This window comes from Ambystoma mexicanum, chromosome 2q, assembly GCF_040938575.1.
Source record: "Ambystoma mexicanum isolate Mex_15411 chromosome 2q, UKY_AmexF1_1, whole genome shotgun sequence".
Lineage (NCBI taxonomy): Eukaryota > Metazoa > Chordata > Amphibia > Caudata > Ambystomatidae > Ambystoma > Ambystoma mexicanum.
Window position 1 is genome coordinate 886,629,414 of NC_090924.1, and position 72,089 is coordinate 886,701,502.

Here is a 72,089-nt window from a genome sequence, read left to right on the forward strand (position 1 = left end):
TTTCATCATATTCTGTCATTCATCCTAAGGTTATTAGAGCAATCATTAACTGGATCGTATCATGTATTAACAACAGTGGTAAAGGTATTAGTTAACAAGGTAATTTGAATAATACATTGAAGTAAGATAAACCTCAACCACCAACCTTAGATAAGGGTACCAGCAAATGACAGGGAGAAGATGATAGATGGACAGTATCAATTGAGGATATTCCCAGGAAAACCACTAAGTATAATAGGGAGGAAAAACAGAGTGATCACTAATAGAAGAGTTGATCAACTAAATGTGGCTTTTGCAAATCAGTCTTTAATGGTGCAATATCTTCCAAAATAGAACCTGTTTTAACACAGCCTCCTGAAATGTAAGATGATACTGACAATTTGAATATATGAAATACTCCCCATGATTACATATCATTAAATAACGATTTACTGCATGATATAAACAGTGTTCTCTAGAATATTTAAACACAGTCCAATGATGACACAATTTAAATTAGGTAGATATGTATAAAAACTTCAAATACCACAATATAAGCAGAAAGATCTGAAAAAACATAGCTCAGAAATTATTCTCTGCCCCCCTTTCTTTACAATAAATATGAAGACAAGAAAAAAACTAAGAACATCTGTGCAAATTTCCAAGCGAAGCTGGACATATTTGAGGCAGAAATTTGCCAATGAATTACTATTACTCAGGAACCAAGGTAGGTTATTGACACTGATAGGACTCAGAATAATACAAAATGGTAAACTAATCTCATGGAAAATCTGCTTTCTCTCAAGCAATTGTATAAATTAACTTATGGGCAATATAGAACAGTCACCTGGTTAACATTGTATTGACCTCTTATTCCGATCTAGAAAGGGACTGACCATTGTGATTTCATTAGCTGTTGGATGCAAAGAAGAAGATGCAGTTTTACACATTTAAATTGCTTTCATTTTTTGATTAATATCCCTCAAGTAAGAGTGGTAATTTTTTGAGATATGGCTTTAGTGTAATTTGTTCAATTGCATAAAGTTAACTCATCATCAATATACGACAGTCACCTGGTTAACATTGTATTGACATCTTGTTCTCATCTAGAAAGGGACTGACCGTTGTGATTTCATTATTTGTTGAATGCAAAGAAGAAGATGCAGTTCAACAAATTTAAATTGCTTTCATTTTTCCAAAATATCTCTCAAGTAAGATGGTAACTTTTTGAGATATGGTCTTAGTGTCATTTGTTCAAGAATATTAAATGTGTTATTTCAGTCGATATTTTATAATGATTGGGCAAGATTGAGCGAACCACATCAATGTTTCATTTAGTGGTTGCCCACCGAAGAAATCAGTAGAATCAGCTTTTATGCTGAGTAAAAAGGATCTGACTATCAGAAATAAAAGTCAATTAGAAATATGATTATGTCATAGGACCCACTCTAAAAATCATGATGTGTGAGGCGAACCAGCAGATAATCCACCAGGAGGAAGCTAAGAATGCAACACTCAATAAAATCCAGAACATTATAGTAAAGAATACAACAGTCCTATTAAACCAAATCTATCACTGGAACATGTAAGTGATTTCAACCCGGCACTTCACCTAAGTCAATGCCTAGCGTGGGATGCACAATTGAAACCCTTAATTGTATATTTATGACTATAAGTTTTTTTATTTCTGAATGATGTACCCTTATATCACGCCCCTCTCTTTGAATCCCCCAGGTCACACTGAACTAGGAAGCAGGCTGTTTTGTTTATGGATTTGCACAATATGTATATCACACTATTTTAATGGTTATACAATGATCACCAATGGGGTGATGTCACAATAAATCTCTTTAATCACACGGAGTAATGATAGGAAAAATAATGCAGCATAGAATAATACTTTGTGTGGGTTCAATCAAAATGCAATGTGATTACTCTTTCCCCCTGCAAACTATTCAATCCCCCCCAATATGCAAGATAACGAGATAGAAGGAAATAAAACAGGTTTCAGGAATATAGTATTTAACAATGGAGTATCAATCCCAATTTCCCCCCAGCAAACACAGAGAAAAACAGGAATGATTGCAAACTTGTCAAATGTGGTTTAAAGTTGGCTTTGTATGAATGGTAAAAACACTGAAAATGGATTTAATTCACTGATATTATTTCAATACTAGTGGGAGCCGCTTTGTATGGTATCAGACAAACACTAGCAAGGATATTGAGTACTAGCAAGTTGAAAACTTAATTCTGAGGTCGGCTGCAATCAACAACTATTTCACACGGATAGATTTGAGCCAAATGAAACATTTGCGGCAAACTTTTCTGCGCGCGGTAAGCGCGATTGCGGAATAACTATAAGGAGTTGGGTGTGTTGGAAAGCTGAGGATGTTAGCTTCAGTTAGACACTTACATTTCATTTCTATCATACACGGTGAAGGAGTTATGAAGGTTTTTGTGGAGGTCGTTTTTTTTCAGAAAGAGTCAAATTAGCAAAACAAGAATGCGCTTTTTAAAATTAACAAACAAGATTTCTTTACACTAGGGGAAGACTTTGAAACCGCAAACTACACGCCAGCGCAGCTAACAGCCCAGGATATCACTGGTTGATTTGGCCTGCTGAGACGCTCGCCTTTCTCCAGAAAATATATTAGCGCAAAGATGATTTTAACACTACTATTCTCAAAGGACTATAGGGATGAGATAAAGAGTTCCGGTAAGACAAAAGATTCTAACAACGCAGTTCGGGAAATAAGAGAACAGGTTTGGGTAGGATGACTTATGGATAATACATATGCCAGTGACAATCCTATGCTATGGATACTCACTACCAATGTTTGGAATGGACCCGTCAGGAATCTGGTCAGAGATACTTCTGGACAGGAATTCTGCTAGCACACCGGACTGGCCTCAAGGCGCTCTGGTTCTGCAATCAGCAAGGCACTCTGGACACTGCACGGTGGGACTGGACTGGATCTGACGGTCTCTGGTTCTGGTCTGCAGCTATCTGGTCACAGCTCGGCTCTACTGGGTTGGATCTTTGGATTCTGGCAAGAATTCTTGGCTAGAAAGCAACACCGCACAGCCAGGCTGTTCTTGGGTTCCCCTTAGAGATCTGGGGTAAAATCTGGTTTCAGAATGGTTCAGCTTTGGAAATGGGCCTTTCTGCTTTCAAAGTTCTGGAGTCTGGAGTCTGGAATATCGATTTCTCTTGCAAAGTGTTCCGCCAGCAATCAGTTGATGGGTGAATGTGTGTGTGTCTCTAGGTCCTAAGCTATCTCTATTCATGTATTTCCTAAAGGGGTGGGTATGCTGAATTATGCTAGGCACACCCCTAGGTATTCTATTGGTTAGGGTCTTTCCTCTCCCTTGATTTGAGAAGAAAACCTGGTGTTATCATGACGCTGTGTTTTATGATCCAGGGAGAACCTCCCCCTGGTTTCTGCACATGAAATCTATTTTTCATACAAGACATATTTACAATTTTACAAACTTGCTAGCAATGGCATATTGATATCACAGATTTGGTGGAGCAAGTATTCATCCGAGCCCCGTCACACTGGGAGCTTGGGTCTAGATTTGGCAATTTTTCGCACTTTCGGTCTGGTACCCAATGTCGGATTAATCCCCATTTTTACACATATGTGTGCATGATATCTGGGCATAATCATGTGAAGTTTCATTTTTCTGGCATCACCACAATTGCTACAAAACCACACATTCTGTAGTCATGTCCCTGAACATAGCACAGAGTTCTGAGTAGTTTTAAAACGTGACCAGAATTTTCATATTAACAATACTGTATTTTACAAACGTTTTCAATTTTGCACAGTTTCCTGTCAGTCCTTTTCAAAAATATACTTTCTTGTGCTTTAAGAATACACATAACTGTCTGCCCCGCCCCCAAAGTTTTGGTGGGTCAAGAGCAATCCCTGCCTCTTTCCTCTGGCAGGAGTTTCTGTTGACACTTGCATCTGCATATTCTTTTCAATCCAGGAAGCCCTTTGTCTCTCCCTGGTGCAACAGGCCAACATCTCCTCCCCTCTCCATTAACACCTGAATGGGAGTTCCTGGGGCAGAGAGCAGAAGGAAGGTGCTTTTGTTTGGGGCACGCTGTGGAATTTGCTTTGAAGTTCTGTGGCTGGCTTCAGAGGTTACTTTAAAACTCAATTTGTTTAAATTTGTCTTTGATAAAATAAACTTATATTTTCAAAATGGGCAACCAGATCTATAATTCCAGTCTTTGACAACATAGAGATTAAATAGTTGCAACCTATTTTGCTTTTGATAGCAAGTCCCTTAATTCCAACAATTTGATTTTCTGCCCAAGTTTAAGCTTCTAATGCACTTAACTGACAGCTGTCACACAGGTAGCCGGCGGTACTGCGCCCATATTCAGACAGATTTTTACAGACACGCATACCTTTTAATGTGGAAAGTCTTGTGATGGAATCTGCTTTTACTGACATTGTGTGCTTATGTGGATTCTTTAACTAAGGTGATGAGTCACACCCAGCAAGGATGTTGGATATTTTCTGATGTTTGGAATCATTATTTAGTAATTTCAGCAACCAAGGAAAAACAGATTTCAGAGCACTGCTGGGTTTCCTTGCAATGAAGCTCTGCCTTTCATGTGGTTTCCAATGTCACTCTGTGGGCAGCCCCATGACAGGTTTTAGCAGTGTGGTCTCCTGTTCCACTACTGACACAGGCAAATTAGATTGGCAGCCAACTTTCCGGTTTCACAGTGCAATTTTCAGAGGTTTAGCACGCATAGGGCTTTTTGCAGCCAGTTTGCTGGTTCTGGTGCCACCAGCACACAGTGATGCCGCAGAGCAGAGCCTAGTAGGTCAATGCATCCAACAAGCCCCCCCTCACGATGTGGCTTTGACCGCCCGTCAAGGGGAATTTGCGAGATTGGGATGATCAGATTCTTTTTTTTCTGGTTCAAATGTCAAAATTCATCAGCTTCTCCCATCAGTGGTGGATCGACCGGTTCTCCTCGACGATTCCTGATGAGAGTATGGAGCGATACCCCGGGCTCCTTGGATCTTTCCTTCCAGTCCCTGGGTTGTCCCCCTTGTTTTAGTCTCCATGGCTTCCAATTGTAGACATTTCCCCACCACTGTTTATGAAGTGGGGCAGATACAGACATTTTAACAATTCAGGATACAATTTTCTATCTGCAATTTATTGATTATACAGATAGAATAGTTTTTCATAGTTGGAATTCTAGGGAGCTGGCTTGACCCCCCTCTGGGGTTCCAGAAGCATCCTCTAGTTGCTGCAGAGCGTGCCTAGGATGGCAACACTTCATTTGGTTGATATGGACCCACTTATCTTCTCCCTCTGCCAAACTGCCTTTGAGGAAGCAGATTTTGTAGGCGACTGGTGAGATTTTGTCTACAATTTCAAAAAGACCCCTCCAGCTAGGCAAAAATTTGCGCTGTTTGGCCTGGTCCCTTTGGAAATCATATAAGTAGACCCGGTCTCCTACATGGTATTATTTTCAAGTAGTCTTTAAGTCATAGTGGGTCTTCATGCTGTCTGCAGATCTCTCTAGATTTCGATGAGCATAGGCAAAAGTATGTTGAAGGTGTTTTCTCAGATTTTCAACATACTCATGAGTTGTGGAGGCATTTATCGAGGTCCTGCCCCATGTGTGGCCAGTATGCAACCTCTCTTAAGATTTCAAGTGTTGTATGAAACCCCCTATGACCGGCTGTGGCCGCATCATGGGCGTCGCAGAACATCAGGCTTCAGAATGAGGTAGGGACCACCCACTGATCATGTTCAGCTACGGATCTCCTCACCAACAAACCGCCTTGGATTCAGAACATTTTTGGACATTTCATCAAAACTCTGAGGTCCTCTTTCCCAATATAATCGGTATCCGTCAGGGGAAAGTTCTCAGGGTCCTCAATGTGTTGATAAAACTTACCAATTATTGGATCCCCTTTTTGAGCCGTAATCAAATCTGCATCTGGGGTCTCCTTACTCCATTGTGCAGTTGAGAGTTCATTGTGAGCATTTGTCTGGAACCTAGTAATAGCAGTGACCTGGATTTCCCCCAACAGGGACTCGATCTCACGTAGATCCCCTTGGATGGCTCCGGTATTTGCCAGCTGATCAGCTAGGTTATTCCCAGTTTTGTCTGGTCCCTCTACTTTAGAATGACCCTTGATCTTTTTCCAGTAGATGGTCATCCCATTCGAGGTGACCAGATCATCAATGTTTTTAATACATTTTCCATGTTTCAATGGTTTGTTATTATCACATAGCATGCCTCTGGTTTTCCAGTTAACCAGGTGCTCCACGAACCCGTTCCGTACATAATCCGAATCAGTGATTATGACCAGTTTGTGGAGTTGGTGTTGGACAGCAGTGAGGATGGCTTTATGCACAGCCATCAACTCTGCCACTTGACTACTTCGGGGACCAATCTTGTACCCAGCGGAGTGTTCTGGGGGATCCTTCACCCATGCATTCCCTACGCCGGCCAAAAGTTATTTTTCCCCATTGTTGTCAACATGGTAAGAACATCCATCCACATAGACAGTGGGCATTCCCTCACACTTGTCTTCTTCAAAGACTTTGTGTGGGGAATTGAGGTATGCCTCCATGTTGTCCCTGATTTTAAGACTTTTGTCCTCGAGACAGTTTTCTCTAGCACAATCATTCAAGTCATCCAGACCTTGCACGAGGGACTCTTCTTGTTTTGGCCATATCTGACCTCCACAGGAAAGCTTTGCATTGACAGAATCCAGGAAGTAATTTGGGAATTACTCACATTTCCGGCCCGGATTCTGTCACTTTGGAGATATTGCAGAGGCTGGTTTGGAGTCCCTACTATGATGTGCTCCCCCTGTATAAACGGGTGGTAATTCTTCAATGCCGACACCGTTGCCAGGAGTGCCTTCTCACAATCGTTGAATTTTTCCTCCACAGAGGATAAAGTTTTACTCGCATAGGAGATTACTTTATTGACCTTGTCATGCTTTTGGTATAATACTTCAGTCAAGCACGTATTTGAGAACCCTGTCTCCAAGAATAAATCCTTGTTTTTGAAAGGGTAAGCTAGGCAAGGCGCTTATGAGAGGCTTCTTTTGAGTTGTCATACTGCCTCGGCTTGTTCCAGACCTCACTCCCACTTGACCCCCCTTCAAAAGATGGATCAGGGGTCTTGTGATCTCTGCGTAGTCCTCAATGAACTTTCTGCTGTAATTAGTCATTCCAAGGAGGCTCCCTAGTTCCCGCAGAGTTGTGGGGTCTTTTAATTTCTGCAGTTGTTCCACTTTCTTTTCCTGGGGACAGATATCCTGAGGAGTAATCTCATGCCCCAAGAAGTTTACACGGGTTCTGCACCACTGTGCTTTTTGAAAGGAAAGTTTTGCTCCGGCAGCCCTCAACTGTGTCAGAACATAACAGATATCTGCTATGTGTTCCTCCACAGCTTTTGACTAAAACATCATCTACATAGGCCAGGTTACCCCTCTCATCCAGTTCTGGTATGGCCTTATGTAGAAAAATATTAGATTAGTAGCTGGAGTTGATGTATCCGAAGGGAGTCCGAGTCCATATGTACTGCTGCCCCCGAAGTTGAAAGCCAGCTTGTATTGGTCCTCCCTACTGACAAGTACAGTCCAGTACCCATTAGTCAGGTCTATTGCAGTGAATACCTGTGACCCCTGGATCTAGGCCAGCCCTTGGTCAATGTAGGGAAGAGGCCATCGGGAAGTAGGGACCCATTTTTTGAGCCCCCTTAGGTCGGCACAGAGTCTCCACTGGCCGGTTGGCTTCAAAATCCCCAGCACCGGATTATTGAAGGTGCTGTGGACTCGACGGATTATCCCACGGGATGCAAGGTTCTTAATTATTTCAGTAAGGGACTCCATTGATGCGAGAGGCAAGCAACATTGCTTCACAAACACTGGAGTTATACCAGGGTCTGTGGGAATTGTTGTTGTGTGGATGTCGTTGCGACCACAGTCATATGAGTCCACCGCAAAGAGATCCTGAAAATCCAAGAAAACTTGTCTCAATTTTTGCTTCTGCTCCAGAGTCTCACAGCATCAGCTCGGTTGACTCTCTCTTCAACCATCTGCATGAAGCCTGGAAAGACTTCCTGTTTTGCTATCTCAGCGGCCTCCTCCAACTGGGTGGAAAAGTCCCTGGCCAAAGTGCTGATTTGGACTGGTGGCTTCAGGTGGGGAAGGCAGCCCTAATGGACTTGGAAAATCACCACATCCCTCCTCAAGTCACAAGTCACATCTTCCTTACCATAAGTGCAGGAAGTGTACACCAGGAAGTTCCCCCCATGCCAGGTAAAGAGCCTGTCTGGTGTTGTGTTGTCATCACTATCACTGTTAAAACAGTCCTTGGGGATTGGTCGTAACAGTTCATTGCCTAAATCTATGGAAAAATGTCGGTCATCAACCGCCATTCCAATAATGGTGCCTGCGGCTAGAGTGATACTCTTTAAGTCGCTGTTATACACCTCTATTGGAATGGTGTCATGTTCTATATTGACTAGTGGTGTTGGGTTCTCCCCCAACGCTTGCTGTTGGAAATAAGTATTAAGATGAATATAGGCATCAGGGTTTTTCAATTTCTGTCCTCTTTTAACTTTCACTTCCAGTGAGAATTGTCGGGTCCTTTCTGAGATGGTGACTTCCTCTCCAATCTGAATTTCAACTGCATAAGGCAGCAGTTGAGCTGACCTAAATGCTTTCTCTGGGTCATCAAAACCCATGGGATTATCCGCTAATCGGGACCAAGCTTTGAAGTTTATTAGGTCCACACTAATGGCAAAGCGATTGAGAATGTCACTGCCTAAGTAAAAGGCGGCAGTGAGGTCTTGCACGACCCAACAATTATGGACTATGCTCTTGTTGCCTATGGAGATTTTGAGCATACACCTGCTTGGCAGGAGATGTTTGGAATTGGGTGTTTCCAGATCCATTTCCCATTTGTCTATCAGTTTAAATGTGGAATGGCTGGATCTTTTGGGAGTTTGCGGAACATGGCTTCGCTGATGAAGCTCTTACCGTTGTTCACACACACTTGGGCAAGAACAGAGTCCTTCCCTTCATTTAACTGAATAGTTATGAACAACTGCTCTCCAATTTTCTGAATATCAGCCAGGCTATGAGCTGATTTATCACCTTTCTGGACTATAGGAGTGGACATTTCTGATTGTGAATTTATAAAGAATTTCAGAGTGTTTCCTTCCAGTGTGGAATGCCACCTTAGACTGGAAGGAAGGTTGATTTTCAGAAATAGAGAGGACCCCCATCACCAGTTTGTTGTCCTACTGCTATTACTGTCACGTCTGGGATTTGGTTGTTCTGGAAGTGAAATTCTACTTGGTCTGATTTTTGTTCAACCATGTGGCATGTGCCATTTAAACTAACATGGTTGACACTCTGTTTCAATTGTATTGGTCAGCTAGTCTGGGTCCAGAGGACCTTGTTTACACAATCTATGAGGGGTGACAACCTTCGCAGGAGGTCATTCCCTAGTAAACAAGGTGTGCCCTCTGGAGTTACAACTATGACCGGGTGTTTCACCTTGTGTCGCCCAATTGTAATGTCCAAATTCGCAGTCCCCTCGACGGGAATTTCCTTCCCATCGAAGTTATGAAGTTGTCCAGGAAGAGGGGTGAGAGGAATTTGGTATTTCTCCCCCCTTCCTGAATTCAGTTTATCAAAGGCCCTTTTTTACAGAAGCGTAGCTTGGGATCCAGTGTCCACCCGTGCCAAAATGTTACACTGCCCCTGTATTTGGACCGGGGCATAGAATCTTCCCTTCTTCTCCTCAAGTGGGCACAAATAATGTACATTTTTGGACAACTGGTGGGTTAGTTTCTTAGTTTTGGACACTGATAGAGAAGAGATTTGGGCAGGATTCTGTTTGGAGTCTTGGGAATCTGAAAAGAAAAGGTGACAGCTTGATATGTGAGAAGGTTTGGGTTCCCCTGGTTCTGGCCCCCCCCTCCCCTTTTGGAGGTAGTCACCAGGATGGGTTTGAACCAGGGGATGTTCCTGCTGATGATTCTGGGGTTGGATAATGAGAGGCGTTAGCTCAGTCCCCACATCTACCCAGTCTGGATTTGGATCCTTTGGGACCCATTTTTCTTTGGGAGGAGTTTCCCCATCTCCAAAGGAGATGATCCTTTTCCCAGATCCTCTGAGGACCCCTCTCCTTCAAACTGGAAGATTTGTACCTCCTCCTCAAAATGGGCCTTTTTGGGCTCTTTGTTTCTCCTACCCCCCCTTCTGCTCCTTGGGTGGCTGACTTTCAGGGGCAGGAGATTTTGGTTCCGGTTCCTGGGTTTCCAGAAGCTTTTTAGAAGTGGGGAAGGAAGCTTCCTCCAAGGCTTGACACCCACCTTCCCCTTGTGCCTCCTCCCTGGGAAACCGGTGGGTTGTTGGGGTTCTTCCCCCGTCATTGTTATGGAGCACCAGGTCCGGAGTTTGAGGCATTCTGCGCCGGCATGATCATCTGAGGGTTTTGTTGAGCCCTCACCATGCGACCCAGATCCTGTGCCATGTTTTGGACCTGGCGCTCTAGTTGTGACACCCGCTCGGGCTGATACGGGGTTCTCATTTCTCCCTTGGGCTGATCCCGGGAAGGGTAGCTATCCCTTCTCCCAAAATACCCCAGGTTAGTGAAGTTTGGGCACCCCTCGACCCCTGACCTCCCCTCTCCTGGATTGGGTTGTCTTTGCTCAGGAAATTGGGGAAAGAAGGATGGATTGTTTTGGGGTTGAAAGTTTTGCGGGTACCTGTGGAATAAGTTCTGTCCAGTATTTGGGGAATTACTGCCCTCCTGGGGGAACTGAGGAAGGAAGTTTCCTGGGTTAGCTGCTGTTTGGTTGGAGCCCCCCCCTTGGGCTGGAGGAGTCCACATATAACCCAGGATGGGTCTATTCCCCTTGTAGCGGGGGCTGATGTAGTCAGGAGAGTTAGGGGACCCATTTGTGGGATTGCCTCCCTGGCTCCCTGTTTGTGACTGGCCCGAGGGCCTTCTGGGCTTGGGGTTGCTTTGATTCTGTGCAGGCAGGTTTTTAGGCCCCCCATCTCCAAATCTAAAATGGGGGCAACCTTCACCTCTGCCACCTTAGCAGCAGCAGGGGTGTTGGTTGGTTTGGGGCTTTTTGGATTATTTTTGTTTTCCACTGGCTTTTGCACCTCATAAATGCGGGTGGCTTGCTCAATGACCCAGTCTAGTGATCTTTTCTCGTGAAAGTCTCTCAATAGCTGGGTCATGATGTACTTTGGGAGAGCGTGGAAGAAAATATTCACAAACACTTTGCTGTCAGAGTGCACCCTTCTGGCGATCTGCACAAAGGCACGCTTTAATTCTTGAACAAATTCCTGTGGGGCCTGATCTTCCCCACATTGCAAGTTGTAGGCTGCCTTGCGAGCCTCCTGAGGATTCCTGTGCACAGAAAAATGTTTAAAGATGGCCGCCCTATAGGTGGACCATCTAGAATGATTTTGGTCCTCCAGCCCCTCAAAGAAGCTCGAGTACTCTGGAGAGAAGGTCCATTTCACATATTGAATACAGCTTTGGCTGTCCTTCAAATGGAAAGTTTCCATCATCTGTTCAAAGAGCTCTAGGTGCTCCCAAACTGAATAATTTGCGTTCTTATGATAGGGCGTGATGACGCTCTTTATCGCTTTGATTTGTTTTAGGGTATCCTTGAGCAAGGCCCTTCTGACCTTGTTTGCTTTTTTGGTTCGGGTGACCCTGGTCCACTCCTCCTCTGACTCAGAGGCACTGCTACCAGAGGTGCATGTCTGGTTTTATAGACTCTCCCGGATTCTGCGAGCCTGGGAATGGCTGGCAGAATGTGGGGGCCTAGTTTCCTGTGTCCTGGGGCACTCAGAGGAGTCTTCTGATTCCTCCTTACTCCCAGGATCTTATGAGTACCCCCCCCACTGTCCTAGCTCGGCAGAGGTTTTCAGGATGCCCTTAGTGGACCTATTCTCATGGCGTTCGCCCCTAAATTTCACAGTACTTGGGAACCCATACCCAGATGCTCGCCCATCTATTCCTGGGAGGTGCTGATCTGTGAGCCCCATATTCCTCATTGAATTGAAGTCTGCCATCCCCATGGCCCTTGGCTCGTGTGTGCCAGTGGACATAAGGGTGGTAGAGTCCAGGGATTGGAAGAAATGAAGGCCTCTGGTACTAGGGTTACTGAGGTTATGCTCAAGTGTTTCCCTTTCCTAGCAAACCTCATCTCTCTCAGCCCCTGCTCCCTGTTGCCATGCAATAACCTGAGCTTTCTGTTCCTCTATCAAGGCCTTGCTAGTTTCTATCAATTGCTCTTGCATAGCTACCTGTCTGTGGAGCCTGTCATTTTTCTCATAGAGATAGCCTCATTGTCTCTCTGTGCTTCCTGTGTCAATTTAGAGTTCTGGGCCAGTTTTAGTTGCAGGAGGGTTACCTCCTGAGTCCTGTCCATACTGGCCTGGTCCTTCCTTGCTAGAGCATCTTCCACCCTCCTGGAGTTCTCTAAGACATTTTCATGGTCTTTTTGGAGGTCACCCAGTCCCGGAAGGGCCAGGTGATTTTCTTCTATCTTCTCTTTTAAATAGCAGACTTCGTGGCCTAAGGCGTCCCTTTCCTGAACAAGAGACTGCTTCTATACAGCCAGGTCATCCCTCTGTCTTTGGAGCGCACCAGCTTTCTGGCGCTCTTCATAAAATTCTGCCTGGGTGTCCAGGTCTTTCAGAATTAGTTTATTGTTCTCTTCTTTTTCTTTGTCTAGGTGGCTTTGCGGGGTGACTACCTGCTCTGTGCATGCCCTGTTAAAGTTTATTTGCTGTTCCAGCTTTTCCTGGCTCTGCAGTAGAGAGTCCAAACCTTCTTGGTACTCCTTCTGCAAGGCCAGCATTCTGGTATCCTGTTCTACCTCTCCTGCTTCAGGATACCCACGTCTTATTGTTTTTTGGTTAGGTACCACATAATTTCATTTTCTGATTCCTGGCTCCTCTGTAGCCTTTGCTCTACAGAGTCCAGATCAGTTTGGGCTTTTTTCTAATGCCTGCAGTTGCTTGTTTGCCCGATCTTGGCACTCGGCATATTTGTCCTGTATTGCTCCAATATGGAGGTTCAGATATGCTGCTATTTTGGCAATCTTGCCTTGCTCTTCCTTTACCTTAGGGGCCATTTATAGTTCACTCAGGGCCACATGTAATGGACCCTGATCTTGCCATATGTCTAATCCCGTTGCAGTGGTCTGTTCTGTGACTGCCTGCAACCACACATTCTGATCCTGTTCTGTCCATTCACCCCTTACAAATAATTTATGCAGTAGGTGTTCTTTAGCCATATTGATTTCTACCAAGGTAGCCATTCCAGAAATATTAATTTCCTTCCTGACTTACAGGAGTTTATTTTATTTTTGCAAAACAGACCAATTCCCTGGAGCGTTCCTATTGAGGGGTGCTTTTAACAGCGTGGTAGCCCAACAGAGCTTATGTACCCCGTTAGTTAGCACACTGTATTTGACTGTCACAAGTGGTATATCTAATTCAGAAATCCCGGCGCACGAGCCCCCAATCTTGTAAGTGATTTCAACCTGGCACTTCACCTAAGTCAATGCCTAGCGTGGGATGCACATTGAAACCCTTAATTATATATTTATGTCTGTAAGTTCTTTTATTTCTGAATGATGTACCCTTATATCACGCCCCTCTCTTTGAATCCCCCACGGTCACACTGAACCAGGAAGCAGGCTGTTTTGCAAAGTTAAAATATTTATTTATGGATTTGCACAATATATATATCACACTATTGTAATGGTTATACAATGATCACTAATGGGGTGATGTCACAATAAATCTCTTTAATCACACCGAATAATGATAGGAAAAATAATGCCCTACTGTAATGCCCTCTATCTAGGTACTAATCTCCGCAACTTAAATAAGCTACAAATTGTCCAAAACAATGCGATCAGAGCGTCCCTTAACATTCCTAGGCGCCAGCATATATCTGACACCAGGCGCAACCTGCACTGGCTCTCTATCCCACAGCGCATCTCCTTGAAGTCCTTGGCTCTCACACACAAATGCCTCCACAACCAAGCCCCTCGCTACCTGGCTAACAGATTCTCTTTCCACAATTCCACCAGACCTCGCAGAGCGGCCCAAGCCAACTGCCTTGTCATCCCGCGCTTTAATCTCCTAAGATCTGGTGGAACCAGCTTCCCCATCCTGGCAGCCAAACTTTGGAACTCACTCCCCAATGACCTTAGAGCAGAACCTTCCTTCCTGAAATTCAAATACCTTACCAAAGCATGGCTATCCGCCCAAGACTGCTAACATCAGCTTACTGCCCTACTTGCACTTTGACCTACTCGGCATCCCTTATTAACTATCCTGTAAATCATTGCCTTATCGATATTCATTTGAATGTATATGTTGTAAATTTTGTATATCTTCCTGTAATAATCTTGTAATACTCTGTCACATTGCCTTGTCATGCTTTCATCTTGTTGTAACTAAGTTAAGCGCCCGGATGCCCCTGGGCCTGGTGCGCTATAGAAATAAATAAAATACTAAATACTAAAATACTAAAATACTAAAATGCAGCATAGAATAATACTTTGTGTGGGTTCAATCAAAATGCAATGTGATTACTCTTTCCCCCTGTACACTACTCAATCCTCCCAATATGCAAGATAACGAGATGGAAGGAGAGAAAACAGGTTTCAGGAATATAGTATTCAACAAAGGAGTATCAATCCCAATTTCCCCCCAACAAACAGAGGGAAAAACGGGAATGATTGTAAACTTCTCAAATGTGGTTTAAAGTTGGCTTTGTATGAATGGTAAAAACACTGAAAATGGATTTAATTTGCTGATAATATTTCAATACTAGTGGGAGCCGCTTTGTATGGTATAAGACAAACACTAGGAATGATTATTGAGTACTAGAAAGTTGAAAACTTAATTCTGAGGTCGGATGCAATGAACAGCTATTTCACACAAGATAGATTTGAGCCAAACGAAAAATTTGCGGCAAACTTTTCTGCACGCTGTAAGCGCGATTGCGGAATAACTATAAGGAGTTGGAATACAGTGTTGGGTGTGTTGGAAAGCTGGGGATGTTTGCTTTAAGTAGACATTTATGTTTTGTTTCTAGCATACAGGGTGAAGAAGTTATGAAGGTTTTTGTGGAGGTTGATTTTTTTCAGAAAGAGTCAAATTAGCAACACAAGAATGCGCTTTTTAAAATTAACAAACAAGATTTCTTTACACTAGGGGTATACTATGAAGCTGCAAACTACACGACAGCGCAGCCACCAGCCCAGGATATCACTGGTTGATTTGGCCTGCTGAGATGCTCGCATTTCTTCTGAAAATATATTAGCGCAAAGATGATTTTAACACTACTCTTACCAAAGGAGTATAGGGATGAGATAAAGAGTTCCGGTAAGACAAAAGATTCTAACAACAGAGTTTGGGAAATAAGAGAACAGGTTTGGGTCGGATGACTTATGGATAATACATATGCCAGTGATAATCCTTTGCTATGGATACTCACTACCAATGTTTGGAATGGACTCGTCAGGTTTCTGGTCAGTGATACTTCTGGACAGGAATTCTGCTAGCACACCGGACTGGCCTCAAGGCGCTCTGGTTCTGCAATCAGCAAGGCACTCTGGACACTGCACGGTGGGACTGGACTGGATCTGATGGGCTCTGGTTCTGGTCTGCAGCTATCTGGTCACAGCTCGGCTCTACTGGGTTGGATCTTTGGATTCTGGCAAGAATTCTTGGCTAGAAAGCAACACCGCACAGCCAGGCTGTTCTTGGGTTCCCCTTAGAGATCTGGGGTAAAATCTGGTTTCAGGATTTTTAAAGGCCAAGCTAAGAATGGTTCAGCTTTGGAAATGGGCCTTTCTGCTTTCAAAGTTCTGGAGTCTGGAATATCGATTTCTTTTGCAAAGTGCTCCGCCAGTAATCAATTGATGGGTGAATGTGTGTGTGTCTCTAGGTCCTAAACTATCTCTATTTATGTATTTCCTAAAGGGGTGGGTATGCTTAATTATGCTAGGCACACCCCTAGGTATTCTATTGGTTAGGGTCTTTCCTCTCCCTTGATTTGAGAAGAAAACCTGGTGTTATCATGACGCTGTGTTTTATGATCCAGGGGGAACCTCCCCTTGGTTTCTGCACATTAAATCTATTTTTCATACAAGACATATTTACAATTTTACAAACTTGCTAGCAATGGCATATTGATATCACAGATTTGGGGGAGCAAGTATTCATCTGAGCCCCGTCATTGTGAGAGCTTGGGTATAGATTTGGCAATTTTTCGCACTTTCGGTCTGGCACCCAATGTCGGATTTATCCCCAATTTTACACATATGTGCGCATGATATCTGGGCATAATCATGTGAAGTTTCATTTTTGCTACAGAACCACACAGCACATAGTTCTGAGTAGTTTTAAAACGTGACCATCATGTTCATATTAACAATACTGTATTTTACACATTTTTACAATTTTGCACAGTCCTTTTGCAAATATACTTTCTTGTGCTTTAAGAATACACATAACTGTCTGTCCCGCCACCAAAGTTTTGGTGGGTCAAGAGCAATCCCGCCTCTTTCCTCTGGCAGGAGTTTCTGTTGACACTTGCATCTGCATATTCTTTTCAATCCAGGAAGCCCTTTGTCTCTCCCCGGTGCAACAAGCCAACATCTCCTCCCCTCTCCATTAACACCTGAATGAGAGTTCCTGGGGCAGAGAGCAGAAGGAAGGTGCCTTTTGTTTGGGGCACGCTGTGGAATTTGCTTTGAAGTTCTATGGCTGGCATCAGAGGTTACTTTAAAACTCAATTTGTTTAAATTTGTCTTTGATAAAATAAACTTACATTTTCAAAATAGGCAAACAGATCTCTAATTCCAGTCTTTGACAACATAGAGATTAAATAGTTGCAATCTATATTGCTTTTGATAGCAAGTCCCTTAATTCCAACCATTTGATTTTCTGCAAAAGTTTAAGCTTTTAATGCACTTAACTGACAGCTGTCACACAAGAAGCCGGCGGTACTGCACCCATATTCTGACAGATTTTTACAGACAAGCACACCTTTTAATGTGGATATTCTTGTGGTGGAATCTGCTTTTCCTGACATTGGGCCTCATCACAAGTCTGGCGGTAACCCTTAAATGCGGCTGTAGCGCTATTACCGCTGCATTTAAGGGTCTGCCAGATCATGGTGGATCAGAGCTGGGGGGCAATCCATCGCAAATTTGCAGACTTTTTGGCGCGATTACCGCCGGCGGGAAATACGCCGGCGGTAATAGCACAAATTTTCCCCATTGGACCCAATGGGGAATGAGGAATTCCTGAATGGGCCCAATGGGGAATGGGCATTAACCCTTCTGCCAAACCCGAAATCCGCCGATAATAGCACCGGGGGGGTTTGGCTGTAGGGCTATTAGTGCCGGTGCTAATAGCGCCGGCGTTCCCACCCAACTCGTGATGAAGCCCATTGTGTGCTTATGTGGATTCTTTAACTAAGGTGATGAGTCACACCCAGCAAGGATGTTGGATATTTTCTGATGCTTGGAATTTTGTAATTTCAGCAACCAAGGAAAAACAGATTTCAGAGCACTCCTGGGTTTCCTTGCAATGAAGCACTGTCTTTCATGTAGTTTCCAATTTTACTCTGTGGGCAGCCCCATGACAGGTTTTAGCAGTGTGGTTTCCTGTTCCACTACTGACACAGGCAAAGTAGATTGGCGTCCAACTTTCTGGTTTCACAGTGCAATTTTCAGAGGTTTAGCGCACATGGGGCTTTTTGCGGCCATTTCGCTGCTTCTGGTGCCACCAGCACACAGTGATGTCGCAGGGCAGAGCCTAGTGGGTCAATGCATCCCACAAGCATAATGCCAGCATCATGGTATATAGTGAAAGGCACACAACATTTAAATAGGAAATATTGAATTCCTATTAGATCCCATAAATCACTGTGATTGTATATATACTAGATACATGGGTAACAGAATAAATCAAAATATGTTCTCTTTCAATCCAAGTAGCCAAAGCAGTAAAGCTGTCCCATAAATCAGTAAATGTTCTATTTTATTGGCGCATGTTTATAATCCACCAGGAAAGGTATTTGACTATACTTTAAAATTAGTGGGTATTTAATATATTGAATTCGTAAAGAAATACCATCATGAATTTATAGTCTTGCTAGGAGATTGCAATGTAAAATTGAATAACAATGTCTTTAAGGAAGAAAATGTAATCTATAATGATGTATGTTAAAATATTGTTAATCCTCTCTGATATAATATGAATGTAATAGGAGAGGACAAACATTAAGATTTATGATTTTTAAATGAACACATCTCAGGAGAAAGCCCAGTAAATGTTACATATGCAAATATGGAAGTAAAAGAATGTTGAATGACATTTTATACAAGATGAAGTACCCCCTACAATACGTCATAAGGATATTGGATGTCACCAAGGAGTTCCCTCACCAAATAGAGGAATTAGGGCAAAGGCAGAATTCCATTATAAGGTCACAGAATTATGAGATGACTTGCAATATACTATTTACATACAAATTTTGTATCTTATAATGCATGGCCATACACTGGGCCTCATTACGAGTTGGGTGGTAGCTCTTAAATGTGGCAGTAACGGTATTATCACGGCCAATACAGCTCCGCCGGATAATGATGCGGCATAAATACAGCCGGCCACTAAATGAAACAGCACTATTACAGCCCTTGCTATTACAGCCAATGCTATCACAGGATGCATTAATAGCACCATAAACACAAAGCACAATTACCGCCATATCACAAGTCCATATACGGTGGTATTCACACAAAAAACTGTGCTAATACAACTGAGCTTTACCTCCAGCTTAGAGCTGGAGGTAAATGAACAAAGGTGCCAGAGATGAAGCCATATGTGCACCCAATGCACTCCAGAGGGCTACATAAGGTACACCCTGATCCACAACACTGTTTCCAACACTGTGCTGCCATTACTTGCTGTGAGATTGGACAGGCAGCTGCTCCTGCTGCACCTGGAAGTAGAGATGCAAGTTAACAAGTCCAAGGCACAGGGAGTACAGGAGGAGGAGGGTGCGTAGAGTCCAAGCAAGGCATGCACCCATCCCAAAGGTCAGACCCCCACCCTGGACCCTCACTGACACCCAGTTGGTGACTCTGTACCACTTCAACAGGCAGACCATAACTGAGCTACTCAGCCTAATAGTGGTTGACCTACCTAGGGAGCAGGATAAACATCCGGTGTCCACACTCCAATTCTTAGCTGCTGGTACCTTCCATCACTCAGTGGCAATGATGCACGGCATGGCACAGCCCACATTCTGTGCAGTGTTGGGCCAGGTGCTGGATGCCCTCCTGCAGCATGTGCATCAGCATATTGCGCTGCCCACCACTGCAGTGCAGGTAAATGCAATGAAGGCAAAGTTCTATGCAATAGCCCAACTGCCAAATGTAATAGCAGCCCTGGACTGCACCCATGTTGTGTTGGTGGCCCCACAGGCCCACGAAGCAGTTTATATCAATCAGAAGAACTACCACTCCTTCAATATGCAGGTCACATGCCACCCCAACCTCATCATTACGCACTGCTGTGGCAATACCCATGTTCCACCCACAACTCAGTGGTCCTACATAACAACACACTGCCAGGATACATGGAGAGGCACATGGGACAATGGACCTGGATAGTGGGTGAGTAAATCTGCCTGCATGCATGTGTAAAGGAGGTCCCAGACATGATTTGCACCCCTGCCCCTCCTTTCGAGGTACCTGAAAGGTACTCACCAAGATACGTGACGTATGAAGAGCAAATGAACCAGCGGAGAGTTGCACTATACATTAGAAGATCTGTACCTGTTGAAGCTCCCATAACCAGACAACCCTGGGCAACACGGTACCCTATCAGACAGCCATGCCAGCCACTGATACAAAATAAGGAGTACCTACAGATGGTCCACGAAGAGGCCCCAAGAGCCCTAATGGAAGGCCAGTGGAAATAACACAAGGGCCTGAACAGACTCATAAATAAACAAAAGACACTATCGAAAATAACACGCCAGTGTAAGTGATTACGAAAATAAATGTAATGGATACAAAGACGAGACAATGTTAAACGTGAGAGAACGGTGCTACAGGACAAGATGAAAGCAACCGACCTGTTAACCGTGTGTAAATAGGCTTGAAATGCAAGATGCTAAGAAATCGATACTGCTTGCAGTGCTTAGTAGAAGATAGAGCGGCAAGCGCCAACCATATATCTACCTCAATAAGGCACACTATACAAGTGCGACTCCATTTTGTGAAGCAGAAATAGGCCCAGGCTGCCCGAGGCCTGGCAGGCCAAGTTTCACAACTCAACCAGAACAGAGAGGAAGAGTGGAATCAAAACTCAACAGAGAGCGGCTCACGCTTGGGAAATCGAGGTCACCCAGGGAAGGGGAGGAGAGCGACAGCTCGCAAGAACCAAACTTCAGAGCATACCAGCTCGCCCATGAAGGTCAAGATAAGAGAGGCCCAGGCAGATGGTAGGGCCGAAGCAGAATTAAATGCAACTAAAGCTGGAAACTGAAGCAAATTCACGGTGAACCAACACGTTACAAGCCAGGCGCAGAGATGTACCACCGCCTGATGTCATACAGGACCCGAGGATGCTATAACTTTTCCTGATAAGAGACTACAGTTTTGAGGCCGTCCTTAACTAACTAATTGACACATCACCCTAAAACACTGATTGATGGAAAGGAGGAAGGGCGAGTCTTGGGGCACTAGGCACCTGGGTGTCCATTCTGCATGCTGCAAATTAAAGTGGAGATTTATGTTTAGGGGTGTAACTTGCCCAATCACAATGGACCATGTGATCTAGGGTCCTATAGACAATGTAACCAATAGGACGTCGTACTTGTAGTGAGGTCAATCACGTGTGATGTAGAGGGACAGGCGTAGACTCCCACCCAATAAGAGTTATCCAATCCACATGCTTTATTTCTATATACAGATATAGCACCTATACTTAAGTTACCTTTCCTAACCAATTATAGTGCATGATGATTTTTTTATAGAAATTAGACGTCAGTGATGATGATTTGTGCCTATAAGAATTACTGTTTTACCAAAGTTCATGGAAGTTGGAACGAGACCGGTGATCGCACTAGAGCTGATTCCCATTTGTTTCCCTGTTTGATCTATGTATTATTAAACAGACTTCCCTTTGCCAAACAACTGAGTCCTCATTATTGAGTCGTGTCGGAGTAAGTGAATCCTGCAGCCCCTGTCCTCACATGGTGCAGCTATCTTGTCTTACAGGTTCTTGAGGGTGAGCGCTGACCTATGGGCCCGTCAGCGAATTCATCTCCTCATGAACACTTGGTAGCGTGAGGATGATTTTGGCCATAAATTATTGATTATCAATTGAAATAGTCATGAGACACCCGTAGACCGAAGGCACAAAGTAACTCTGAACCTTCGGCAATATCACGAGTCCTTTCACCATTCCGGCTGAGTAGACTGAGAAGCTTCCTTGATAGAGTAAAATCTGCAGTGGGTCTGAAGGAACCTGCCTTTCCAAGCATAACCCTTCTCATTCCCACGGGCAGCGGATCAGACAAAAAACCTTAAAAGCAGGAAGAGGAAGGGGCGGTGATCCCAAAGTTCCAGAGAGGAAACGATGCGATCAGTGAGTGAAGTAATAAGACTCGTTACTTTGGCAAATGTTGTGTAGGCATTAGAGCAAGCAAGGGAAAGGTAACGGAGGTTGGTGGAGAAACAATAAAATAGTTAGAAGTAGAAAAGACTGTATATATATATATATATATATATATATATATATATAGGTTAATGACTCGAGCATATGAAGTAAAAACATAAATCAGGGGGGCACCTGAAGTAAGAACGTAAATCAGGGGGGCACCTGAAGTAAAAACGTAAATCAGGAGGGCACCTGAAGTAGAAACGTAAAGATTTGCCTTGTTCCTGCACTTTAAAGAGTGGTCAGAAGGAAGGTGAACCCAGAGCCCACAGTGGTGGGACAATTTAGGCTACGATGACATTTAAAGACGTCATAAGGGGGTTCGTTCAAATCCCATGATGGGGTATTAATTAGAAGGCAGGTATACATATGACGAGCTGGTGTCTGTCTAGTCTGTCAAACATCTGTCATATATCTTCTGTTGTATGTCTAATGTAAAATAATTGTATTGGTAAGTGTTTAAAATGCATTTTGGATTACACGATTCTGTAACTGAGAGGGAATCACCACTGAATTGATGAGTTTTGAGTAAATTGTTGGTATAAAATTTGGCGGGAAAGGATTAGATTGGAGCTTGCGTATTTGGTGCTCGCTCATACTATTGAAAGATTGAAGGAGTATCCTTGAACTTTGGAAAATATTCGAGCAAGCGAAGGAGGAAGAACCACCCGCAGACTGGATATTAAATGTATGCACAGAGAGGGGTGAGACGCCTACTGCGCAACCAGCCTTGCCGGAACCAGTCAATGAGGGAAGCAAGACAGAGGGTCTTTACCCGCTGAGAGAACTTACGGCAACCACAGGGTATAGCAACCTGGCATATGAGTCGCCTGCATGCAGTGGTGACGACATCAAAGAAAAGGAGCAGGAAGGTGATCTTGCCTCTGCAGTCCCGAGGGACAAGGAGAGACATGGAGGCGAAGGAAAGGATCAGGCACAGAGTAGTGCATCTCTCTCTCGAGAGGGAAAAAAGCAGAAAGGAAGCAGCAAGTTAGCATTCGCAAAGGACGAGTGGATGGGAGGTCAGATATTGCTAAAACTTGATGGTAAAGGGAGTGATGACGTAAGACCGAGGGAATGGTCTGATGAGGTGCAGAGAAAGGGAAAAGAGAAGGAAAAGGAAATAAGAGACGAGAGGGTAAGAAAGAAGGATAGGTTAAGGCGAGAACGACTATATCGCGAAGAGCAAGGAATACCGCTCAGTCGCACACAATACGCAGCCTACGAAAAGTACAAGCAGAACATGCTAAAGTTGGAGGAAGAAAGGAGAGTGCACGAAAAGAAAGTGAAGAAGTGAGAAGATGAGGAGATTAGAAGGGCAAAGGAACGTAGAAACAAACGAATGAGAGAAGTAGATATGGCTATAGAAGAAGCAAAGAAGCGAAAGGAAATAGATGAGGAAGCAGAATGTAAGTGCAGACAGAGGGCACGAGATTTAGAATATTTGCAACGGGAAGTTAAAAAACCCAATCCTGTTGTAGAATGGGAAGACATAGAAGAGTTCTTTCCTGCAAGCGATGCAGTACCAGGTACAAGCGGGACAAGTTTTTATGATGACTTGGACAACAGAAGCATCGGGGAAACGATTGAGAATATTAATAATGAGATGGGCTTGGAACTAATTTCCCAAGGGGGAAGGGAGGATGAGCGCTTAGAGAGTACTCAGCTATACGACACTGAGGATGTCACCCGAAGTAGTGGGAGCAGGGGACTGTCCCTAGACAGGCTGGAGATTGGGCAGAACGAAGAAGATGCAAGAAGTTGTGTAAACTGGGAGTATTCAGGATCTGACTCCGGTGGGGAAATGGAGGAAGGAGCACATGACAAAGTGAGACAGTGCGAAAAACGGCTCCCAAGGGACCGAGAGGTACGATGGTCAGATACTAGAGGGTCCACAAGTAGGGCACCGAAGTCTGCTGGACAATCCAGCCGACATGAAGAAACACCCCACGGTCAGAGGGGGGTGTCGGGGACTGCCTATGCAGACAGGTTAAGGGCATGCCAGGCAGACGACAAGGTGGGAATGCCACCCCGGCGTTAGACCAGAGAGCTATGGGGAAAGAGAAGGAGGACTGTGCATTCCAATTCCCGTTGCTAGAAAAAGGGGGTGCAAGACCACAATACATTCCATGGCCACACATGGACCGAGAAAACCTAAAAAATAAGCTTCCAATGCTGACATCGGGAGCCGGAAAGTGGATACATGAGTTAGAGAAAATGACGGGGGGTGTCACCTGTCAATTTATTTTCAATTGGAAGTAATTCACTTTGGGTGTAGCCAATAATATAATTGTAAGAACAATCGGTCTCTCACATACTCAAACTCTTGTGTTGTGTTTAGGCCCATATAACATCAGGTGCAGCCAACCCTGGATCCGGGGAGTCACCTTCAAATTTATGACCGCTGGTTGAACGAGCGTTTGGACATTCTCGAGAAGAACGTTGGCGTCCATACACTTCGCTATCTGCAGGAACTTCTACGGAGAAGCTATTGTTTAATATAAGTGAACACAGCGTACAATTTAAGGAAGAGACGCACAGCCTTCCATTGCATGAATGAAGGTTAGTTAATATTCTTTAGGTTTATCTTAAGTATGTGACTCTCGTGTCCTGTCCGTGGGCCGCTGTAGTGGAGGATCGACATATTGACCTTGTGATATTTATGTGTACATTTGTATATCTGTAGCATTGATTCTGTCTATGGCCTGGCTCTTATCTGCCTCTCGGAGACACCAATACAAGAGGGTAGCACTACTTTCTGCCAGACACCTCAGGTCCATCCTGGAACTTTTCCCGGGTTGGTAGCAGGCTCTTGTATATTATTACCTATTGTTCCACTATAGATATTTTTATTATGGATGTTATATGTTTTTTGTCCAAGTACAAGGGCTTCACACATTGATATGTATTATCTGTGATTTTCTTTCTTTCTTGATGTTAGAATATACTTTTGTTACTCCTGATGAAGACGTCACTACACTAAAGTATATACGTCGAAACCGGTCGAGTTTGGACTAAGATGAGGTCGTGGTTAGAAAACTCTGGGACCCATCTTAATTGCCTAGGCCACTGATGTCATCTGCTGTGGCCCGTCAAATTGATTTCATGTTCTTTTTATAAATCTTTCAGATGAATTAATTATGATGAATTTTCTTATAGATTTTATGTCGTACATTGATTGGTGTTTAGTATGAATGGTTTGTCTAAATGGATGGATGAGGTTGTATGCTTGGATGATTGAATAAGATGATTTTTATTATATAGATGTGTCTTTTTTAATAAAAGTTGTTTCCTGCTATGTAAATTGTTATTACAAGTGCAGATTTAATCATGATTTGTTTGATATATTAAATTAGTATCAGGTTTAATAAAATCCTTGATACCGTTATTTTTGAATTGTTTCCTTTGGATGTCTTTCCGCTATCTAAATCTTAATTAATACTCCAATCCAAAGCGTGGGGTTTCCTGTGTCTTTCAGAGAATACATATTTCCAGCCCTTGGCTGTACAGGTTATATATATACTTTTTAACACTGTAATGTTTTTTCCTATTTAGGATAATTTAACTTTTTTCACATTTATTGCACTGGGTGTGTCAATTTGGTGTACTCCGGACTGGTGGTATTTTCCAGGCCATGGCAGAAACAGATACCATCTCCTTCACGGAGGCACAAATAACAGAACTTATTCAAGGTCCATCATTTTTTGAAAATTTACAATTACCAACATCAAATCAAGGCGCCACGGGAGATGCTCTTCTGAATTTAAAGAAGAAGCAATTCCGCACAGAAATGCACGGTCATATACTTAAGGAATATTTGAGATCTAGTATTATTCCACAAGGCCTGCAGGTTAAAATTATCCCATGTCTTTTCCTGGATGACAACGATTATAAAGTGGCTTTTAGTCAAGTTGCTACCAAATGTAGCCGTGATTTGTTAGTATTAACCATAACCACGGCCCAAAGAGTCAGTGGGAAGATACAAGAAACGCTGTCGGAACAAGAAAAATCTTTTTTGACCAACACTTTGATTGTGGAATCTAAACAAAAGCTTGAACAGATAGAAAAATCTTTTCAGGAATTTAAGAAGCTTACTATTGAAAAAAAGACCAATAAACTTAAAAAGGACATTTCATTATTTAAGAAAGAATTGGTGTATCCCTATCTAGCGGAAGATTTTAACCCTCAGACGGTTTGGAAAACTAACACTAATTGGAATATGGGACCCAATAATACAAATAAAAAAAGATGGGTGACATTTTCAGACACTTCCTCTAGTAATTCAGGTAATGAGGAATTGAACAATCATGCCTCGGGCAATCACCCTTTTCGAGCAAGGGGCGGCCGAAGAGGCCGCAGAAACATCCCCCAAGGTCAAATGACACACAATATGCCGATGCAGAACGCCCCGGGACAAGGGATGATGCACCGGGACTTTCAGACCCGGAATCGAGCATACAGGTGGTAAATGAAACAATGCCAATTTTTAATTTATCCTCCCGTATATTAACACCTGCGGAAACATCAATTCTTAAATGTGGTCTATCTTTTGTTCCGACTCAAAATCCAAGTGCAATGTCTATCATGAGTGAAGTAAAAGGTTTTTTGCGTAAATTAAGGCTAAAGCTTTTCTTTTCGAATAATGTGACCTCTAGGGAATCCAACATCTCAGGCTTCTCTAAACCTTCCACCTTTACCCCCAACTCTAATGATTTGCCTCCAGAGGTCTTGATCTTTGAAAAATTAGTTCTCAAAGAAATAGAGAAAGTTATTGGCCATCCAAGAAATCGACAAGGACCCAATCTGACGCTTTCTGAGTTCGAGGCTATCGAGAGATTAGCCTCGGACCAATCAATAGTTATTAAGGCTGCAGATAAGGGTGGTGGGATAGTTGTTTGGGATGCTGATCGTTATGATCAAGAAGCTCTGAGACTTCTACACATTCCTGGGCACTATTCCAAATTGGTGAAAGATCCATCAGAAATGATTAAGCTAAAGGTACTCAAACTCACTGAAGAAGGAAACCAATCGGGTTTCCTTTCCACTAAAGAGGCTGAATTTATCAACCTGTCGGAAGATCGCATACCTTTATTTTACATTATGCCTAAAATACATAAAGATACTGAGAACCCCCCAGGACGACCTATAGTCTTGGGTTGTGGTTCACTACTGGAACCCCTTTCGAAATACATTGATTTCTTTATTAAACCACTGGCGATGGCCACGCCCACATTTCTTCTTGACTCGAGAGACGTCATCAACCTCGTTGAAACAAAAGCATTTGATCCCAGTACTCAAATTCTAGTAACGCTTGATATTGAAGCGCTTTATACAAATATCCCTCAGGATAGAGCGGTGGAGAGCCTGCGCATAATGCTAGATCGGCGCATACAACCACATTTGGTTCCCACAGAATTCCTATGTAAAGCAGCAGAGCTAGTCCTTAAGAACAGTTTTTTTAAATTCAAGGAGGAATTCTTTTTGCAATGTAAAGGGACAGCGATGGGGTGCACTTTTGCACCAAATCTTGCCATTATTTTCATGGCACTCTTGGAGGAAGAAAAAATCCTGTCAGCATTTAACCCATTTAGGGGCCAAATCAAGGTGTACCGTCGATACATCGACGATATACTTATGATTTGGGAAGGCTCATCAACATCATTGACTTTATTTGTTCAATGGCTTAATGCGGTAGATTTAGATATTCATTTCACTTTTGAATATTCAGTATCTAGAATTCCTTTCTTGGATTTGTCTATTTTTTTCAAAGAAGGGTATCTCTGCACAGAATTACATAGAAAACCCACAGAGAGAAATACCACGTTGAAATATGAGAGCCAACATCCAGCCAGTTTACTTTGTAACTTACCATATGGGATGTTCTTACGGCTACGCCGTAACTGCACAGATATCGCAGATTTTGTCAAACATGCAGCAATTTTGGAAAAAAGACTATTGGAACGGGGATATCCAAAGAAACTTATAAAAAAATCCAAAAAGAGAGCTCGATATATCAACAGAGACCTCTTATTGACACCCAAGCGAGACATTGAAAAGAAAGATGAATTAGTATGTGTCTCAACTTTTTGTCAACACAGTAATGCTATTAGAGGGATCATCTTAAAAAACTGGCGAATTCTTAATACATCAGGAACATCTATACCCAGACCTCTATTTGCTTTCAAAAAAAGTAAAAATTTGAAGCAAAAGATTACTCGTGCCAGTAGAACTTTTCCTAAAGTGCATACAATCCGCGATACCAATTCTAACCCAGTGGTGGGACACTATCCCTGCACTTCATGTGTTGCTTGTAAGTTTTCCAAAAAAACTACGTCATTTGATTCACAGACCAGAAAGTGGACCCTTCGTACCTTTACCACTTGTAAAAGTAAGAATGTCATTTATGCCATTCGTTGCCCATGCCAGTTGTTTTATGTAGGCAAAACAACCAGAGAAGTGAGTACCCGTATTAACGAACATCGTTCAAAGATCAGAACTCGAAACCTCAATGCCCCAATGGTAATCCATTTTGTCGAGATGGGCCATACGGCTGATCAGATGGAATGGTTTTGCATAGAAAAAGTATATGCACAAAACCAACCCCAACTATTAAAAAATTTAGATTACAAGGAACAAATGTGGATATTTAATCTAAAAACATTAACATTGGGCCTTAATACCATGGAACCATGGAATTCGAGTAACTAAATACTACCTGTCATAACATTTTATATATGTCGGGTAGTACACTGGTATACTGCCTAATCACGTGCGTCTTTCATCTGAGAGGGTACGGCCATTTAGAACGTAGGCCAGTTCAGTTTGTGGTCACGTGGTTAATTACGTGATCACATGATGTTTTTCACGCATATATCAATACCCTTGAAACGGTGATACTGTGTTGCACGCCACTTTCAATCGGACCCAGCTGGGATACGGGTGACTAGCTACTGTGAGAACTGGCGAGTTCTTTCGCTTAAGGTAAACATTCTGTCCTGTGGGGGCCTTTCGAATCACGGCGGTTTTCCAAATCGCTTCTTGCCTTTATTGTTTAGAGAAGGGAGCCCTACATCCTTGGCTTTCCGTTAAACCCCATCCGAGTCAAGCAATCTGGAGTCGGAAATATTGAGCAATATTCAAATGCAACCCCTCCCCCCCTACCTTTTTGAAATTCTCTAAATAGTAAGCTTTTCAGCAAGCCGTATTTGTTTAGTCACAATTGTGGTATTAATTCATCAATTTATTTTCAATTGGAAGTAATTCACTTTGGGTGTAGCCAATAATATAATTGTAAGAACAATCGGTCTCTCACATACTCAAACTCTTGTGTTGTGTTTAGGCCCATATAACATCAGGTGCAGCCAACCCTGGATCCGGGGAGTCACCTTCAAATTTATGACCGCTGGTTGAACGAGCGTTTGGACATTCTCGAGAAGAACGTTGGCGTCCATACACTTCGCTATCTGCAGGAACTTCTACGGAGAAGCTATTGTTTAATATAAGTGAACACAGCGTACAATTTAAGGAAGAGACGCACAGCCTTCCATTGCATGAATGAAGGTTAGTTAATATTCTTTAGGTTTATCTTAAGTATGTGACTCTCGTGTCCTGTCCGTGGGCCGCTGTAGTGGAGGATCGACATATTGACCTTGTGATATTTATGTGTACATTTGTATATCTGTAGCATTGATTCTGTCTATGGCCTGGCTCTTATCTGCCTCTCGGAGACACCAATACAAGAGGGTAGCACTACTTTCTGCCAGACACCTCAGGTCCATCCTGGAACTTTTCCCGGGTTGGTAGCAGGCTCTTGTATATTATTACCTATTGTTCCACTATAGATATTTTTATTATGGATGTTATATGTTTTTTGTCCAAGTACAAGGGCTTCACACATTGATATGTATTATCTGTGATTTTCTTTCTTTCTTGATGTTAGAATATACTTTTGTTACTCCTGATGAAGACGTCACTACACTAAAGTATATACGTCGAAACCGGTCGAGTTTGGACTAAGATGAGGTCGTGGTTAGAAAACTCTGGGACCCATCTTAATTGCCTAGGCCACTGATGTCATCTGCTGTGGCCCGTCAAATTGATTTCATGTTCTTTTTATAAATCTTTCAGATGAATTAATTATGATGAATTTTCTTATAGATTTTATGTCGTACATTGATTGGTGTTTAGTATGAATGGTTTGTCTAAATGGATGGATGAGGTTGTATGCTTGGATGATTGAATAAGATGATTTTTATTATATAGATGTGTCTTTTTTAATAAAAGTTGTTTCCTGCTATGTAAATTGTTATTACAAGTGCAGATTTAATCATGATTTGTTTGATATATTAAATTAGTATCAGGTTTAATAAAATCCTTGATACCGTTATTTTTGAATTGTTTCCTTTGGATGTCTTTCCGCTATCTAAATCTTAATTAATACTCCAATCCAAAGCGTGGGGTTTCCTGTGTCTTTCAGAGAATACACCTTAGCTGTAGGGGACATTAAGTGCCTCCTAATCGCCATACTTGGTGAAAGAGCAGATGATGTATGGAAACGAGCAGGCTACCCTAGGATAACCCTAACTAACACCTCCCATGACGGAGCGCCATTTAATAACTGTAGAGCAGCAGTGTGGAAAGCGCTGCGTACGCTATATCCAGACACTTCCGACATGGGAGCTATAATGACTTGGAAAATGAAAGAGTCAGAGGATCTGTTGCTTTATATCCAAAATTTTCAAGACGCGTGGGTGCTCGAAACGCATGAATCTTGGACAAAATCCATCCTGTATTCTACCATATATTGTTCCAAGGGTTACCAGAACTGGTGCAAAAACAGGTCAAGAAATTGGTAGTAATCGAGAAACCATGGGCCGAAATACAGTTGACCATTGCACACTATTGCAAATTGTTGCAAGAAAAGAATCGGAAAAAGGAGGCAACTCGTAAGGGAGAGGAGGCAAAGCTGGTGCAAAGAAAGCTCTCGAAGTATGCTCTCGAGAGAGCCATGCTCACTAACCCAGCCGAACCAAGCGCACAACAAGCAACTAACCCACCGCAAAATAATCAGGGTAATACGGGATTGTACCCGAGGGGAAGAGGTTTTGGCGGTAGAGGATAGCAGAGCAATCAGGGAGGGTTTCGAGGTAACCAAGGAGGTTTTCAAAATGTTCAAGGTGGTTTCCAGAATGCACGAATGGGCGGTCCAGCTATGCCGGATGGACAAATGGTCCAGCTGCTGCCAAAGTGTTGGCTGTGTGGAGTGACAGGTCACGTTGCGCGCATGTGCAGAAGCCAAGGCATGTGGCAAAACAGCCAAGGGACGGGGACAGGCATGGTGAATCAACCTGCCGCCCTGCAGCAGAGCGGTGCACAAAATTATACAGTGCAGCCGCAGGCATCAGGCATGCAGCAAGGTGCACAGCAAGTGGTTCTACCACCTAACATAGGGAACTTGCGGCAGGGACAACCCCAGCAGGCACCGCCGTAAATGTCGCAGGGCATTAACTCCGGAGGGGGAGTTAATCCTGGGACTGGGGGAAATCAACAAGTGTACAGTGGACAGAACTTATATATAAAGTAGGACAGCTCACAGGAGACTCTGATGTGTTCGATCCTATCAGTGACACCAGACCCTAACAGGGAACCAAGGGTGAATGTCACCATAGGGGGGGAAAGAATATTCCTTTTTAGTTGACACGGGTGCTACGCGCTCGTGCATACGAGAAGGCAAGTTCTCCTTGTCCGGCGAGGCAATAGATACTCAGAGTTTCACTGGAGCTCATAGTAGAGTTCCCTTTACAGATGCACTACCAGTTTCGATGGGAGAGCGCAAAATGAATGTACCCCTATTGTATTCGCGTCAGACCCCAGTAAATATTCTGGGTCGGGACCTGATGACTAAACTAAACATGACCATATCGTTTACCGAGAATGGAATAGTGTACTCCAACCCAGGAATGCACTACTCAAATGTGTGTGAAATGATCAGAACATATTCTGGACGTGCAGCCATAAGGGCTATACCGCTTGAGCCAGAAGTCTTTGCATAAGGAGTGCGAGTGATTATGGGGGGATTGCCGGGCCTCACAGACAGAACTATGAGAACCCCTGATGAATTTCTATTCAGACCAAGAATACTCATGCATGAAGAGGAGGGACAAATATTCCCCCTAATGATACAATCTGCCGCAGTGCAAGGGAGAGTGGTATTGGTTGAAGGATATGACGATGAAGGCAGACAATGGTGTGCAATCGTTGCCATTGAAGAAGGGTATCGAGTGACTGATGTCACCGATGACGATCTGTTCGAAGAACACCCCGACCTAGAAGAGACAAGGGTGGAAGTGATTCTCATATTTTGGGTCAAAATGATCAAACGGGAGGTGCCACAAAAAATGATGTTGGCACTAATACGCCCAAAGTACTTTGATAACAACATGGCCCAAGTGCCTGCCACAGTTTGGATTACAGGGCCCTATAATGTAGGTCTCCTGAAAGGGGCAGGTGAAGTAAAGATTAAGTTGAAGCCAGGAGCTATTTTGCCGCAAGCACGACAAAACCCCATGTCCATAGGAGCGGATGAAGGGATCGCAAAGACAATTTCCGCCATGATGGAACAGGGCATCTTAGTGACGTCAGAATCACCTTGCAACACAGTGATTTATCCTGTCAAGAAATCAAAGGGAGGGTCCTGGCATTTAATCCAGGATTTACGACCATTAAACGTTATAGTCGAAGCCGAGTTCCCTCTAGTCCCTAATCCATCCACAATACTATGCAATATACCAACTGAAGCAAAATATTTCACGGTGATCAATTTGAAAAATGCATTTTTCTCGATTCCATTGCACCGTGACTCACAAGAACTGACGTCATTTACTTTCAGACAAATGCGCCTGAAAAGTACGAGGTTGCCACAGGGGTAATGTGAGTCCTCGTCAATCTTCAACATGGTACTTCAAATGGACCTAAGCAATATCGCAGTGGACAGTGTTCTTTTGCAGTATGTAGATGAGATTCTGATCTGCAGCACCACTGAAGAGCAATGCAGGTGCGATTCTGTTCAGCTATTGACTATACTGGCTGAGAAGGGATACAAAGTTGACAAGGAAAAGTTACAGTACTGCCAACAGGAGGTGTTGTAAATAGGGCAACTGAACTCACATGAGGGGAAGAAGGTATCCCCAGAAAGGGCTGAAGCTATCATGAACACGGCCAAACCATGCACGATAAAACAAATGCAAAGCTTCTTAGGACTGTGCAATTATGTCCGAACCTGGGTCTTTGACTACAGCTCATATACCAAGCCTTTGCTACAGGCCCTTAAAAAGGCCCAGGCAACAAGAGAAGAAATTGAATGGAATGAAGCAATGGAGAAAGGGTTTACAGAGCTCAAGGGGGCAATTTGTAAGGCCCCAGTGTTCGGGATTCCTAATTATGCAGAGGAATTCTACCTGTTCTCACACACCGATGGAAATGTTATGATGGCAGTGCTCGCGCAGCGAACCTCGCTGGGATACAAGCCCCTAGCACATTACAGCAGGAGTCTGGACCCGGCCATGAAGGGCCATTTACCATGCGAACAACATCTCGCTGCTGCCGCGTTCGCCATCGACAAGGTGTCATCCATTGTGATGGGGTGCTCCATGACATTGTATGTTGAGCACTCACTGTTCGCCATATTAGAGAATCCAAAGGGCACACTGACGTCACAGAGAGCAGCCACCTACAAGGTGATTATCTCTAATCCATCAATTAAAGCAGTGTGATGTAAAACTGTAAACCCTGCCATGTTCATAGCTGAGCCAGTCAAAGAGGGAGAACCCATACACGACTGTGCAAACTATGAGGAATTCTATGATGAGATCCCCAGGGAAAAGAAAATGCCCTGGCAGGTGGAGAGATTCTCTTTATTGACGGGTCTTCAAGAATTGACCAAGAAGACGGACAAAGGTATACAGGCGTTGTCGTGGTAAAATACATAGCGAATGGAGAGTTTCAAGTACTCGTTAGTGCACGAATACCATCTCACTATTCAGCACAGGTTGCAGAGCTATTGGCATTGATACTCGTCATTGAGAACCATGCAGACCAGGAAGTAATGGTGTATAGTGACTCTGCCTATGTGACATCCACAGTTCACGCAGGACTAGCACGCTGGAAAAGAAGGGGCTACCTCCGACCAGACTGCACGCCACTGCAACATGCAGCCTTGTTGGACAGGCTGATAAAAGCCCTACAGCTCCCAGTGGGCATAGCGGTCGTGAAGTGCGCCGCTCATACCAAGGGGACGGATTTTGTGTCTCGCGGAAATCATGAAGCAGACACGGAAGCCAAGCGCATGGTATCCAAGAATGAAACAATCATGGACGTAGAGGTGGCACGTACCCATGAAAGAATAATGATAGCACGAGCCAGACCAGAGGCTTATAGCAATATGGGGCAGACTCAGCTAATGGAGCTCCAAGGGGAGGCACCTCAGGAGGAGAAGAATTTGTGGAAGCATCGAGGGTGTTCTTTAAACCCCTCTGACGGACTTTGGAGGCAAGACAGCACTGGTAAACCAGTAATGCCTGTCACCCTCCTAAAGGTAGCGTTAGAACAGCTTAACTACTCCATACACATGTCAAAAGAAAATATTGCTGCAACGCTCGCAGAAGACTGGTTCACACAGAATTTAGCGGAGCATGTTGCATTTTTTATGGTAAACTGCATTATCTGCCAGCAATTCACCTCTGGGCACACATTAAAAGTAATGAGAGGAATCATCCCTAGACCAAATGGACCTTTCCAGCACCTGCATATTGATTATGTCGATATGATCCAGGTGTGTAATGGGTACAGGTATTTACTTGTGGTGGTGTGTCTCTTTTCAAGATGGGTAGAAGCAGGTCCCTGTCCAAACACTGATGCAACCTGTGCCGCAAAGTTCCTGGTGAGGGAAGTGTTCCCTAGATGGGGGGTGTGCGAGGTAATGAGATCAGATAATGGGGCCCATTTTGTAAATTCAGTTTTCGAACAGTTCAGCTTGTTGCTTGATATAAAGCACAAGTTCTCATCGGCGTATCATCCTGAGGGGAATGGGATATGTGAACGAATCAACGGCTTACTTAAGGAAAGGATAGCCAAGTTGAAGCTCACTTTAAGGAAGGGATGGTTGCACTGTCTATCACTGGCATTGTATGCTCTTTGGAACCAGCCAGGCTGCGACCATCATCTCACGCCGCATGAAATAGTTACTGGTAGAAGGATGAGGACCCCACTTACCCCCCGAGACAGAGCCAGATGTGAGGCCCAGCCAACCAGGGAGGTACTAGGAGAAGAGATGAAAGCCTATCTGGACTGTTTGACATCCAGCACCTTTGTCATTTCAGGCCAGCTGCAGCGACGGCAGAAAGGGGACAGCACAGCACAAACCACAACAGATAGTGATGATGCAGACATCATGATGATGCAGGCGCATGATGATGCAGGCGCAGCACACAGCCTTTGCGTGCCCCTCATCTTGCCTGATGACAGCGTCCTCGTAAGAAATTTCACCAGAAAAAGGTGGGACAAACCACGGTTTAATGGCCCTTTCATCGTAGAGGACAGCACCCGTCCGCTGTCAAGCTCAAGGGCAAGAGAGCTTGGATCTTCCTGAATGACATTAAGCCTTTTATAGGAGAGAGCCCTCCTGCAGCACCTAACACTGAAGAATATACAGACAACGTGAAAGGACCTCAGCACGTGCAAACAAGATCTATGGTGAGGAAGAAGGACGCATGAGCAGAAAAGACAAGACTAAAGTACTCGTTGTGAAACTCGTGGCTTTACATTGAACATTTCCTCTGAGCACCAAAGGGGATACAAGACATTCAACAAACACTCTGTGCAGCCAAAGTTGCAGGGTAATGAAGAGAATCACACATCCAAAAATGCAGTGACACTGATAACATGAACGTTTTTAGCCACACAAGGTAGTGAACGCAAACTATAAGACTCTGATAGCGGCAAATAAGACATTTCTGAGACCCAAAAACGATATCCTGAAGCATCTAGTATCAAGACTCTGTTCACAAAACCTATGGTGCAGTCCAGCTGAAGTCTTAAGTGGGATGTCCTTACGTACTTCCAACTTGTGGTATTAACATATCCGTCGCTCATAGTGAGAGGAACAAGTGTCAGAGAATTCATTCAGGATCCAGATAACAAGAAGGTAATCAGGCAACTACTGACCGTCATCGTAGAGGTCTTGGCCGAATTGCCCGAGCACAGCGAACAAAAAGCAAATGCTTCCACCTCATGTGATCATAGATGAATTGACTTATACCCTATTCTTCCGGATCATAGAGAAGTGTCCAGGACTTGTTGGGAGAACCACAGATACACTAACCTTTATCAGAGATCCAAGAAACAATGAAATTCTCAACCAAGTATGGTATAAATTGAACTACGTGGTTGCAATCCACGCAGCAGGAAAGTGTAAAAACTGTTCACGTCAAAAGAAAGGATTGTGATCAGGACCCAACAAACAAGGCAGATGTCCCTGTCACCCGCAGATACCCAGCTGGCCCACCATGTCATGCTCAGACTAGTAACAGAGTATCCTGAAATGGTAGGAAGGCCTGCAGATGTTGACGGCATCACCTTCCTCAGAGATCCAGCCAACGCCCCACACATGGGCTCACTTCTCCATGGAATAATGCTCCAAGTAGAGCTGTCCAACTTCCAGCGGGAATTCCTAAGAATATTCCAGTGGGACCTTTCGCCAAGGGACAGATCGAGGAGACAAAAACTGTTAACACAGCAAAAAGGCCTGTGATCTAGAGACTAGAAAACAAGAGCAAATGTCATTGACACCAGAAGACAGCAAATACGTATTCCGAGTCTTCTTCCACCTCATTGAAAACTTTCCAGAACTAGTGGGTAGACCCAGCAATGTTGACATACCCGCATTCCTCAGTAATCCAGCAAAAAACGTGTAACTGAACCGGCTCCTGAGGGCTATTGCAGCGCAACTAAGAAGCAATTATGGACATCCACTGCTGAGGAGCGCCTTAGAAGGAGGAAATCCAAAATAGAACTTTGTTGTCATCACTTCACTGTGGAGCAGATAGAGAAGAGAGACACTGTTCCTCAACCCGTCACCGAGAGACCGAACGAAAGGAGCAGACACAAGAACTTCGCCATCGTATTTTTCCTGTTCTGCATCCTTCTCTGCTTTCCTATTTTTTCATATATTGACTTCTGCTTTTTATTTTGTTCCTCTTGGTACAACATTTCATTTTGTGATTCTGACTCGTTTTCTATTTTTTCCACATTTTCATTTTTATTTTTGTTCCTAATTTTGCAACGCTATTTTTGTGAAGTATGGCTCAGTTTTTCCTATTTGGCCACACGTACACTACAGTTTTATTTTTATTTTTTACTTTTCCAGCATTTCATTTTGTGTGATTTTGTAGCAGTTCCATCGTTTTATTTTTCACATTTGAACTGTTTCCAGCACGTCCTCAGGACCAAAGCAAATTCGAGGCGTGTACTGGGACCTCACCTAGTATCGATATGCTTAGATGGATGTGATGTACCAGAGTTGATAGCCTAACCCTTTTCCATAGTCTAGCGAACAGAACCGTGCTGCATACCCAGAGACTGCCATCATCACCCACAAGAGGGGGGGACACTGAAAGCACTCGACACTTTAATAGTAATAAACTTTCGAAATGTGAGATCGGAATAAGAAAAGAATAAATAATTAACTATGAACTCGATCGACATGGGGGCCCAGAGAAGTAACATAAGTTTTCCCACAACAGAAAGGCGCCCCCGCTTTCCTGGAAGAAAATTCTGCAAACTTTCACTCCGAACGTTCATGTGCATGTGTACAGTGATCATAATTGTTTTTCTATTATTAACAATCAGAACTGCTTTCTTTATTGGTGCACGGAGTGTACCCCTATCAGTACACCCACTGGATAACGAATGTCAGGGGCTTACAAAAGCACCCAGACCCTATATATTGATTCCACTTCCAAGAAAAGCTCATGATGAAGCAAATGGTTTAAATGTGAATGTAATTAGCAGCAATACATATACACATGAGGTGATGAATGAGAGAAAAAGCTGGACACAGGGTCAGCACAGTATGAATGATCATATAGCACTGGCCACGGCATGCACCCACACACAGAATGCACTCAAACAAGGGCAAGTGTCAATGGCTACAAGGCCTCCATCAAAGGCAGCAGAGAAGGAGAAACTGCCTACCGAATATTTAAGTCCAGAGAATAGTGGAGATAACCAAGAAAAGCCAGGTGAATTACCAAAGACGGAGGGAATAGCAAGATCCCTCAAAAGAACAGAAGTGGCCACAAAATAATTCACAGAAAAGACACAAATACTAATAGACTACTTGTTCCCATTCATAGCCAGAGCAAAGAAACTGCACGAGGAGCTGAAAAACAGAACTATAGAAACTATAACTGCAAGCACACCTGCTCCGACGCAAGGAACAGGCCTACAACACAGCCACAAGTTCGGAGGTTGGTGAATCAATGGTGGTTACGAGAAGTTTATGGCAGACTACAAAAGGGAAGGAAAGGAAGCACAAATCCTCCTCCTACCACAGAGATGCAGTCGAGGCAGCCTGCTCCATCGAGATATCCAAAATGGAAAAGCAGCACAGATGCATTCAGAGTCGTAGTCATAGCAAACTACAGAAGAACGCTGAGAATCAAGAGAAGCCCTCATGAAGATAACAATGAACTTAATGATTACCTGGACAGCACAACCTATCTTGGAAACAACACATGGTACCAGAATATGAAAGAAGTAGGACGAAGGCAGTCGGAAGGAGAATGCTTCGTCTGTGCACTCCTGCCAAACAGTGTGGGAAAATCCAAGATCTTCGTGGCTGTAGAATTTGATGTCTCTACAGCACACTGTATGCCACACATAGCAATGTGTAACACCAGAGGACAATTTATGGGAAGAGACGCCTCATTGATATGGGCCACGAAAAAGATTACCCGGATGAAGATGGCTATGTCCAGGACATTAAAACAAGAAACCGAGCGCACACCAGAAATCATGTGATCAGATACGAGAACCCTGGCGTCAAAGGATCAGGGATAAGATGGGAAGTGAACCCGAGACTGAACGTTCGAGGGAAGACTACAAAAGAGGCCCAAATCTGGAAGAACAGAGGCCAAATGCAGATCTAGGGGTCAGTGGTCTCCCCAGATGGATGGGAAGATGGAGTAGTAATCTGCCGAGCGTGGATGGTCCTTGGAGCCTGCAAGGAAGCAATAGAGAATTCACAGAGTTTATGCAAACCTCTGTGGCCAAAGCTAGTAAAGTTACTAACATGGGTCGCAGATAGAGGGGGACCCCTGCAGATAGTACCACTGGAGAGCACAAAACTATGCTTCAGAAATAATGGCACAAGGAAGATGGGAGAGAATCAAAACTGCGGACGAATCTTTGAAGCTCCGGGAATGACCCAATGAACCGCAGTTATTATGGACCATTACTGGGAATGTGGATCCAAGGCATACATAAGGCAGCTAAAAAACTGGGGAGGCATATGCACACTAGTGAATGTCCATTTTCCTGCACTAGTAATCCCCAAGAATGACCGGAATTTGGACAGTTTCCCGAAAGCAGATGCCCATCTGAGAAGAAGCAGATCTGTGGAACTGGTATCCAGGAAGAAGAGGGAAAATTACTTTTCCCCCAAATCAGAAGAGGCATTCCATGCAATCCCATACAAACACAGGTTGTTCAGCCTCACCTCAACAGTATTCATAACACTACTCCTGCCCCACATCCAAGTAGGAGTGAATGCTAAATGGTTGCAGATAACCAGATAGGAGTTGTTGCAGACCCTCAATACCACTATAAAAGGATTCAACGCGATCAAATAAGAGCTGAGAGCAATCAGACTGATGACCCTCCAAAACAGATATGTGCTTGACATGATCACTGCAATGGATGAAGGTGTTTGTGCAAAGATCGGAGAATCATGCTGCACATTTGTACTATCACACAATGAAGAAAATGGAACCCTCACAGAGGCGATAAGCATGTTGACAACTCTAAAAAACCAGATGACCGATGAAACGGATGAAGTGGACGATGACAGCTGGTTCGGGAACCTATTCTCGTGGATACCGCAATGGATGGCGGATATATTCAAGTTCCTGGGAGCCTTGCTAGCCATGGTACTGCTAGGATTCTGTGTTATCAAGATAATCATCACGCAATGCCAGAAAACTGCAATGAAAGCATTGGGATGAAAATGATGGTCGATGTCGAGCCAGGTTGGAAGCCAAGAGAGCTAACAGATGAAGAAATCTTGGACTTTGTGAAGGCCAGTGAGTTTGCGCCAGTAGGAACAAACTTCACTTATCCCAACAGATGAAGAAGGTATGAAAGAAAATGGATCTACTGCAGTCCAAATGGACAATGCCAGCTAATGACCTGGAACAAAGATGAACACATCCAAACTGCAGGGAGTTTGAAAGGCATAATAAAAATATGGACTCCAAAGACACACATGTTCACGCCATCATGTGCCAACCCTGAAGACAATGAACAAAACACTGAAGAATCAAAAGAAGTAGAGATCAAGAATGAAGCAGAAGTGGTGGATGAACCGACCAGAGGGGGGAGTGTAAAGGAGGTCCCAGACATGATTTGCACCCCTGCCCCTCCTTTCGAGGTACCTGAAAGGTACTCACCAAGATACGTGACATATGAAGAGCAAATGAACCAGCAGATAGTTGCATTGGGACTCTGCCCATTATACATTAGAAGATCTGTACCTGTTGAAGCACCCATAACCAGGCAACCCTGGGCAACATGGTACCCTATCAGACAGCCAAACCAGCCACTGATACGAAATCAGGAGTATGTACAGAAAGTCCACATAGAGGCCCCAAGAGCCCTAATGGAAGGCCAGTGGAAATAACACAAGGGCCTGAACAGACTCATAAATGAACAAAAGCCACTATCGAAAATAACACGCCAGTGTAAGTGATTACGAAAATAAATGTAATGGATACAAAGATGAGACAATGTTAAACGTGAGAGAACGGTGCTACAGGACAAGATGGAAGCAACCGACCTGTTAACCGTGTTTAAATAGGCTTGGAACGCAAGATGCTAAGAAATCGATACTGCTTGCACTGCTTAGTAGAAGATAGAGCAGCAAGCGCCAACCATATATCTACCTCAATAATGCACACTATACAAGTGCGACTCCATTTTGTGAAGCAGAAATTGGCCCAGGCTGCCAGAGGCCTGGCAGGCCAAGTTTCACAACTCAACTAGAACAGAGAGGAAGAGCGGAATCGAAACTCAACAGAGAGCGGATCACGCTTGGGAAATCGAGGTCATCCAGAGAAGGGGAGGAGAGCGACAGCTCGCAAGAACCAAACTTCAGAGCATACCAGCTCGCCCATGAAGGTCAAGATAAGAGAGGCCCTGGCAGATGGTGGGGCCGAAGCAGAATTAAATGCAACTAAAGCTGGAAACTGAAGCAAATTCACGGTGAAACAACATGTGATCAGCCAGGCGCAGAGATGTAACACTGCCTGATGTCATCCAGGACCCGAGGATGCTATAACTTTTCCTGATAAGAGACTACAGTTTCGAGGCCGTCCTTAGCCAACTAACTGACACATCACCCTAAAACACTGATTGATGGAAAGGAGGAATGGTGAATCTTGGGGCACTAGGCACCTGGGTGTCTATTCTGCATGCTGCTAATTAAAGTGGAGATTTATGTTTAGGGGTGTAACTTGCCCAATCAAAATAGACCATGTAATCTAGGGTCCTATAAACACTGTAACCAATAGGACGTCGTACTTGTAGTGACGTCAATCACGTGTGATTGAGAGGGATGGGCATAGACTCCCACTCGATAAGAGTTATCCAATCCACATGCTTTATTTCTATATACAGATATAGCACCTATACTTAAGTTACCTTTCCTAACCAATTATATTGCATGATGATTTTTTATAGAAATTAGACGTCAGTGATGATGATTTGTACCTATAAGAATTACTGTCTTACCAAAGTTTGTGGAAGTTGGAGCGAGACCGGTGATCACACTACAGCTGATTCCCATTTGTTTCCCTGTTTGATGTATGTATCATTAAACAGACTTCCCTTTGCCAAACTACAGAGTTCTCATTATTGAGTCGTGTCAGAGTAAGTGAATCCTGCACCCGTTGTCCTCACATGGTGCAGCTATCTTGTCTTACATGTTCTTGAGGGTGAGCGCTGTCCTATGGGCCTGTCAGTGAATTCCTCTCCTCGTGAACACATGCACTGTGAAGCACCTGACCAAATTGGGGGGGATGAGATGAATGACACAAAGCATGTCCTGACAAGCAAATGTAAGTGCAGTACCCGGACGGCCCCAGAACCAATGTCGGAGTACAGTGCAGTGCAGACGGACATGCAGCTCAACACATACAGCATCATAAAAAAAAACAACACACATGACTACAGATAATACTATGCATGATCCGAAGCAATACCAAACAAACAGCAACATTGCCTTGCCTAACTGTAGACCTGCCAGTCCCACAGCCATGTACACATGTACACATGTACACATGTACACCAAACCTGCAAGGTTGCCCAACTACCCCAAGATCATCATGGAAGGCCGATGGCAAACCCTGCATGCCACAAGCAGGAGAGCAATACACAGGCCCACCTACATGAACAAGTCATCAACAAAAACATTACCAAGCAAATACAGCAATATCACAGAGAGCATGTGAAGTTCAAAGAATGCATGATACCAGTGACACAGCATTCCAAGATATTGTATAGGCACATAACATATGATGAGTCCCCATATGCATGCACATGATGTCCATTGCCCTGATACAAAATGTTAGTCCACCATCACACATTTCACAGCGACCCTCCCCATGCAGGTGATCCTGGATACCCGCAGCTGAGCTGGCTGATGACCCTTCTGTGTGATCCACAAACACCCCATGACATGGCATATAACCACGCACACAGCAGGACCTGTTTTTGCAATGAGCGGACCCTTGGACTCCTGAAGGCACGTTTCTGCTACCTAGATCGCACAGGCGTAGCCCTTATGTACGCTACAGAAAAAGTAGGCAAGATTGTGCTTATGTGTGCTATGTTGCACAGCATTTGTGTAAGGTGGAATGTACCCCTACCCCCTGATGTGGACATACCACCCCTAGAGGATGATGATGGAGTGCCTGAGGCTGGTGCCAGACCAGGCAATGTCAGAGGTGACATGAGGGACGGGAGAATGGCTCGCGAGGCACTGATTGACAATTCCTTTTGAATCATTTCCCTTACACAAGCCATGCACCACTGTGTGACTATCATATTGGTAAATAAACTACACAATGACACAATCAGGAATGCCCTCACATTGATGTAGTTCAACTGTTTCATTCTATCCATGTGCACAAACTATCCCCACTCCACACTCCCCCCTCCCGCCAACAACTCCTCAGCATACTATGCTCCTCCCCCTCCCACCACCAACTCCCTAGCACAATATCCCCCCTCCCACCACCAACTCCCAAGCATAATATCCCCCCTAATCCCTCCCACCACCAACTCCCCAGCACACTATCCCCCTAAGCCCTCCCACCACCAACCCCCAGCACACTATCCTCCCTCGCACCTCCCACCACCAGATCCATGGCATGGCCACTCAGGGAGATAGATGTCACAACATTAATTCTTTTTCCTCACCCCACCCCCCTTTCGACAACCAGTGATCTGGATTGCAGATGGTGCAGGGACTGCCGCCCTGGTGTGCTCTGCTGGGTGTCCCCTGTTGGTGTGGTGGAACTAGAAGGAATGGACCCAGGCCCCAGAGCTGTTGGCGTACCAACTCATTGCTTTGGCCTTTCAATCATCTCAGGGACCCTTTGGACAAATGTCAGTGCTGACGTACTGCCAGTCATAACTCTCTGCGTCCTAGCATTGTCCCGCGAAATCCTGCATGTTGCCCCCTGGATGCTGTTGCATATGGCCTGCATATGTCCTGGGTGGGTGCACTCATTGGCCTCAACCTCTCTCTGTCTCTGTTCCATGTCCCCTAGACTCTGCAGCACTATGCCAAGGGTGGGTGAAGGCTGCACAGGAGAGGGTCTGTGCTGTGGGGGTGTGCTGTTGACAGGGGAGCCAATTATTGGTGTCTGGCTCAGGTGTCCAAATTCCGCAGTGGTGGTGTGGACTCTCAGTTGTGGTGGAGGGCAGCCAGCGGAGACTGTGACCAGGGGTTGTTAGCACTTCTGCCTATGATGTTACTGGGCTGCTGTCCACCTGTGTCTCCACGGTTACTCTGGTAGGTAGCGTATCCTCTGTGGTGGTGCCCGCAGCTAAGGGTGTGTGCAGCTGCCATGGCTGTGCATTGGTGGGCTGTGTTGAGGGGTGTGTGGGCCTGGTCCTGCTGTGATGTGATGTTATATTGTGGGACATCAAACGCGGCATGGCCTGTGTGCCTCTTTGCAGGGTGGTGGTGGTGGCCATGGTACTGGCGGGTCCTGATGGCTGGGACATCCCACTCCCATATGGGCCTGCCGCCTCATCATCATTGGATGCCTCTGGCATGGTTTGAGTGCCTGTAGGGGACATAGGAGATGTCATCAGGTTTAATTCCCCCATGTGCTTTTGCATGCAAGGCATTCATTACAAGGTGCTGAGTAGGATCCCCATACTATTGGGCTGATGATCAAGGTTGGTCAGGGGTGTTTGCATGTGGGTTCACAATGATGGGGAAGGATGTGGATATCGGTGTGTGTCACATAGTCAGTTGGTCTTTGACCTGTGTGTGGGGATGGCAAGGCATATGTGATGGGCAGGTGTGCACAATATGGGTCTGCATGCACACACATCCCCTCCACAGATGCCACTCTAATTGGGGCGGTTGCCCTGCGACGTGGCACTGGAAGGTCCCTATGAGGCACTGCTGTGCTGCCAGCATGGGTGTGCAGTGCAGAGTACTTGGATGGGTCCCTTGGCTCCTCTCCCCACTGTTGTGACTCATCAGGGTGGTCTTGGTGCACTGGCACATGGCTGCTGTGGTTGGTGGCTGAAGTGGCACCCACTCGATGCACCCTATCGCCATGTCTAGCTCATGGGTCTGTTCACTGAGGCATCTTGTGCTAGCCTATCAATGATGCATGCACATTTGCTGGAGGGAGTGGGGGTTTTGACTCACTTTCTGTATCCAGGCTGCTGGCCTCTGCACCTGCAACTACCTCAATGGCCTCCATGTCCAGCACTGTGCTGCATTTCTCCTACAATGTGGTGAGGACCCGTGGCTCCACAATTCCTCCACCTATTGCCATGCTCTCCCGCCTCTGTTGGGACAGCAGTCCATGCACCCTGACCCTCATTTCACTCCAGAACTTCCCGCAGTCCTCCACATCATGGCACACTGGCCACCACTGATACCTTCTGGCTTATAGCATGTCAGATGGCAGTCCTCCACTTGCCTTGTTGAGCATCATCAGTGAGGAGTAGCTTGGGTCTCTAGGCCCAGCAGGCTCAGGTTCCACATCTTGGCATACCCAACCCACTCATAGAGACAACAGCAAAACCAAAACTTGATGGCTGGAAGATTTTGAGCAAATCATAACCTCAAGCACAGCTCTGGGCAACCCTCCAGACCTTGGACCCTTTTCTCATTAATGTGCTAAGCTTGTCATGATTAACCACACTGTCAGTATCACCATATAAGTAAAACATGTACTAACAACCATGAGGGAGCAAGTAAACTATTTATATATATATATTTTCTGGGGTTTTACTCATGTACATGGACCAACTCACTCAGATCACTTTTTGGCTGGACAGAATGAGCTCACTGCTATATGCAATAATGGGATGTTTTACCTATGGCATGTCTAGCAATAGTTTGGATACAATCGCTCCAATAATGAGAAATTCTAATAATCAAATTACTCTAAAAACCATTAGTATTGGGATAAGTATTGTAACTAGTGTCCCCTTCTCTCATTTCTCGTGAAAATCTATGTATCTTCACATACCTTTCCACAACCTGACTCCTTCCCTCCATCCTTGACCTGATGTGCCAAATACATGGTATGTTTGCTCTATATTTTTTTATGATTAGAATGTATCACACTATCTATATTTGCACTCCATATTGGTAAACAAAATTGAAAATTGCATTTCTTTTATTTTGATTGATTTTCATGGTTTCAATCATCAACCTTTTTTGAATTCTGAATCACATAATGTAACGCGAATGCTTTACCATATAATTTGTTGTATGAATTCTTAATATGATTCATTTGTATTTAATGTTCAAACATGATTACAGCCTTGAGGACGACCAGAAGGGTCGAAACACATGTTGGCTGTTCATAAAGCAAAGAATAAATACAATTATAACTATCAGAATTGACACAGTGACAAATAACTGTCTATTACTGGACTTTTGAACAAAAACATGTTTTGGGGTTCAAGAGCGTGAGATACCTTCCCAACCCGAAGTTTACTAAAAATGCATCTAAAAACGTTATTGTTTTGTGCTACAAAAAAGTAATAACATGCAGATTCTCATGTGCTAAATTGCAGCAGTGCATACAATACACATACCACCAGTAACAGTCCTTATCAGTTAAGGTCTGAAACGTGTAACAAATACGTTTTTATTACAAGAAGGGAATTTGAAAAGCTTGTCACAGCTTCATTTAAATGCTGCAGTGGAAGCTGTAATTCGACTCTCTGCTGGCTCAAGCAGCAGCTATTGTGACGTCACAACTGAAGCATAATATAGCAATACCAAAACTTGATGGCTGGAAGGTTTCGAAGAAATCATAACCACAGGACCACAAGCATCCCAGACATGTTTCAGCCTTATTGAGCATCATCAGTGAGGAGTAGCTTGGGTCTCTAGGCCCAGCAGGCTCAGGGCCCACATCTTGGCATATCCGTCCCACTTGGGGTGACTACAGCAAAACAAAAACTTCATGACTGGAGGGTTTTGAACAAATCATAACCACAGGCACAGCTCTTGGCAACCCCCCAGACCACTGTTTTTCAGCCTGCCAAGCCATTACAGAAGGGGCTGGGTCGGGTGGTACTGGCCCCTGCCCCAAAGTATAGTGCAAGGGCCTTAATAATGGGGCCTGGCACAGTTACCACCTGATCTGGCACACCGATCGGGTGTTACTGCTATTAGCACCCCAGGTTTTAAATCTGGAAATCTGGGATGCTCACAGCAATGTATATTGTTTGAATGAATGGGATGCCTCACAGCATCTCGTTCATTCAAACAAAATACTTACCTAAGATGTTCGCCATGGAGCTGGAAGACGGGGTTCATGCAGAGCCCCTCTTCCATTTCCATGGCACCCGGCAGGCCAGGACAGGAGTTTGAGTGGCGGTATTGGTTGCTGCCACCAAAGGAATAATGTGAATGGGGTAGGGGTGTGAGAAGATGAGGAAACAGTGACTGCAGAGGAGGGTGAGGGGAAAGATGGAGGGTGAGGAAGCAGCCATCAGGCTTCTTGGAACACAGGCTGTGATCATGGCATTTAGTCTGCCATTCAAACAACCTGATTGGTTTGCTTACCTGCTGTGGGTGCTAATAACTATTTACGGAGCAGTTATAATGTCATTTTCTTATTACAGGTCAGTAATGAGGTCACCAATAGCCCAAAATAAGTGAATATTTACAGGCTTTTATTCAAGTATTACAGGGTGCCACTTCTTATAATTCCTATAAATGGCTTTTGCACCTGTTTCATGGAATTACTCATTATCAACAATGATCATCCTATAACCTTCTGGCCTAAATTGGAAGGTGATGGGCTAGAAAACAAGCACAATGCAATTTGAATATTTACCATATAACGCAGAAGGTTATGGACTGACAAAAATACTTAAATTAATGAAGAGAGCAATTGGAATGATCTTTTTCTTTAGCAAACGCTAACAGAGGTTTTGTGGCACTATGGACAACAAACACTGCAATCATTGAATATTTGGAATGGAAATTGCATTTGGTTCAACTATGCAATGTACACATAGGGGAGAATTGAGGTTTGATGAGTAATACACTTCTTGTGAACATGACCATTGATATTGATCAGGTTATTAAATATATTGAGGTGCTGAAGATTTCTCAAGAATAGGGGACTTATGAGAATGTGATGGCCATGATAAAGAAAAATCCTAAATTGTGACTGAATCAGTAGAATCCATTATTGAAAACATACTACTCCCTTAAACATATTGCTGTTCTTTGGAAAGAGAGTATAATGATCCCTATGTATAGTTCCAAGGAACTATAACATGATAGTCTGGCAAGATTCCGCTGCAAAAACATTTAAAAAACATATACCTATATTTGTGTTGGTCTGGGTGGAAGCAGAACATGTATCCACTTATATCGAGAAGGCTTCGGGGAAGGAGATTGTGCCATGGAATACTTGCTGTCTATTAATCACCTCATTCATCATCATCATCACACTTTTTTTCCTCATAAACAATGCCACAAAAGTCAATGCCGGATACAAAATATGCACAAAAATAAACAGTGCTAGGTGATATTACTTAAAGATAAGGTCACACAAAAAGGTCTCAGCATAGCTTTCCTCCCCATAAAGGTCTCAGCATGGCTATCCTCCCCATAAAGGTCTCAGCATAGCTTTCCTCCCCATAAAGGTCTCAGCATAGCTTTCCTCCCCATAAAGGTCTCAGCATAGCTTTCCTCCCCATAAAGGTCTCAGCATAGCTTTCCTCCCCATATTGTATTTTGGACTGAAATATAAAAAGTAAATAATCATTTCCAGCTCCTGTGAAGAAAAAGGACAAAACCCCTCCTTCAAACAATTATCTTTCCAATTAACCTTGACCGTAGTATGTCTAATACAATGTAAATCCAATGTCATTATTAGGAAACAATGTCCAAGTACGATATGGTTGTCCAGACATGTAGATTGTAATACTTTCCTGATGCTTATTGGATTTATAATTACTTTCTACATCCTCTACAACCACTGTGAAATTCCTTTAATAATAAAGACTTAAAATTCAATGTACAGTTTATCTAAGTGCTTAAAATATGAAATATTCAGAGTAATAACACATCTTAGTAGAAAGTACTTTCTTCACAAATGAAAGCTATGGCGCATAGTCATCTCTCCAACTTTACCAGATGTCTCTAATTATTCTCCCTGGCAATTGTTATAATCGATCAATGATGAAAATGTTTAAAAAATAACTTAATGAGTGTAGAATGAAAACAACCCTCCAAAAATCATAGTTCCAATTCAAAATAAGCTGAGTAATTTGGGTCTGACATAGGAAGACCCAAACTTTGTTTGAAAAAAACATTCTCCACTATTTGGAGGGGCTTACAAATAAAACAGGTGCATAAACCAGCAAGATAAAGATCTACTGAACATGCTTTTGCCTCTTAGGCCCCAATCATAAAGGGAATCGGGAGTGCCAGAAAACAATGTGCAAAGGTAAATATACCTCAGACAGCTTCTTTCATTCTAGTTGCTTGTTTGGGAATATGAGATGGTGCAGCTAATATCCGAGAAAATCTCATCCTAAAGGATTCCTATGTATCTCCATACTTTATGGGGTTTTTGCCCATTTTGAAACATTTATGGGCCTGATTTTAAAAAGCGCTTTACAGTGGCGGGATTCCCATTGAAAAATGTTTTTCAGATCAGGCCCTTTCTGTTTCTGTGAGCAATGCACACATCATAATCGAATCATTTCACAGGTGTAATCGTCAAGTTTCTGTATGGGTTTGAATGTCTTTGTAAGCAAAATTCTATCATCAGCATAAACTAAAATTGGGATGCTAACTTCTTCAATCTTATGGCTAATATCCTTGCATTTGCATAATAAAAAGTAAAGAGGATTAGTAAGGAGATTAAATAAAACAGAAGGCAACAGACAACCTTGCCGGACATCACAATTTATTATAAACAGGTTCGCAATATCTTCATAAAAACTGTTGCCAAAAAAGGCTGAGTTGTTTTCATGTATAGATATCAGGATCTGCATGATTTTTTGGGGGAACACTCAATTTATGCATTGTGTCCCACAATGTTGGTCTATTTACAGAATCAAATTCCATTACGAAGACCATGTACGCCGCAAGACTCGGCAACCAGCAAATAAAAATGTAGCCCTTGTTTTTGCATACCAACTCCTCTCATAAATCTAGGTTGCATCAGAGACATATTATTATTATTATTGTGCCAAGTTAAAACGACTGTCTAATAACGAAATAGGGTGAAAGCACAACCAATTTAAATATTCTTTTTAAATATTGGAAAAATAATAGCTTTTTCCACAACTCTGGGAAACAATTCAAGGTTATCATTAGATAAAAAGGTTTAGATAAACAAGGGCCCTATTGACAAATTTTCTGTTGATAGAAATCAGAGGGTATATTGTTAGGTTTTGGGCTCTTATTTGCCTTCAAAGAGTTAATTTCACCTGAAATGTAAGTGATCATAAAAAATACATGGTCCTCTCAGTGAATAACGGTGGGACTATCTATCCAAAGTAAGTTACAGATAATGTCTAATCCATGGTTATTAATAATATTATTATAATACCCTTAATATAGGTTAGAGAAATTAGAGAAATTAGATTGCCAAACCTCCCATGCAATAACACTGTATTTATTATAACTATTTTTGGAGTCAGCAGCCAGTACCAAATCTTCCAAAGCAAGGTCAATACATTCCCTTTTACATTTCACCAGATGGTTATTACATTCTCTGTGTTTCATTTGGAGTCCGTCCATACTTGGGTTGTTGCTTTTAAGGGTAAACATGGCCTCTCGTCATTTGGCTTAAAATCTCTGGTAACCCTAATAACAATTTGATCTTTTAGTAGAAGTAGTTAGTCAAACAGTTAAGAATAAGATGTGGATCAACACTATTCCAGTTGGAGCAAATTAAAAGATGAAATGTAATTAGCACCTATTGTCGTTCCAAATCTCCTCAAGAATGTTTCTGTTTAGTGCTTGGTATCATCTTAATCTTCATCAACATCAGGAGATAGTACTTTCAAAGGCTATTCAGTTGATTGGCTTTGTACCTACCAGATTAAGTATCAGTAAAGAGAGAGACGGGGTGGCATTGTCGCTTTTCATTCACTCATTTGATAAAAGGTAATTTACACAAGACCATATGAAGAAAGATGCAAAAAATGAGTTAATAGTAGATGAACCCATGCCCCTTTAAAAGTTTGTTTACCTGCTTGAACAGATTTGGCTCTGCCATTAACTAACCTCAAGTACCAGTTGCAGGTGCAATCTGCTGCAATTAAACTATTATTGTCATAGTGTGAATCTACAAACAGGAGTAACCTGCTACCATACACTGCATCCTCTGCTGGATCCCATTGATAAATATGCCCATTCTTAGAAAATGCCTCTTTAGCGGACATTTATTGGCTTGTAGATTAAATTTGACAAGCTTGCGAAGTGGAACTCGGTGTAGGACAAAATCTACTAGCATTTAAAATTGATTACCTACAGACTGTTGCACAAAATAAGATATTAAATGCAGGTTGTCAGTCTAATACATTTTGGTTGATAACAGGCTTAAAGCAGGGGGCTTACTGTCCTGTTTACAGCATAGTCCGTATATAATAAACCATGGGGATGTATTTTATATTATATTGTCCTTAAATTGGCTTACAATATGCATCAAGCCATGTTTTGGATTATGTAAAGGCACATCATTTGGCGTTTAATTTTAAGATAACTGTGGTGTTTTATCCTGCCTTCTCTGTTTCCTATATCCTTTCAATCTATGGAACTTTGATGCAGGTGATGTCTGTAGCTGTGATGTCATCTGTTTTCCCTGTGAGTGTACTTGTCTCCCTGCATTCCAAGAGTGACAGATGGAAGGTGTTACATCTAGCCTCCCTGGGTAATGGATGCCAGTCTTCTGTTCTTCCCAGTAATGTTATGCTACTCTGTAAATTACATAATGAAGGCACGTCCTTGAATCCTCCTGACCCCAGAGCTTCACCTACAAAGCGTGGTTATGATTTTTAATGATAGCAGCACAAAATTACTTGTTTTCTTATATAAAGAGACAATTTGATGTGTGTTGTAAGTAATCAAAGCACTTGGGGGTTATCAATGGTGTTCATTTAAGAACACACTACATCCTGAAGCTTTATTTGCTGCAAGCAATATTATGAAGTCTGAAGAAATATTTGGTTTAAAATCAGAGAAGCCACCGATTTAACCATGTATAGTGCAATATGTTTAAATATATATTTATGGAATGGCTGCATTTTATAAAGAAGCCATGAGCTCGATTAAACAACTTGAGAATATAATTGTAAAACATTTTTCATCGAAGCACATCCGTTAAACGCACGGTTAAGGAGGGAATTGGACATCGCATTGAAGATGGAAAAAAGCAAAATTATTGCTCTGAGCCATAATAGAAACGTGCCACTACAGATTCTTAAAAATAAAACTATAATGATATAGAATATCGATGGGCAAGAGTTATAGAGATGAGGTTTGTTATGACGAAGTGAACTAGGTTGCTAATCCAAAATGATGTTACCCGTTTAAGATCTGACTTGATATTTATACAAAAATGCAGTCACCTAAGATAAGTCAGCGACTGGATTTTGAAACCCATAGGGAGGAGAAAACACATAATGGTTTCATTATTATTTAGTATGAAAAGGAGCACCTTTTGAGATACGTTTTTAAATTTTGAAAAAAATCAGGTAAACTATTTTTGTTTTGAAAATGTAGGCAAAATGTATTACTGCAATGGAAAACAAATGTGCGTGCTGTTAGATTCCGTTGCCGAGTCAACTTGTAGATGAGGTGAAACCCAGATTTAAGCTGCCTCCCATTTTGCTTTATCGTGTTGGGTGCTAAATGAATTAAGAAAAAAAAATAGATAGCGATATTGTTATATGACTGCTCTCATGTAAGACTAGTCAACAAAATGGTATTACAGGAACATTGCACTGGTGCATGCAAAGTTAATTTTCCCTAGTGCAAAGCAAAACAAAATCAGAGCTTGGCGTAAAAACTGGCTGTAATTCCGAGGCAGAATTACCATTACTGCCAAGGGCCCCGTTAGAATTACCGCCACATTACAAGTGAATGGGTGCATGTGCCAACCATCAGTGGTAACAGGAATTCCGCCTGGCAGAGTAACCACCATAATCCACTACCGAGTGGTAATCCTGACAATATTTGACAGAATTACCACTGGCGGAAGAAGCGTCATGATTGACATGGGAAGCTGCACAGTGGCCAATTTTAAAAACTCAATCCATTCTAAATACCCCATTTCCAGCAGTCATCCGATGTTGAAACACTGTGCCAAAATGATTGCTGAAAAGTGGAAGAGCAAAGTCACACAAATGCGCCTCAGGAAGCCCAGGTTTACCAAGGCAGAGTAAGTGGTACTGGTAGAGGAGGTAGTGGCTCGCTCTGACGAGTTGTATGGTGGCCAGAGTAAGAAGTGCACAAACCAGAGGATGGCTCCCAGCTGGAATGCAGTGCGGGACAAGGTGGTTGCAGCTGGGACTGTACCCGGAGACATTGATGACATCAAAAAAGGTGGAATGGCCTGAAAGCCAGGGTACGGTCATTGCTAGTGCAACACCACCAGGAGACAGCAGCCACTGGTGGAGACACTGTTGAGCACCCAAATCTCCCTACTTGGAAGGAGACAGTAAGCACCATCCTAAATATGGAAGCCCTTGAGGGTGTGGTTGCCCCTGAGGTTGTCTCTGGAACACCAGCAGACAACCATGAGTAAAGGTTCAACCTGCTGATCAAAATGTAACTCAACCACTATGTGAACACACATATTGTAGCCACCATAGCACATCTACAATGGGCGCCATCTTTCCTGTTGCCAAGCAATCACTGCTGGATGCAGGCCATACTTATACACATTTTTGTCATGCAGTTGACAAATTCCAACATGTGTCTAAAATCAGCAATTGCACAGGCCCAACTGTGTATGATTTGCAAACGGCAAACCCCACATCATACCATAGCAGCAGGACAAATGTGCATGTAGGGCAGGATGCCACTCTCAGAAAGCGCATGTTTAACAGCAACCACCAGTACAAAATGAGCGACATGCAGCATCTGACAATGAGGCAAAATGCATCATATAGACAGTGCAGTAACATAAAAGTGAATTGACAGCTTGTCATATATCTCCCACCCGGCACTCAAGGCAGCCAAGCAGAAGAAGAGGGGCTGAGTACATCTGCAGGGCACACCTCAAAGGATGCAGGGCGGGCATCTGACCCTTGGATGACACCATCAAAGCCTTTCACAGCCATACCCTTACCGTCGGCTGCCACAGTACCATCCATTGAGCTTGTGGCATGGACCACCACCACCGACATCCCCTCTAGACACCAGTGGCACTCATGGGGACACCACTGCAACAGCCACAACTAGTACTGGTCAGCAAGTGGCAATCCGGTATTAGTGTTTCCGGCAGGGCAGGTGCCAGAATCCCCACTGTACTATAAGTACAGGGGCACGCGCACAAACCCATGACGAAAGCGGTAATTCTGGCGTCCGGTATTAGCAGAGGAAAATAAAAGCAGCCGGAAATACCAGATGATAAATGACAGTAATAAAGTCTGTGCCATAAAAAATGACAGTAACACCAGAAAAGCAGTAATACCGTTGCCAGAAACAGAAATGCTGCTGAAACCAGAAGGACGGCGGAGGCCATCATTAAATGCTCAATACCACTCAGTCCACTGGTTCCCACAACCATCCAGGCCCAGAACTGAGGAAAAAAGATGGCCCAAAAGTAGAGTCCCCAGAAAAGGATTCCCACCTACGGAAACCCAAGTTTGCTGATGCAGCGCTAACAGCCCTGGTGGATACTGTCTTGCAACATGTAGACAAACTGTTTGGGGCCAGGCAGCCGAAGACAAGCAGCCAGAGGAAGAGCCCCATATGAGGAGAGGTGGTGGCCAATGTGAGGGCCGTTGGGACCATCCCCTGTACAAGAAAGGTCTTTCGATCTGAAAGCAAAGGTCTGCAGTACACTGTGGAACCCCTACAACGCATGCCATAGGAGGAGCGCCTGAGCAGCATCCTCCACATGGAGGGAATCAAGGGCCTTGGATGCACCAAGGCTGGAGTGTGGAGCCACAGAGATGTCAGTATGTACAAGTGCATGTACATGTGCATGCCCACCCATTCCATACATCCACCAGCATAGTGCAGGCAATGAGCATGGGAAGTGGCCTGATCCATGGCATGTCACGCAGCGCACACCCGTCAATGCCATTGGGACCCTGAAACAATGCACATGTATGCACAGTGTGCCAACCCAACATGAACCCCCCCTCCACATGGCCACCCATCTGAGCAATACCACCCATGTGAGACACATGAAACCAACAACAGTGGGACACACACATCGTGGGATGGGTTGAATGCATGACGGATGAAATGTGTGGCAAAATGGTAACTACTTATCTTAATTCACCGACAGGTACCCTCTCCACAGACAGCGATGAGGCAGGACCCTCACATGCAGCCACGAGAACAGCTCCCACACCCGCGCAGGCCAAAACCACTGCAGGCCAGAGCAGGCAGCATGGGAGTGCAGTCGACCCAGCCCATTCCACCGGACGGAACACCTGCAGCTGCCCAACCACCACCAACAGCAGCTGCCCAACCAGCACCACCAACAGCCGCTACCCAGCCACCACCCGTGCCACCACCAGACAGCAGTGATGTGTTTCAAAGAACAACACAGGCGGTGACAGCGCACTCGTGCCAATAGAAATTGCCCTGACATGCACCAGCACTCCTCTGTGGCATGCACCCTGTCCCATGGCACAGTTGGACATCGCAGATATGTCCTACACTAATGAGGAAGAGGAGGAGGCTAGGGAGGCATATGAGTCATATGAGAGAGACAGCACAACTGGCTTCAGTGCAGCCACATGTCCAATTCCACATAGTCCGCCACCACTGGTGGAAGGCAACCTGCAGGAAATCCATGTGCGCCTGAATCATATTGAGCACCAGCAGGCGGGCATTCATGCCATGGCAGGGGAACAACTGTCCAAAATGCGTGCTATGCATGCAATGCATAATTGCCCATGCTCCATAGACTGCAGCAATGGGCTCACTGGGCCAGAGGATGCCACATCTGCCTCAGCAGAGGCACTTTCACGGGCCATGCAGTTGACACTGCAGTACATTTGTGCACAGGGATCCAAGTCCTTCCCCTCCATTATACTCACTGAGGGATACCTTGAAAGCACACCAAGGTGCCATTTGATGCAACGCCTCACCACAAGGTTGAATGAACCAGACCCAAACCTCTAATGTGCACGAAAATGAGGCATGGACACAGTAATGGTGTAGATGTGTAGTGTTGGGATAGGTGGGTGAGGAGGGTGTTGTTGGGCTAGATGATTGGGGAGGGTGTTGTTGTGGTGGATAATTGGGTAGGGTTGGGACGTCTAATCCATGTACATTTTGATTTACACTTTCTTACATAAATACTTTTCACTTGCAGCATTGATCTGACATTAGTCATTGCGTGCATGTCTTTATTGTGTGCAATTGCCAGTGAAGAGTGCATAGATAGAGATAGTGGTTGCCAACATCATAAGAAGTTCTCAATGAGCTGGAGTGTAATTTGATCTAACCTGGCCTCTATACATGCAGTGTCTTCATGTGTGCCACACACAGGCACTGTGTCATCATCTTCGAGAGGGGTGGGGGGGCATGTCCACATCTGGGAAGGGGAATGTTATGCCAGATGCATATGATGTGCAACATGCTGCATTTGAGCACAATCTTGCCCACCTTGTCTGGCCTGTATATCAGAGCACCCCCCCATATGATGTAGACATCTGAAGCGTGCCTTCAACAGGCCAAATGTTTGCTTAATTGCCACCTTGGTCCGGATGTGGGCACGATTTTATGCCACCTCCTGTGATGTCTGGGGATTCCTCAGGGGAGTCATCAACCATGGGAGCTGCGGCTATCCAGAGTCACCTGCAAGGGAGACAGACATGTGAGCATGCCTTTGGGTACTGTGGATGGGTGCATCATTTCATCAGTAAGACAATGATCGGGGTTACATGAAAGGCCTGGGAAACATGCCATGTACTTTGCTACTGAGGGGTTCCCCTGTGGCTTTTCATCTGGCTGACATGTCATGTATGGCAGTGTGATGCAATAAGTGACACAGTGTGCACCCAATGTGTCTAATTCCCATTGGTGTGACGTGGGCCTGTTCCTTGCTCCTATGTATCTTTACGCACAATGCGTGTCTGCGGCTTGGAATCACATGCTGATTCACAGTTTGCCATACAGTTGTTCAATTGACTTGTGTAATGATGTGATGGGTACTTCTGCTAACTGTGGCTAGTGACATTGGTGCTTTGGTGTGTTGTTGCATGTCATATATGCACCTCCTCGAGGGCCATTTGCACCCCAGTAAACATACTCTTTGCTCACCCATGCACCCATACATGGGCCCCCTTTTGCATTGTTGCATTGTGGTACCTGTTGTCCAGTGTGAGTGTGTGTGTGGCCTGTTTGGGTTGCACAGGTTGCGCATTCACTGCAACCATGCCATCCTGCTCAATTGCATCTATGACAATCTGGGTATCACTGCTCAGGCCCTATCCTGGTTGACCTCCTTTCTCACTGACTGACACTCCCAGGCCCAACTGGGGCCTTTCTTCTATCTCTCTCTCTACTTGTGGTGTCCCCCAGGGGTCTAACCTTTCTCCCTGGCTATTCAACCATTACCTTGCACCTCTGGGCCACTGCATCGTTACATTTTGTTCTAACTTTCAGTGTTATGCAGTCTCATACCAGACTCTCTGGCTACAATTCAGGAATGAAGTGCTGCCAATGATCTCTGCCTTACTGCCAGTAAGACCGAGATCCTCCTCATCGGGACATCTGCTCCCTCCTTTCCTCTCTCTCTGACCTCCCACCCATGGTCCTCTTCCTGCTCCTTCCTTTGAGACTAAGAACCTTGGTGTCATCTTCGACTCCACCCTCTCATTCTCTCCTCACATCTCCGACGTCTGTAAGAAGTCACACTTTCAGCTGCACCTCCTCAGAGGTATTCTGACTTTTCTCAATTTCCCCCAGAGGCTCACTGTCTCTAGAGCCCTGGTCCTCTCCAGGCTGGATTATAGCAACAGCCTCTTTCTAAATCTGCCTGTCTCTACTGTTTGTCCTTTACAACTCATCCAGAACAGGACTGCAAGACTTGTCCTTGACCTCAAGCCCATGGATCATATCTCTCCAGCTCTGAAATCTCTGCATTGGCTCCCTGTGGCTGCAAGAATCAAATTCAATACCTTTTGCACCATCCACAAGGCTTTCTGGGGCCTGGGACTGCACTACCTCCAACTTTCTCTTCCTAAACATCTTCCTTCTCGAGCTCTCCGATCATCCACCTCCATTTCTCTGAGAGTTAGAATCCTTTCCAAGCAAATACTGGGGGGCAGATCTCTCTCCTCTGCTGGGACCTCCCTGTGGAACAGCCTCCTTGACTCTTTCAAACTTGAGCAGAACCACCTCTGGTTTCGGAAGCAACACAAGACCTTCCTTTTCGCTTCCCCTTTCTCTCTTCCTCTCCCTTGCTAATGATGTCCCTTATGGCCCAAACACTGGTCACTTGGCCACCCCTGAACTCGGGCCCAGGCTCCTGCATGTCCAGTTGCCCTTGTACTGCCTCTGGGCTCCCTCAGCATTTAAGGGTCTGTATCTATAACCCTGCAGTCCCTTCGCTTTGCACTTAAGAGCCAACCTCTGGCAGCCCTTTTTGAGTCACCTGCATGGCCCATTATGCGGAGAAACAGCCTGTCCTGTCTCGGGGGGGGGGAGTTGTTGGTCCAGTATTTGTGGGGCCTTCACAGGCCATTTATTAGCACTGTGGTAACAACCTCCATGCCACAGTCTCAGTGTGCTGTGACATTTACTCACTCAATGACCAGGTATATTTGCCTCTGTGGGTGATCGTGAGGTCTGCATCACAGGTTAATTGGACATGTAGTGAATGGTACTGCTTCTGGTTCCTGTACACTTCCTCCAGGGCATGGGTTGCGACCGGCTCGACATGCATGCAATCCAGGCCAGCTCCCACATTGGGCATGCCTGCTATGGCATAGAAACTTGCCTTAGTGGCATTCACCTGTGCCAAACTGGTTGGGAGTGGAATATGCTGTTCCACATGCAGCAGGAGTTCCTCCAGCACCTCCACCAACAGTTTTGAGAATGTTGGCTGTGCTAGTCCGTGCAGCTGGCTTACAGTTTTGGAATGTGCCTGTTGCAAGGAAATGCAGGGCCAACACCAGCTTTACTAGTGGTGGTATGGCTGTGTGGATGCTGATCCTGCTCTCTATGTCTCCCTGGATAATGCTAAGGACATATGCTATGCTCTCCCTGTCAAGGACAAGGAAGTACAGGGTTAGGATTTGCACATCACTGAGGGTCCATGGTGTGGCCCAGACACAGGGTATGGGTGCATGCTTTGCATGGTGCCTCCTCCTCCTCCTCATCTCATTCCTCATCATCATCCTCCTGTCCACTGCACCTTGAGCCCCCTGTTGGTCCTCCAGCCTCTACAGCGCTATGTTGGCCTGGAGCAGCTGCAGGTCAATGCTGACTGCTTTCAGTGGCAGCATGGTGGTTTTTGAAAGTGTGTCTGTTGAAGGTGTGGCCTTTTCAGCTCCTCCATGCTGCTTTGGGTGCACCTGTGGCCTCATTTTCCACATCTGCATCTATTTTCTACAATTTATGCCTGCTTTCAGGTGGAGATTTCGCTGCCTAGCGTTTGCCTGTGTTACCGCCATTTCTTTGGTGGTGTTACCAGTAGCGGCAGCCTCGGGATGTGACAGTGTTGCCGTTGTGGCGTTAATATCACCAATGGTTAGGGGGATGCCTGGTGCTCATCAGCACTGGACTCACCGGCACCTTTGTTTGTGGATACTTATTTACCGGTGCCAGTGTTTCCAGTGCTTGTGGCCCACCTCACACATAGTTTTCCGGACCAGAAACCATGGAATGAGGCCCAATGTGCTTTAGAGTTTGATTGCAAGTTTGCATGAATGAGCTATGAATGCTGTGAATGAATAGTGTTTTTAAAAATTATGTACATGGAAAGGTGTTATTTATCATTTTGAAAAAAATGCAATAACAAATACAATACTAATAACCAGATGCCGTTTTAATTGAGTTATTTTTGTTTGCTGTATAATTAAATTCTGTACTGTATGCACTAACTACTTTCATATTCAATGAACCCCCAGGATCCTTATTTTTGAGATTATTTAAACGTGCTGCCTGTTTGTACTATGGAGGGAGTTATTTCCAGCCACTAGCAAGAAAAATAAAATGCGAAAAATACAAGTACCAGAATCCTTAGAGTCAATTAACCTGCCACACCTGAAAAGGAAATGAAGACACGCCTGAAAAAGCAAAGAAACACACCCTCCCTGAAGATTGATGGACTCATGAAAACGTGCATTTGGAGGAGAAGCTAAACTTGACTGGCAACAGAGCGCCTGCCTTGTCACCAATTTTTAAACATTGTTCCAGGAGCCCGGGCTCAAAAGGCAGCAGCAGCAGGGCCATCATGCCTTACAATGGAGAGCCACAACCATGACTTTACCCTTCCCCCCATCAAGGGGAAGATTTGTGCTATGGAGGGTGTTGTTTCCAGCCACCTGCAAGAAAAATAAAGTGCGAAAAATACAAGTACCAGAATCCTTAGAGTCAATTAACCTGCCACACCTGAAAAGGAAATGAAGACATGCCTGAAAAAGCAAAGAAACACAGCCTCCCTGAAGATTGATGGAGTCATGAAAACGTGCGTTTGGTGGAGAAACTAAACTTGACTGGCAACAGAGCGCCTGCCTTGTCACCAATTTTTAAACATGTTTCTTCATGCACATGTTTTAGTTTGATCCTTGCAAGGGTTTTGGAAATGCACACAGGACCGCAGCTGTACATGCTGCGTATGCTTGTTTGTTTGTTTGTTTTATTCATGTATAATGCGCACTAGACTGCAGGGTAAGAGGGCGCAGCAGTACAAGATATGCGAAGCTCACAGAGGTTACAAAGGTTACAAAGTTATATTTACAAAGTGTTACTAATATAAACAGACCAAAGCAGTAATACAGTAAAATTATATACAGGATGTTTTACAGTAGATTATATACAACATATTATTCAGAATTGTTGGTAGTTTAACAACGGAATCGTAGTACTGGGCAATAAGAAAACGGAACAATTTGCAGTATACAGTATGCCCTTCGGAAACATCTAAAATAGCCTTTCCCCTGATTATGCCACTGCTCACAACTCAAAATGACAAATTTGAGGTTGCCGGGGTCTCAGGTATCAGACAAAAACGTAAATCCAGCCACATAAAAGCAGACTGTGGTGACTGTGAGAAGCCCTGGAAATGAAATCGGCAAGATAGGGAAATGGTAAATTCCAATTCCTCTTCTGTCGACTAAGGGACAGCTAAATATTGATCACTTCACCAATAAAAGGCAGGGTGGAAAACCTGAGGCTACAGTGAGGTGTCTTGCTTGTTGCATGGTCAGTTAACTGCAGCATTGGACAGAGCTAGAACTGATTAATGACAAGGGGCCGCTAGTTCCTACACAAACATAATGTGCCATAGGTCTCAGAGCCAATGCACCTAATCACCTCACTGCATCCAAGGCTCCAGCCTCTTTGCAATGAGAGACAATAATCAATTCTCAACCTAAACCTAAGTACATGGGGATGAGATGAATGTAAAGGAAATTCGGGCCCTCCTTTTTGTGGCGGGCAGATTGTTTCAGAATTACTGCATGTGTTCATTCCCGGAATCGGCTTGATCATTGGAAACCCACCAGTTTGTTAGTATCACTTGCACATTTGCAGAATATCACATGCAGTCATTCCCAAAATCTGCTCAGATTATTGTCTTTGTTTTTTAATATCCAATACCAGTCTTAGTTTGAGGATAGGATGTGGAAGCCCATTTTCTCACCCCCACAAGAGATGCTCATAGCTTACTATTTCCATTATAGGTATAATCAAGCACTTGCCATCTTCTCCCTGTCACTAAGGGAAGCATGTTTTGAAATTGTTGACAAACTTTTACATTTAATATATCCTCCTCTTGACCAATTTCATATCATAATCAGGGGGCATACTCTGCATGCATATTAATGCAACATAGTGAACATTTGGTGGGCAGCAAAAACAGTCAGTGTTTACAATTACAGCTTGTATTGACCTGTTATCATGCTCATAACGAGGGACAATGTCAATTACCACTTTAATTGTATTAACAATTATTCTCGCGCACATTGAAATACTTGTGGAAGCAAGTGTACACGTGCCGATATCCAATCTGCAGAGATGTTATTGTGTCATGTGCTGACCTCTGTTCCTGTTCTGCCCTCGGATTACCTTGCCTGTTCAGCATCAGTTGCCACATCTAAATGTCTTTTTGATACTATGGCAGATGCATGACTCTTTGATTGTGTTTAGTCCTATGTGGGGGGTGATTTTGAACTGGTTCATACGGCAGCAACATGACGGATCGATAAGCCAAAATCTATCACTACCAACCAGGAAGAAACCTATAATCGAGCAATGGCCTCTAAATCAAAACAAAACGAGAAAAGAAAATTCAGAGGAACCACATTCTCCAGTTTGATAGCCAATGTATATAACTGAATACCGAAGGAAATAAGAACAACAGAAGATAACCCAACCTTTCGAAAATGACTGAATACCTGGCTATTCAATTCACTGAGACAAGCATAAAAACACACACCTCCCACAACTCATACCAAGACCCAAGGCAATCATGGGACAGTACGGATCCTGGAACCAGCAATAAAACAACCGCACTCTACTAACCACCACTGCTCCTCTCTCCTGGCTCCACTCCTGCATTCCTCCCACTCACCTTCAGACACCCAGATGGGCTAGCCTTGCTACACACAAACACAAAAGCCACACATTCACTACAAGCACAAACCGCCGCAAATAACAAACAACCCAGACACTGGACATTGCCCCTCCAGACACAATAACCCCAGCGCACACAATCAAAGCAAACTCAGAAAGCCGGCATGCAGTGAATCTAGTTTTTCCTGGTTCTTCAAGTCCTAACAGAAGATAACAATTCCATACTATTCCTCTTCCCTCACTAACCTACCCCACCCACTTTCTTACAGAGCCATGTGAGCACCTGGAGACCATGCAAATGGTAGTGATGTGTGGTATAAATCAACATAACAGAACAAGTAGAAACAAGATGGTGCTGCACACGTGGATAATGTTGCATTCCCTTCAATTGCCAGCATACAACACATAAGACCATCCACTGAGTGCATGGGTTGGACACACAATATAATTCATTTTTTGAGGCATGACCTGAGATAAGTCAATTCCCATCATCTATGAGAAGGAATGTTATAATGTTCTGTTACTTTATGTATGATAACCAGTACCAGTTGCCAATTCACAAACAAGATTATCCACTGGAAATGGAAAGGTATTCTAAATAGCAGAGTGATGTAAGAACGTCAGAAAATGAGGTGGCACGAATTTTCTACATTAATTCATCTTCAAAGAGGCTGCATCGATCTAAATACTCTGGATGAGAAGTACAGCAAGAAGGGAAAATAAAGCAATGTTTCTCAGATGCTAGTAGAATTAATCCAGAAACTATGACCGCAGGGTCATAAGGGTGAAAGAATCAAAAGATTGATACCAACATAGGATGCTGATGGCCATAACCTGACATATTTTTGCTTTAGGAAGAAGTTTAATTGAAAATAAAAACAATGCACAATTGGTTCCAGTTTTCTATTCATCTTAATCACTAATTATAGCCTTGCAATTGAAAAGGGCAAGGGCAATGAACCTTACTGTACGTGTCAGAGATATATTGGTGGATGGACAAATTGTACTAATTCCAAAAATTCCAGTGAATGGATTTGGTGGAAAAAGATTAACCATGTTGGATGTTCTTTGGGTTCGTTTTTCCTCATCTTGGGATGACAGAGCATCACTGTCCTGCATAAAACATTACTCCTTCTACACCCGCATCCCAGTCCTAGACCCCTTCAAGAGCCACCAAGTTAGGAAAGACACACAGCTGCATCTACATGACTGGTGTGAATATTGCTCCCATTCTCACCAGCCTGCCACTTGCTGAGACCATGCAGGCACTAAGTGCTGTTACATAACCAACCTCATTTCCTCTCTGCTCTCACCATCTCACACTGTTCTCCACCTGCAAGCCATGCTTCCTCCAAACACCCGCCCATTTGCCTCCTCCATATTAGCTAGTGTCTTTGTTTTCTACTTCTCATCCAAGATCTTTAAGAGAAGCAACACCCTATCATCTTTCTTTTCCTCCCTCCTCCCTTCTCCATCGCCCCCCTCACCTCTACTCCAAACTGTGTTCCTACTTTCTGGCCAGTCTCACCTACTGAGGAGGCTCCCATTCTTTAGAGAGCCGCACCGCTATGTGTTTCATTGGACTCCATTACTCCCTGAAGAATCACAGAAACAGCAGCCAGAACTGGCTCCTATCTCCAGCACACATCAATATCTTCCTTAATAATTATGTTCCTATTCATTTTTACCATATACAACTCTTCCCTTGGTAAATGTATTCCCTCCTTTAGGGTTCCCTTTCACCTTTTTGCTGCTGACACACAGATCATGTATTCTTTTCCTGCCTACACCTGGACTACTGCTTTAGGATCTCTAGCTGTCTCTCAACCATCCACCACTGAATAGAACTTTGCTAGCTTATGTTGAACTCTTCTAGGATGGAAGTCTTTATCTTCCTTCACAGAATAGCACACCCTCCCTCTGTCTCCAATAGCCTTGCAGCCTAGCGTCCTCACCCCTCCAAATATGGCTTGCAATCTTGCTGTCCTCTCCCACAGTGATCTGAAGCTCTAACAGTTGATCTCCTCTAATGTGACCTCTGCAAGGCTAAACTCCCTGAATACTAGGAAGATGCGCTCACCTACCATTCTACATAAATATTAATCTCCACGTTGTTATTTAGTTATCTTGACTACTATGCAGGCCTCCTCTTTCACCTTACTCGCTATTCTTTTGTGTCCCTTTACAACATCTTTAACTTAGCAACTTCAGCTCTTTCTTAGTTCACCTGCTGTTCACCTACCATCCCTCACTGCCTCCATTCCTTGTTCCTTCTGCGCACAACCAATTATTATATATTTGTGTACAATTGGTGATCGCATGTATTCCTGGCCTATCTCCCCACGTAGTTGCTTCTCTCTCCCACTACTGCCCACCTTGAACCTTCTGTTCAGGCACCCATCTCAATCTTTCCATCCCACACTAAATCTGCTCATCTTTTCAATTTAACACATTCACCCTTTATCGTCCACCCAATACTGGAAGTACCTACTCCCTGAAATCAAATGCTCCACCAATACTCCTATAAATATGAGCTCTTAAGGTCCTCCATCGCCTCCTTCTTGAAGCGCATTTCCAAACATAAATCCCAATCCACATCACTACTATCAATCAACATATATTGAAATCTCTCTGTATATATTCCATTCTGGGACCCGGCTTGTTCGTTTAACTCCACGTTCAAGTACTACGTCACCCCTGACGTCATCCGGTTCATTTACTAAAGCACTTATTCTATTGCAAATGATGTATGCACGTCTTGCCTTATCACCATGTCCTATATAAAATAAAATACAAAGGCAACTTCAAATACCTTTCAGGTCATGATACATTAACTATTAAATTACTTGACAGGCATAACATGACATGCAATGGCATGAACGATGACAAAACTGTTAAACAAGCATTGGCAGAGTCAATAGTGTTGGCTTTTGCATTTGTTCATTTTGTTTTACATGTATATGCATGAATTTGTGTCATTGCCATAAAGAAATTCTTGCTTTAGGGCCGGTAGACATGTGACTACAATTATGTGAGTTGTTGCCCTCTGTTGGCTTATGAAATACTTCTAACATTGTTCCTATCGGGTTTTGTTAATGTAGTTGCCTGTTATCCACGTAGGGTCACCCTTTGAAAAGGGTGTTCTGCATAAATGACAGGCTTCATGTTCTTTAAGGGGTTGGGGGTGGCCTGAAGAAATGGAGACACAAAAGAATGGGTACCAGTTTCAATTTCTGCCCTCACTCGGCATGCCTCGCTCCAGCCTAAAGCCCTACCTGAGAGCTGTTGAGTAGCCATGCTTGCCCTATGTCTGGCCTGAGATTTATGAGCCCCCTGCACTACATGCTTTTCGATGATTCACTCTCAAAAGTAGAAAACGGTGTTTGTCAATTTTCTTAGTAGAAATCCTGGCAACGATAATGACTTAGGGTACTTATAGTCAACGCGTTTGTCTTGGAAGCAAGAAAAGAGCAGGGCAACACCAGTTTCAATCCCCATCCTGTGCTTAGAAAACAATCTCTGGTATTAAACGCGTTATGAATGAACAGTTATAATAAAAAAGAACAATTATGATAATCCTTATATAAGTATGGTGTGAAGACCAAGATAGCCACTTTGGGGTCTCCCGGGTGAGCACTTATCATGCTTCATCCTTCAGGGTCATGCAGAAGTTTTGACTGAGATATCCAGCAGTCAGTCAGTCAGTCAGTCAGTCATATTATCTTTATTTCAGAAGTTAAACAAAAAATCATGCAAAGACAAAGTAATAAATTAAACATCAGACATTTAAACATTAATGGAAATTACACCAATAAGAGCAGGCCTGCATCAACAAAAGTATTGAAAACAAATGCTTTACAGAGACTTAAAACTTTGCATAACAGTGCATTTCTTTCTTATGGCTATTGCACTTTCGTCAAAAGATTGCAAGCAATGCAAGAGCAGTGTGTCTGCCAAGAACGGATAGTAAACACTTAACAGCAACACTAGTCTGCCTTATTCCGGACCCTTCAAAATAGGAATTAAATACCCCCCCAATGAGATTTTAATGACAAAGAAATGAATCAAGCCCTCAACAAATCTGCAGTCAATGTCACAGAAATGATTTAAGGCATGACTTGAGATATCTAACTGCCATCATTAATAGGAGGGAAAGTTGAAATGTGCTGTTGAATAACCAGTACCAGTTGCCGATTCACAAACAAGATTATCCTCTGAGTTAGCAGTTCGGGCTGGACTGCCCCTTTTGCGGTGGAAGCAAGCCTGGTTTGCATAGGGGTTTCCCCCTTCTGTAAATGGCTTGGCCGGCTGAAATACGATGATCTGGAGGGTTGCCCAGAGCTGTGCCCGTGGTTATGATTGATTCAAGACCTTCCAGCATCACCTTTTTGTTTTTGCATAATTCGCCCTGCTGTGATTCCAGGTGTCTGTAAGGTCATAAATAGCTCCTTTGCATCAGTTTTGGTCCTGGGTCCTCTGAAACTAGCAGTGGTCACCTCCTTGATCAAGAAGTCCTCTTTGGATCCGGGAAACCTAGGAAATGTTTGATCAATCTCCCAGCTGCTCTACCCCATTGAGTTAACGGAGACAATAGTAACAGAACTGCAGACATTTCTGGAGAATTCTGGCTTGTTTTTTGCGAATATCAGGCCAGATTTAGAAACAAATGTAGTACAGAGCCAGTAATTGTGGATGCCATGGATGAAATCATCACCATGGAAGATGGTGGCTGTGTTGAGACGAGAATGCCAAGACGCAGTTCCTGAGCCTGCTGTGTCTAGAGACCCAAGCTTCTCCTTACTGATGATGCCCAGTGAGGCAGAAACATGCCTGGGGATGCTTGTGATGTCCTGCAGAACGGATGTAACCTAGCAGTTTGGGCTGGACTGCACCTTCTGGGGTGGTACCAAGCCTGATTTGCATATGGTTTTTCCCTTCTGTAATTGCTGAAAAACGAGGGTCTGCAGGGTTGTTCAGAGCTGTGCCCGTGATTGTGATTGATTGAAAACCTTCCAGCCATCTTTTTTTGGTTTTGTTTAGGTGCTGGCTCTCTTCACCGTGCTCCAGTTCCACAAATGGCAGAAAAATAACACAAGGCCTGCTCTGCCCTCCAAGACCCGACTGCCAGATGATAGAGACTGTCACTGGCAGCTGAAACCCAACGTCGCTCAGGAAGATACTGTTCACTGGAGACGTCTTGATTTCAGGCCAGAAGACCTTTGGTGAGGGGGCAAGGCCATTTTCTCACACACTTCCAAAGCAGAAGCAACGTGCAGGCAACATCGGATTCAAGCCACGATGTTTCAACCCCGTTAGAAGTCGTTTGACAACATGATGAGCACATTGCAGATAAGTGATGAGCAATGGGTAATTGCAGCACTGCCCCTGACTTGTAATTGAACTTCTCTACTTGTCTTCAGCAGTGTGACATCCACATGTGCTGGAACACGCACTCTCTGCACACTAAGAATGGCACTCAACTTTGTAATTAGACATTCCGTGTAGCACGACATTAGCAATTTTGTGTGCGTCATTGAGCTCTAAAGCAAACATTGTGTCACGAAGCGAATTGGTTTCTTCCATCAGCTCCCTCACGACGAAAGTTACTCATTTTAATATACATTCAAACAAGTATGGTCCCGCGATTTACTCTTAGATTGGTTGTTCTGTGGTGCACATTATAGCTGGAACTACAAATAGACACTATTAGCATACGCCAATTTCAATTCAATGTTTGTAGCAAACAGTGCCAAGCTGGTTTCATTTTAATCATTCCAAAGCTATTTTAACTTGAGTTAAGGGTAAATGTAAACATGTGTGCTAAAAACGGTAACAGAGCTCGGAAGATAGTCCAAGGGCAGCAGGGTCGCCCTGGGAGCAGGATGATGCTGCTGAGAACGTTTGATAGTCTGGTTTGATACATACTCAACCCTTCACCCACTCCCAAGCTAACCTGGTCAATGAGTTGAGTAATAACAGTAATAGGTAACATTGGCTACACTTTCAGAAAATGGATTCCTGGCGAGGATGGCCCTACTCAAACTCCTTCACTCCCCCCAAACAGCTAAGCACTTGCTTTGTAGATTTCTTAAATTTTCAGCTTGAAATCAGGCACTGATTTCTATCGTGATGAAGCCGCAGAGGGAAAGAAAAATGTGAAGAAGATAAATGATAAATGTGTTCTACAAGAACTCCCCTGATTCACAACTTACCACAGAGGCAGCTGAAGACGCAATGAGTGTAAATTGGATCTCATTTTGGTAGCAGTGGCAGAACTCAAGGCTTTACCCCGCCAGAGGTTGTGGGCTCTAAAATAAATAACAAACACAGTTCAAAACACCAAAAAGATACAACACATGCGGCCCGATTCTGTACAGCTTGTAGTTTAGCAGTACGATCGTGTGCAGTGCACCGTTCTGCTCACTCTGCTCTGCCAAAGTGACGAGGAGTGGGGCAACTCATAGGAATGGGCAGGGTCACGGGACCTCAATGCCTGAAAAAATCCAGTACATGCCCTGTAATCCAAAGTATCCAGGAACATTTTACAAAACAGTATCATTCCTCTGCGTCCAAATGTAGTCACTGCTAGTGTGAAGCACATGTTTGAGATGCCTGCACCAAGAATATGTCATCATTGCCACTGTAAAACAGTGATGCTCATACTACATGTCACTAATGAGGCAGTAAAGGGCTTTCATAATACTGGTGTCCACAACATATGTTATCGTTGCCACTTTCAACATGCTTTCCTAATGGTGGTATCCACACTATATGTTTTGTCACTGCAAATTACATTCATGTGGCTGGTGCCCAAATATATGCCATAATATACACTTTACATTACTTTCGTTATGTTGGTTCCCATTAATAAATACATCTACCTTGTCCTACCCCCTGTACAGCTGCACACATAGAAACCCTTGTGCACATACACGCACACACAGAACACACACACGAATGCACACACTCTAACAGAAGCCTGCACTTCACAGTCTCCCACACACACATGCAAATCATGTTTTTGACCTTATTGACAGCTCGGATGGTCCCTTTGCTGCTTCATCGCCAGGAAGGACCCCACCAAGCACGGAAACTGGAAGCATCAGGGAGTCCAACTTCAGAACAACAGGCATGCAGACTCTGTGCATGTTCCTGACTCTGAAAAAGGAATGACCCGACAGTGCCAATTCAGCCACAAGAAGAGGAGGCTGCACAAGACTGTGCCTCCTGTCTGTAGTAGCACAGCTAGAATGCCCAATGAGCTATGTCAGGTTGGAAGAGCTGTACACCCTAGCTGGGAATGTCTCACTGGACCCTGCTCTGTTTCTTGGGATTCCTGAAAGAAGAGAGAGTGCTCCTGTGTGCTGCTCTCCCTCTGCTTTTTTTCGTTCACCTTCATAATGCACCGATTAGTGGTAGGTTGGTGCCCCGCCAACTATTATGGACTGGCCGACACTGCTTTGAGGTATCAGGAGTAGTCAAAAGGAAAGCCCAGGAAAACTGAGTACAAATTGCAGGCCATTATTTTGTGCCCTATCATAGTGTGAATAGGCGTGGCCTTATGCAGATTTACATTCCAAAATATTGCATATCAAAACATGAAAGATGGAGAATTAATGTGTTTAGGATATAAACAAACAAATGCGACCTCTTTGATTTTTCCAAAGTCAAAAGTTTTGTCAACAGTTTTTACCTGGTGTTTTGTCAGGCAAGTCATGGCAACAATAATGACCGCTGAATCCTACTACCTGCCATGCTAACCAACAACATCTCTACACAAAAAAGAACAGGTCAACACAATGGATCGTGCACCAACAAAAGAGACGTGCCTACATTAGATGTCTTGAAACATCATACTAAACCACCACATATATGCAAACATAACTATCTGCACTCTCCTTACATTTTACATAACCAACCTTCAGTGCACAGTACCAACTGCTCCAGACAACTCACAAACTGCCTAAAACATACAGACCAAACAAAGCCCTACTATTTGAGATCAGCATACACTTACATTTCATCAAATCAACCTTGATCTCCACCCTCTTATCCTACATTAGCCCCTGCTCCCCATTGCAGATCCTGAAGGGCAAGAGATCATGAAAAACATTCATACAAGAACCAATAACCAAGTATTACCAAGTGTAGCAAAGAGTTTCACTCATTCTCCTGTGGAACGTGTTGTAGTTGGTAGCTAGACCATGGAGTGTGTGGATGGACAGGCAATGCTCTGTGTGCCGTCTGAGCGGAATGCCCAACGAAGGAGACAGAACCACCGGAAAGTACAACCTTCTTTATTATCCCTCTATGGGCTTCTGAATCCCGGGCTCTAGTAGCTCCTCCTCCTCCTCCCTCCTTCCCTGTGCGGATCCCTTCCTCCTGACCCTTAAGGTCATATCTTCTTTAAGGTGGTCTGCTCATGTTCCACATATAACATCTCCCCCCTGCTTATCATCCTCTGTGGGGGTTTGTTTTGTCTGATTGTTTCTGGTGCTGCCTGATCATTTGTCATGGCCTTCTGCTCCCTTCTTCGTCTGTTCTGTAATTTCTGGCGGTTTCCTCTGTATTTCCCTTGGTCTTCCGCTTGTTGGTTCTTTGTCATCCTTCACTTTCCTCTGATACCTCTGTCCACTGTCCTTCATTTCTGCAAGCGAGCACTTGTATTTGCAACATGCAGCTCAATCACTTCCTCTTCTTCTTTCAATCCCTGATCCCATTCCTGACCACTTCCTATTGCTTGATATTACATCACCCGTGCTTCTGCCAGCATTCCACTCCCCTCTGGCCCCTCACTGTGATAGTGTCTGCCTCTTCTCCTTATTTCCATTCTCTGTGATATGCTTACGTTCCCTGTTCACCTTTGCAGTGTGGATCACTTTTTCCTGCAGCGTTTCCCCAGTTAATGTCACTGCTCCAATGGCTTTTCAGTTTCCCATTTGTAGATTATTTCTCGTCCTCTGTTGCTCGGGTACAATCTTCAACCCATCTCCTTCATTCTGGATACTGGATGTCTCTTGGACTTTCTGGCCATTACGCTCAGTAGCACGTCATGTCGATTTTGCTTGTTGCGACCATCCTTTGTGCTTACTTCTTTCCACTTTTCAGCCTTCAAGCATTCCTCTGTTCCCATAGCCACTCTATTTTCCCTAGGTTACTTCCTTTTGCATAATAGAGTTCTGCTTCTTTAAAACCTTCATGTCATACTTTCCACTATCAGCTGGTATGAGTTATTGTCTTATTTTTTATTTTGTTATTGTTTTTAGCTGATATAATCAACTTTTACAATT

The 72,089-nt window shown here is 43.9% G+C and overlaps 2 long non-coding RNA genes across 2 annotated transcripts; both read left to right on the forward strand.

Moving 5' to 3' along the window:
• Positions 1 to 24,063: 24,063 nt before the first annotated feature.
• On the forward strand, positions 24,064 to 25,179 carry LOC138569030 (uncharacterized). The gene is made up of 2 exons (XR_011303067.1): positions 24,064 to 24,353; positions 24,733 to 25,179. It is a non-coding gene; the product is annotated as an uncharacterized lncRNA (long non-coding RNA).
• A 2,448-nt stretch (positions 25,180 to 27,627) lies between these two features.
• On the forward strand, positions 27,628 to 30,177 carry LOC138569813 (uncharacterized). Its single transcript, XR_011303337.1, has 2 exons — positions 27,628 to 29,351; positions 29,731 to 30,177. It is a non-coding gene; the product is annotated as an uncharacterized lncRNA (long non-coding RNA).
• Positions 30,178 to 72,089: the final 41,912 nt, after the last annotated feature.